This window comes from Triturus cristatus, chromosome 9 (genome assembly GCF_964204655.1).
Source record: "Triturus cristatus chromosome 9, aTriCri1.1, whole genome shotgun sequence".
In the NCBI taxonomy this organism is placed as follows: domain Eukaryota; kingdom Metazoa; phylum Chordata; class Amphibia; order Caudata; family Salamandridae; genus Triturus; species Triturus cristatus.
Window position 1 is genome coordinate 912,767,692 of NC_140592.1, and position 72,089 is coordinate 912,839,780.

The window sequence follows — 72,089 nt, forward strand, 5'->3', positions numbered from 1 at the left end:
AAGACTTATTGCTAATATTACTACCGTGAAGCCAGGGACCTTACAACTATGCCGGTTACGTATTATCCATGTACAGGCATTGAACATCGACAAAGCCTTTTTTTACGTTACTATTTGTAACTGTCCGAGATACACCAAGGGGATCACAGCTGATAATCTTGGATATGGTGTTCTCTAATGTAATCTCAACTGATGTGGTCACTATTACAATGATATTATTAGTAGGATCATTTTCATTGAACACAAGTAACTTCTTCCAGAAAAGGTTGAAGACCCCTGTTAGCACAATCAAACAGTCCGATTCAGATTATACTCCAAGCTTTTGGAAGAACAAATAAACCCAAAGCGGATTTCCCTTCAATAGGTTACATCCCCATTGTAGTTTCAGTGTGGTTCAACATAGCTAAATCCAGCAGCACAATTCACAGGGTACTGGGGTCGGACAGGCGGTTCTCGTTCACTGCTACAGGTGTGTACACTATCTTTTGGTAATTTCTTTTCCTAAAGCCAGGTAGCAGCCTCTTGAAGTTAGACTGTGCACTTGGCTTTAGCAAACGTTATGGTGGGAGGGAGGAACCTGAAAGGAGCAGCGCAGGTGGACAAGGGACATCCACCGAGGGGAGACAGTACACTTCGACTACCACTATTCCTATGAAGCACCCAAAAACCATCCAAGGCCCAAACATACGGGGGGGGGGGGGAAAGATACCGTCGCAGGTACCTCACTTCACATGTTCTCAGACACTCTCATGTATCTTACACGTATGATTGTAGAAAAGAAAGGGGTCTGGGTCTGACCTACTACACCAACATACTAGGGAGCGCTATTAGGCAATTTCCCCAACTGTAATTCGAGCAAATAACACCTGTACCACTCTCCCCCACAATACATAGCTGCCACCAACTGGCTGTTAAAAGTAGTGGGAGCCCAATAACTCACCAGAATCTAGCATTCGTCAAGCAGCACGCCCCAATTGTGCGCATCCCTTACCAGGAAACTGGTGATATCAGTCTCCTGTACAATAAATCAGATAGGGTCTGCCACGATGTTAAAATAAATAACAGATTGTGGTTGTGTAGAAGCGGGTTGTTACATGCGCCGTTGGCCATTCGTTTCGTTCTTCTGTAATCCAATTAGAAATGAAAAAGTTGAAGAGACAAACTTCGAAGAAAGGAAGTGTGTGTGGGGGGGGGGGGGGGGGGGGGTCGGGCAAAAATAGCAGCACAGGACACCATGGGAGAGGCTCGTTTCTCTGTGTCCTGGAACGGTCCTGAGAGGGTGGGTGACACGCTTTAGGCGTGATGCAGATCACCATATTTATCAGATTTTTCATGTGTTTTTCTCCCCCAATCTACATTTTCCTGGGGTGGTCTGTGGGCCAGCCAACTTCCAATGAGTTTCGAAGGATGGAAAACTGAATAAAAGAGTATCTAGTTTAATCATAATTAAAATAACTAACATCTCACAGGACTCTTTACTGCCAGAAGAGAGTTATACCTGCACATTTGCCAGCAGGTCCTTGCAGGGGACATGATTAACCAGTATGAATTTAAAGAATTGCCATTGTGGAAGGTCAAATTCCCCGTTCAAGTCTACAAGTGACTTGAGGCTACTGGACCCAGATACATCTCGAAAACTTAAATATTCCTACAGTATGCCATTTTCCAAACTAGTTTAGCATTTGAGTGGAGTTACAATGAGTTCCATACTAGCCTTTTAAAGGCTGGGGCGTTCTCAGGGGGGTGGGGTGGAGCTGTGATAATTTTATATGCTGTCCTTCCCACGAGTAAGATTGGGAGTTTTCTCCAGCAAGACGCATCCTCAAATACATTTTTTTTAAGACTTTAGATCACTTTAATTCCAGAAACATCTCTCCATCAAGAGTTACGCAAATCCCCAGATATTGAAAGCCTTCCATGTCCATTTTAAAGGGGGAGAGCCAATCCACCAGCTGACTCCACACTATAAGAGAAAGCATTATTGATTTGGGCCAGTTTATACAGAGGCCAGAGTAAACTGCTGTACGCACTTACTATGTCTAGGATGCTGCTGATTGATGCCACAGGATCTGCCAGTTACAGGAGTGCATCATCAGCATATGTATCGAACCAACATCCTCCCAGTTACGATTCCATCTCAACCATCTTACCAACGCATCTCGCCTGATCCTTCATACCAAAAGATCGCTGACTAGACCAGAGCGAAGAGGAGTTGGGACGAGGGACATACCCGTCTTGATAACCTCTGCCCAGCAGAAATGGCTCTGGCATCGCACCCTTCACCCTCACCCTGGTGAGAGTATAAAGCAATAATACCTATGATATAAATGCTGGTCCAAACACCATTTGTTCTACAATGATAAGCAGAACTGAATCAAATGTATTTTTGGAGTCGAACCATAGAAAAGCCAGCTCGGGTAAAGTTGTGGCACAGAACATGCATCCGCAGCATCACAGATTATTTCTTGTTGACCTATCCAGTATTAATGCAGACTAGTATGGATAGATCACAGAGTGTACTACCTGATATAGCCGATTAGCTAGATCTTTTGCAAGCATCTTAATCTCCATATTTAAAAAGGATAATCATATGTGCCTGTATGATGTACATTCTTCAGGCTTTTTTCCAGATTCGAATCTGATCACAACAGGGCCCTGGTTCAGTAAGATACCCTCCCTCCCTGCCCTCTACAACATTTTATGTATATTGTGCGTGCCCTTGTTAGAGAACGTTTTAACACATCAGCCGGGAACCCATTAGGTCCCAGGGTTTACCCTCAATTCATCAGTTTTAGTCTCTTTGTTACTTCTTCGATCATCAAATTTTCATGAAGCACATCACGCTCCACATCTAAAGGGTCCATAAAGAAAGATCCTCCACATGGCTAGTCTTATCTTGCATGTTCTGCACCCAGTTTCAGCCCTCCTCTCTGTTAACGAGCCATGCAATAATTGGTCTGCCTTATTGCTAACTTTGTACTGTCAATGAGGTTTATGTACTAAGCTCTGGCTCCTCTCTCCACTTGTGCCCTGTATTCTTCTTTTCTAGTCTGTATCAGACATACAAACGACTGTCTGTTCACTTAGATGTGTTTTTTCCAGGTCCCCTAGTTTTTTCCAGGTCCCCTAGTTATTCCTCTATTGATACAATCTCTCCTTTTCACTTTTTTCTTCCAGCGTTTTTTTTTTTATATGGTCACCCTTCCCACCCCCAACTCCCAGAACTTTCTTATATGACTCCCAACCAGACCTGGCCTACTGGACCTAATCCACATTTTCCTTAAAGTAATAACCAGTCTCAGAGGCTCAGTACTGTAGGCTTCACATTTCTAGTCTCCAATATTTTTGCATACTAAACATTCTAGATTAAAACGTTGATATTAACGGGTAATGGTCAAATATTCCCACTGCGAGGTAGGACACATCCTTGAACCTTCTGCTTTGTGTGGCTGATGAATTAGTCGTTAGAATACATCATTAGCCCAGCAATAGAATAATTTGGAGGGGTTTAGTTACCCATCTCTCCATATGTCTCAGAGTCCCACAGCCTCAGTGAATTCCCTAGGTTTTGTAGTGTAGTGTGACCTGTCTAATCAGGTGTGGAGAGCACACCCTACCCGCAAAAAATAAAATAAAAGTAGATTAGGTTAGTAGTTGGAGTTTTCAGTATCATTAGCAGGACTGGGGCACCAAAAAGTGGCCTTGGCAAAAATGCTAAAACCAGCCCCACTTCCATTATCTCCTTATGCAATCTCAGTCTTTCCATCCACCCATTCTCTCTTCTCTCGCTCTCTGATGCTTTCTCTAAACATTCTACCTCCCTTCCTTCCTTTCTCTCCTGAAGACTTCCATACCTGCTGCAATTAACCTCGGGAGCTAGTGGGTAAGTAGTGCACAGTGGATTAAAAAGCCTGTCCGGCTTGATCATCAGCACCACCACCAGGTCTAATCTTTGAGACTGCAATTTGAGGAGTAGGTAAAACAATATCATGTGCGATTCTCTCCCCACTCCAACCCCCAGTTACTGTCACACAGCACATTGCTCAATCCATGTTTTGGTGGTGTAGGGAATATGCTACTTACCAGTATGCATCTGTTCTTGGCATGTAGAGCTGCAGATCTACACACTTGTGCATAGATCGCCATCTGGTTTTGGGCCCGGATGTTTGCAGTTTGTTTTTCCTCTTGGAAAGTCTTTGGAAGTCACGAGGTCGGTGACTCCTCCTTTGGATCGTATTGCGCATGGGCCTCGGCTCCATCCTCAGATTGTTTTTCGCCAGCAGGGAAAGATGGAGCATTGTAATAATAGTGAAGAAACCCATGTGTGTTGTATCTAAATAAGATAGACTGGAACAGATACAGGTAGCCGTGGAGGCGGGTGGGCGTGTGTAGATCTGCAGCTCTACATGCCAAGAACAGATGCATACTGGTAAGTAGCATATTCCGTTCGAGGCATATGAGCTGCAGATTACACACTTGTGCATAGATTATATAGCAGTACCCAACCTTAGCGGCGACCACCCGTAACTGTTGCAGTGGTTTGAAATAATGTTTTTGGTACAGCCTGGCCCACATTAGCTTGTTGCTTAGTTTGCACATCTACACAATAGTGTTTAGTGAAAGTGTGCGGTGTTGACCATGTAGCTGCTTTGCAGATATCATCTAATGGGATGTTCCCTAAGAATGCCATGGAAGCCCCCATTTTTCGTGTAGAATGGGCTTTAGGGGGAACGGATAGCGTTAGTTTTGCTTTGTGGTAGCAAATTTGAATGCATTTGACAATCCACCTAGCTATCCCTGATTTGGAGATGGGGTTGCCTTTGTGTGGTGGAGAGAATGAGACAAACAGTTGTTTGGTCTTACGGAAAGGTTGTGTTCTCTCGATGTAGTAGAGTAAGGCTCGTTTGACATCTAGTGTGTGAAGAGCTCTTTCTGCAACGGTCTGTGGTTGCGAGAAGAATACTGGTAGTTCTACAGATTGGTTTAGGTGAAAGGGAGAAATGACTTTAGGGTGGAATTTTGGGTTGGTACGGAGAACAACCTTGTTATGGTGCATTTGGAGAAAAGGTTCTTGAATGGTAAGTGCTTGTAGCTCACTGACCCTTCTGAGGAAAGTGATGGCTACAAGAAAAGCGGTTTTCCAGGTTAGGAATTGAAGTTCACATCTGTGCATAGGTTCGAAGGGAGGCCCCATTAGTCTTGTGAGAACGATATTAAGGTTCCACACAGGTGAGGGTGGCACTCTGGGGGGAATTATTCTTTTAAGGCCTTCCATGAAGGCTTTAATGACAGGTACTCTAAAGAGTGAGAGATGTTGCCTGTTTTGTAGGTAAGCTGCTATGGCTGCGAGGTGCAGTCGAATGGACGTATAGGCTAGATTGCACCTATGTAGGAGGAGTAAGTAGCCTATGATGTGTTGAATGGACACGTTCAGGGGATTGATGGCGTTATGACAATAGACAACAAAGCGTTTCCACTTGGCGGCGTAGCACGCTCTAGTGGTAGGTCTTCTAGCTTCTCTGATGACGTCCACACAGTCAGGGAGAAGATTTAGGTACCCGAATTCTAGGATTTCAGGAGCCAGATCGCAAGGTTGAGCCGAGCTGGGTCTGGTTGTCTGATCTCTCCATGGTTCTGGGTTAAGAGGTGTGGAGAGAGGTGTAATTTTTGGTGCGGTACTACAGATAGTTCCAGCAGTGTGATGTACCACGGTTGTCTGGCCCAAGTTGGAGCTACTAGGACTAGTGTGAGGGAGTGTTGTAGTTTGCGCACCACTAGTGGAATCAGTGGGAGAGGCGGAAAAGCGTACGCAAATCTACCGGACCAGTTCATCCATATCGCATTGCCTTTGGACAATGGGTGTGGGTATCTGGTGGCGAAGCTTGGGCATTTGGTGTTTTTGTGGGTGGCGAAGAGGTCCATCTGTGGATGCCCCCACATTTGAAAGTACGGGTGAAGAACTTGCAGGTGAAGCTCCCACTCGTGGATTTGTTATGTTGGTCTGCTGAGCAGATCTGCCATAGTGTTTTGGACTCCTGGGACATGTTGGGCTAGGAGAAAGATTTTCTGGTGTATGGCCCATCTCCATATGCTCTGTGCTAGTTTAGAGAGCTGTGGAGAGTGTGTGCCGCCTTGTTTTTGAATAGAATACATGGCTGTCATGTTGTCTGTACGGATTAGGATTGACTTGCCAGAAATCTGTGTTTGAAAAGATTTTAGGGCTAAGAAGATTGCTAGTAACTCCAGATGGTTGATATGGAGTAACTTCTGTTGAGGTGTCCATTTGCCCTGCATGGTGAGATGTAATAGATGAGCTCCCCAGCCGGAGAGCGATGCGTCCGTTGTCAGTACTATCTGAGAAACCGGGTCTAGGAACGGTCGACCTTTGGAAAGGTTTGTGGTGGTCCACCACTGCAGAGAGCGATGGGTACGACGTCTACCAACACCAGATATGGTAATTGACCCTGGGCCTGGTTCCATTGGCGCGCTAAGCACTCTTGGAGAGGACGCATCTGGAGTCTTGCGTGAGGTACTATGAAGATGCAAGAGGCCATCATCCCTATTAGTTGCATGAACACTCGAGCTGGAAGGGAGTGTTGTGCCATGAATTTTGCGCGTAGAGCCTGAATACTTGTTATCCTGGGGGGATTGGGGTAGGCTAGCGCTTTTGAGGTGTCTATGGTGGCACCGAGATATTGTTTCAGGTGGGATGGTTGTAGAAGGGACTTTTTGTGGTTTACCGTGAAGCCTAGTTGGTGAAGTAGTTGGATAGTGGTATGAGTGTGTTGTACACACTGATTGTATGAGCTGGCTTTTATCAGCCAGTCGTCTAGGTATGGGAAAACATGAATATGTTGTCTTCGCAGATGTGCTGCCACCACTGCTAGGCACTTGGTGAATACTCGTGGTGCTGTTGTGACTCCGAACGGGAGCACTTTGAATTGGTAGTGTTGTCCGACCACTACAAATCTGAGGTACTTCCTGTGAGCGTTGTGCACTGGAATGTGGAAATACGCGTCTTTTAGGTCCAAAGTGGTGAGGAAGTAGTTTTGGGAGAGCAGCGGAAGTACCTGCTGAAGCGTTACCATGTGAAAATGGTCTGAGTGGATGTATCTGTTTAGGGGCCGGAGGTCTAAGATGGGCCGTAGAGTCTCGTCCCTTTTTGGTATGAGAAAATATAGGGATTAGACCCCCATATTTTGTTGGTTGGTAGGAACTTGTTCTATTGCCTTTTTTTGTAGGAGGGAGATTACCTCCTGCTTTAGTAACATTAGATGTTCTTGTGACATTGGGCGTTGTCTGGGTGGAATGTTTGGGGGGTGTAGATATTAGTTCTAGGCAGTATCCTGACCAAATTATCTGTGTTATCCATTCGTCTGAGGTGATGGTAGCCCAGACCGGAAGGAAATTTTGGAGCCTGCCCCCGACCGGAGTGGGATGGTCTGGGGGGAGTGGAGGGAAGTCATTGGGTAGGCGCGGTGGCAGAGCGGGCGGTGTTTGTTTTGCCTCTGCCTTTGTTATTGTTACCCCTGTAGCCGTCTCTTTGGTAACCCCTTGTAAAGGTGGACTGAGTAGGGCCCATGCGCAATACGATCCAAAGGAGGAGTCACCGACCTCGTGACTTCCAAAGACTTTCCAAGAGGAAAAACAAACTGCAAACATCCGGGCCCAACACCAGATGGCGATCTATGCACAAGTGTGTAATCTGCAGCTCATATGCCTCGAACATGGTAGTTATCTTTATGAGAATCGCCATCCCCATTGATCCGGTCATGAACCTTGCATGTACCAGGGCCTATTGGGTCCTCCTATGAATTTACATTTACTCTTGTTCAGGTGGGTTTCTCTTAACATTACTACATCCAGTTTAGTTCCAGGAATAAGATGAGGTGCCACTGCCAATATAATTTTGTGGCACAGTCCATTCACATTCCACATGAAATCTTAAGAATGCAGCATATTTATATTATTTTGTGTGTACCAGTTGACACCATTCTCTGTATAAACAAATATTTTGTAAATTATAAACACCCAAACCATCCTTCTTCCTACTACCTCCTGCGACAGTTTGAACTACCCGCCTCCCAAATGTGTGATGTGCATTTCTCTCAAACATTAATAAAATAACTTGAGCAAATGAGAGTTCCCCTTACCACATGGCACATATATCTGCAATTCACCAGGCTACCAGCCGGGGGAAGATACCTCACTTACCAGTCACTTTAACACTGCACAACTATTCCCCAGCAGAGTGCTGAGCCTGCCACATTCGAAAATTGCATTTCACCATCTTTTATCATGCCCCGTGGCAATATCGCACTAAGCCTCTCTTTGGCACCTGGCTGAATCTTCAAATTGCTTGGTTCCAGTATCTGCTGCTTCCCACGTGGTGGCGTAGTTTCTTCCTGTCATTTCCAGAATAGTGAGCTCCTGAGTTGCGTGGCAATCTGTCAACCCTTTACAACAGTGACTGATACTGGTCTGCGATTTTTGGCAGTTCAAGCTTGCCTGGAGACCATAGTCCTGAGGAGAAGCAATCTACCTCTGCCGAGTCTATTTCACCTGGCCTACATTCAATCACGTCCCGCCTCCCACTTACTGGAAAGTGCAGTAAACAGTAGCTGGTTGGTGGTTTCTGTATACCGACCAACTGTATGAGTCAGGAAATCCAGCCACCAGCCTTCCCTTCCCCAAACTTTTGAGGTCAAAATGTCAGGTATTGTGCTAGTTCTTCTACAATATGGAATTATTCTAACACCAAACTACTCCCTATGCACAGGAGAGAAAGAGGCACACGAGGACATCTCTATAAAAGGGAACTTGTAATACCTTTCAGTGCTTACATTCCACAGATCCTTTTTAAGCACAGTGGTTTTCACAAACCAGTTGATTACGCTAGCTTTAGCAGCCACAATTACTTGCAGCAAGGCCATTACAAAATGTGGTTTTCTAAAGATGCTTGCTGTCTTACTCAATAAGCTTAGAAAACAGAAGTTCACATTAAAATAAGAACAAACTAAATACGCTATAGATTCCACAGTAAAAACAAGAAATTATGTTGAAGTCTATAAATCAAATACTAATCAGAGTGAATTAAAGATGTATTTTATTATAGAATAAACCAATGTGTTTAGTCTCCATTTATACTTGGGGCTCTACAAACATCAATACATTTATTTGACAAATCACCGAATATAAACCATCATCTTATCTACATTCATCGTGTTAAATGAATCAAGTCTTCAATAAGTTACTCACTCCATTAAAAGTCACAAAACACACCCACATATTCTCACAAGGACTGCTATGGAGCGCTGTCAGAGGTGCATTATATCGTAATGCATCCTATTTTGAGCTGTAGTATTTAATGTGCAAAGAATTACTTTGAAATTAAAGCGAAGTTACACAATAACAGTGACAGATGGGTTCAACATGGCAAGTAAGATTTGACAGCAGTAGGCTGCTGCAAGATTGTTTTCCTATTACAAGCACAATTGAACACAGACATATGTCATTGATTTCATACTTAAATACCACCCTCCTTCTAGTAGACTATCCAGTGGTAGTACACTATGATGCGGAGTAGAGACTGCTATTGAAGTGCAACATTATGGTTAATGCAACTCAATAATTTGGATAATAAGTGGCAAATCTGTCTCTGATTAAAATCAGTCACACCAGACTACGAAAGGTATTACGATGCTGCACTAATGGAACACTGGGATCCAAAGAACAATAAAACGCTCCATTAGACATATTAAGAGTTAGCAACCAAACCACCAAGAAGCAGCTTTGTAAAACATCAAAAAACAAAACAAACACAAAGCAGCATTATCAACAGATGTGAACGGACATCATACTGACAAGCATTTGGATCATGAACCAGAGTACTACATTTATTTTCTGTGGGTTATTTTAACAAGCAGAGACAAACGAGTGCAGTGTGGCTAGTGCTATATGTTACCTTAATTTGTTTTGCCCTTACATCACACTGTTTTGGGGGTTGCTGCAAAAAAAGTGTGAACGTAGGAGCATACATGTTTCCAACCTGTATTTTTAAATAAACAAAGTAATATTGTGAATTTTAGAACAGCATAATGAGCTATGGGCAAAGAAAGCAAGATTGACAATAAAGTTAACATCCTGTAGGACACACTTCACTGAACTGTCTTTATTTTGACCACATCTGCGTGACAATTAAAGGCAGGTTAACAATTGTAGAAAAGCTAGAGCTGCTTTGGATTAGTGACGTGGGTTACTAGGTAGTATGCTGTTTAAAATCTTGCAGCTTTAATTCGAATTTCTGCTGATCATGAAAAAAACATGGGTGTTTTCCCAGTCACAGCGCTGTCATTACTAGTTTGTACATTAGTCAAGGACAACACAAAGCACAGTCTAACTGAATCTATTATTTCAGTATTTATTATTGTGCACCATTTCTTTTAAGGGAAAAAGACTATGTGAATGGTTATGGACACGTCCAGGTCACAGGGGATAGTCAATCTGCAGTGCTAATTCCACCTTTTCAGACAATCTATTGGACCACATATGCTCAAAACGTCCTTAGAGATACTAAAGTCCAGATCATTGCGAAATGACAGTTAACCAAAAAAAAAAAAAAAAAAAAAAAGCAAACAAAAACAAAATGGTATGCAGAGAAACAGAAATGCAAAGAAGAAAAATACATCAGTTTCAATATCTAAGGCTCTTCGTGACCCTACTAACCTATTCTGTGTTTTAGTGGAAGAGATTAACAGACCAGAAGTGTAGTAGTGACAAATAGTCTAGCATGTTCAGTATAATAGGCAAAAATGCTGTTCATTACAACAACAAATTAATACAAGCCTTTGGTTAATTAGTCAAACAATATATTGTCATGGTTTCACAAGACAGGTGTAGTCTACAAAGTAAAGCCAACAATGGAATTGTCCATTGATTACCCACTGCAAACTGCACATCTTAGTGTCTATTGAATACTTTCTTTTAAGTGGGTAAAACACGGGTAAGGCTTTGCTGGCAATAGGGTTCTTCAATAGGTTTTATCACAAACTAACTACAGTCCACGTTCTGAATCATCTGGTGTTCACTTTTCTTCTTGGCTCTGCTTTGCATCTTCAAGAGCAGAGCGTAGTCCTAATTTCTTTAGTTCTTCCACCAGATCTCCGTTCTGATGCATCTGGAGAAGTATGTCACAACCACCGACAAATTCACCATTCATATATACTTGAGGGATGGTGGGCCAATTAGAATAGTCCTTAATTCCTGCAGGAAAAAGGAATACCAGTTAGGTTATATACCCTTTAAATTCCAAAAGCAGCAACAATATTTTCCCTTCACTGTTTCAAACTTTCGAAGTCAAAGACATGGGTTAACTTATTTTTAAAAGTATAGATCTAAATTCCTGTACATAAAGGTATCTTGATTTCATTACAGGGGCTGGGCCCAACACTTTACATAAAGACTAAAAACAAAATTATGCTAGCATGGCCACGAAGTATTATGTCAACAAACTCACTTCAGCAATTAACATTTGGGAGAACCCCAAAAGAATTCTACACATCAACATGTATTTGTTAATAAAACTGAATTCCAAAACTTTTAGCTGACAAGTAGTGAAATTGTAAGCACCAGTTAAATTAAGCGCCTCATCAACTATCTAAAGACGTTGCTAAAGAAAGATCACTCGTTTTATGAATAAAACCTGCAGTTCTGAACAAGTTTCAGAGCCCTTATGAAAGGTTTCATTCTGGAATTTAGCACCAAAGCCGTAGTAGTCAAAAAGAGGGCAATGATGAGGACATACCATCTGTTGGCTCACTCCATTCCATATTTTACACACAGATTAACTTGCAATTCACTACCAAGCTTCAAATTCGTTTAAGGGAAAAAAGTGTTAGGATTAGAAAAAGTTACAATATTCTGCTTTAGCACTAGTTATAGAAAGAAAAAAAAAATAGTTGTTCTAAGGTGCACATTTCCTTATAGCTAGTTACTTCACTCATGGAAAAAGCAGAATTCAAATCAATATCTAGAGACTAGTCCGGTGTGTAGGTAACTCAGCTAGTCAATATTCAATAACAAATTCAGATCTCCACTGTGCTGCTAACCACCAAGACCACACTTATGGAGCCTTCACCTCGCTTACAAAACATGAAAGATCACCAGATTACTTTGCGGCTGTACCACAAAGGGGGCAGTGGTATTACATCTCACCATTCATTTGGTTACCAAAAGCCTCATCTGGTAGGATGTTCTCGTACATTATAAACTATTGCCTGGACAATGTTATCAATGTCTCCAAAGCAGTCTTCTTGGAGCAACAAAACTAGCTGAATGCCAACTATGCAATAAACATATGTTTAAGACCAGTTTAGTAACATCTTAATTGTTCAACAAGCATTCGAACTTTTTGTGGGTGAAATCTCACCTTAATGTGCTGCTTTTTTAAAGTTTCATACTTAAGCATATGAAGTGCTGAATTTGTGGATTTCAGGCTACTTAATTGTCAACTTACATTCAGTGCTGATGTAAGAGGACAGCTGCTACCAGAGTCCAGAAACAGCATACCTGCAATTACGCAAATCAATCCTATCTGGGGTTGTCGTCACATAAAAACGTGTCTTCCTTGACAAAGTGCAATAAAAGCCATGTTCACAGTAGTGAATTTAGTTATACAACTTCCCCTATGTCCCATTAAGAATAGATGTTTACATTGTTACTAACTTCAAAACTCGTCCTTTTAGTATGAGAAAGGAAACCCTCTTCATAATCTCCTTTTTAGGTCGAGGACTATCCGGTCTGCCGAAGGCAGAACCGGAAGTCGGAGATTTAATGTTTCCTAGAGTGGCTATTTAGCCCGCCTCTTTTTTGCTTCTCTTCCATTGGCTGGCTTCCTAAACGGAGGCCAGCCATTGGAGGAGAGAGCCGTCCCTCCAAATAGGCTCCGTCTTTTTCAGATTCGGGGGCGTGTTCCTTGCTGTTCTTTCCACTTTTTAGCCACGCCCCCAAATCTGAAACCGCCGCGTTTCTCCGAGGCATTTCTGCTTCGCCTCGGAGAAAGGCAGTGGTGTGCTTGTTGTTAAATGACTGTCAGGCTATGTGAGGAAATAACGATGCTAAAACCTGCGTGCGAGGTAGGGGGCGCGAGCAATATGTGGGTCGTTGCTAAGGCAAAGGTTGTGCCAGTCCTGGTGCCCCGTCCATCGCGACCATATGCAGCAGTCACAGTGAAGCCCGTTTCAAGGTAGGTGGGCGAAAGTCTCAAAGGGAGAAGTTGTATTGATGAGTCTTAGTTTTCGCACTTCCGGTAGCTTCAAGAGCACCAACAGTAACAGAAAGAATACCAATATGGCGACAGCAGTAGTTCCGGTACAGGGAGGCGATCTGTTGGCAGTGCTCTGTTTTACTGTGCTGCTGACAGGCAGATCTCGTGAAAGCCTCCAGTTCCCGTGTCAGAGGAGTCGAGATGCAGGGGCGGATGGGGGGGGCCGGCAAGAGCCTGAAGGTGAACAGTAGTAGGGAGGGGAAGTCACTAAGCCGTATGCCCAAATAAACTCTTGAAGTCTCCGTCCGATACACACGCGTTCCTCCTCTGCCACCCTTTTCTTTGTGCATTTTGCCTCTTTAACCTCCACACCTTAGTTCAAAACATCTTCCACCCCGCCTCTGACCTTTACAATCTCCTCACAGCGTTGCTCCCCTTACAACTGTTTCTGATAATCCCGTTCTGCACCTGCTTCTTCTTGCATTTATATCTTCTCTCCACCCAGCTGCCCCTTTCTGTATTGATTCCCCGCTACCCCTTACCACCGCTGTTCACTGTTTCTCTGTTTGCGCTCTCACCTTGGAACGTAGGTGCTCTGTAAGACTGTTGGGACACCCTTCGGACAGTCCCTAGCTTTTTGGGTAAAACCCGCTGTATTGTATGCAGGATTTTCGAGCACATGCACACAGTGTCGTTTTAAATTGTATTTTGTTTTTTTAAACATTTCATTTTTATTAAGACCTCTACTGAGATCAACAATTAGTATAATATAGTACTTAAAACATTGTTTTATAACCTCTATGCAGTCAGAAAAGTTTCAAAAACGAGTTAAAATGTACAAACATTATAGCAGGATGCACTCCGCAGCATGAGCGTTAAGCTCGGTTCTTGATTTGCCCTTCACAATTCCTTCCTGTATTGTGAGCAGCAGCAGCACACACGGCACTTTCTAGTGCATGAGCTGGAACCCACGCTCACCCTGTGCTCCGTCTCCGCTCTGGATTTTGGTGAAGTTGCAGTGTGCGCGCGCAGCGTGTTTTCTAGCTCGGTTTCCTGCTCCCTACCATTTGAGCCCAGCACAGGATGTTACGTTCAGCCTCCGTCTTGAGCTGCCTGACTCTGCCCCGCACTCCTCATCTCTATCTCACTACCTCACTCTCTCTCTCAAATACACTAAGTCACTTACACTCACTCTTTCACTACCTCACTACTTCACTACATCACTCTCTATTTCTATCTTAATACCTCACAACATCCCTCACTACCTCACTCTCTTTCACTACCTCAATCTTTCGCTATCTCACATCACTCACTGTTTCTATCTCACTGCGTCAGAAAATACCTCACTCACTCTTTCACTACCTCACTCTCTATCTACCTCACTCTCTCTCACTACCTCACTCTCTTTCCGCTAATGCAATAGGTATCACATATGCAAAAAAAAACTAATGCCAATAGAAATGACAATGCCATTTATTTATGAATACAAAAATGATAACAAAAATAATGAGCAATACCAATAGCTCTACCTATAATATTGCCGAGACCATTGCATTGTAAATGCTTGTTAACAGGAGGTCTCCGGATTAAAAGAAACCTTTTGCTTGCAGGTGAAGATGTAAAAATTCCAAAACCTCACTAATCGAAGAGGACACCTCAGTTACAAAAATGGTAAAGTAACGTTACTGTGACAGGTAAAGCTGAAAGAAAGGAATCAGACTGGACAGAGAACTAGTAAGACATATGTATGTTGCCATGGGGTGATCAACCCTGTGGTAGAACATGCAGTTATGTTAATCTAAATTTGCTTCACTTAATGCAGGTCCAGTGCTGTATTTAGGTTTTCAATGTAGTATTCAGTTAATTTCCCTAGGTAACTGCAGCTAAGAGGTTGTAACTCTGATCCTGGAGAGTAGGAGGAAGGCAAGAATGGGGGAAGTGGAAAAGAAATTACATCCACCAGGATGAACTGCTTTTCAGTTATTACCACGAGGCGTTTATGATTGATAAAGGACAAGACTAAGATCAGGAATTCCAAGTAGGGACTTAATAAGGCCCACTTGGCGGGGGAGGAGAAAGTTTGATGCAGCAGATCTCTTCATTAGTAAGTTATTTATCAACATTTTTGCATTAAGTTGTTTGTTACACTAGTTTAATACAGCAATGGCAAAACCAATAATTCTGGCTTTAATTTGCTACCACATGCAAATACAGGCAACCCAAAAAGCTATTTACATGAATTACATGCACTAAGTTGTTTACAGATTAAAGCAAGAATCTCTGGTGTTGCGAAAAGTGGAAACAAGTAGCGTTCTGCACAGAATGGTGGTGAAGTGTAATTTTCAGTTGTAAAATTGAAATTTGCACCTAGCAGCAAACATGTTAGAGATAAAAACTTATCTGAAGGGAGCTAAAGTACATTATATGTACAGTTTAAGGAACTGATGACAATATGTACGGATAGATGTCCTGTCAACTGAGACATAAAAAACTAAATTGCCACTAGGGAGAGGATCACCGAGGACGCCAGATGAAGTTGGCAGGAAAGGGCACCATAGATAAAATTACCTAAAATGATCACGTCATAGAAGATCTAAGTTACGTGTCTGACATCATGCCAAGCCCAACGGGAAAAAAAAATCTTGCTTTTCATTTCATAGTGTTTCTTGGGGTTAGAGTAAGCGTCGATATAGAAAAAAAAAATGGCAAACATTTGGAGCCACAAACGTTTAAAGCTGAAAATAAGAGTTTGAAGCTTAGAGAAGAACTCAAATTACGTCTGCAATTATGCTTACATTGAAAAACAGTCAGTACAGAACGCACAGCAGTTTACTATCTAAATCACCATTTTTGGCCCCCCTTGCAGTAGTTTTCTTCATGCACTTGAAATCGCGAGATCAGCTTTGAAGGAGCAACATCCGTGCAACACTTATCTCCTCTGCACAGACCAAGTCATTCTTGGAAAACTGTGTTGCCAGTCTCCTGAGGTAAACCTTCGGTTGTCAAAAAGCAAGGGTTAGTGTACTCGGCAACCCAGAAGTCATCAACTACAGGCTGTTCTTTACTTTTTACATATATTATTTATACAGGAAAAAATGTTGGGGAAAAGAAACGGATATCGACAAAGCAGCTCCATTTTGTCATGATCATTGCGACCAAGATACAATAGTTTCATACGGACAAAGTTGTATGTGTTTTTATTTAGTAAACAAAGTTTTAACTATCTTAAAACAACAGAGTGCCCAGAAAAACAGAACTGGGCGCTAGCTCCCACACAAATAAACTGTTTTGACTTATGATGAAAGATCCGAATGAAAACGCGTGCTAATAAAAAATAAATAAACAAGATAGCCTCCACAGATCATTTAAACCAATGAATTCACAACTCTGAAATGCTGCCTAAAACGTTAACTCGTGCACAGTGAACAAGCCTATGAGTATTTTTTCCAAAACACACACGTTTTAAATGTGAATAAAGTGTAGAGTCGAAAAACGACCACTTGCAGAACAGTTAACAGGAAATAACGTAACCAGTAGTCCTCTTCAATATAATTCAACTTTGGGATTGGGCCATTTTACTACCATCACATCATTTAAAGCATGTGTGAAAGCGATCTAAGAGGGAACTTCGAAGCAGGAAGAAACGATAAATCTTCCTTTAGGAGAAATATTAACTTTTTGTGAGGAGCGAGGGTGAGGGAAACTCACACACCCACTACATGGATATGGTTAGGTTTTAATTTTGAGACGACTACAGAATTGTATCGGTTAGACCGGGCAGCCTGAGGGTGGTCTTCCCCTGGCCTTTTTGACTCCACGTTTTGTTGAATCTTTTGGTTGGTCTTAGGACTCTGAGCACTTTACCACAACTAATCAGTGTGAAAGTGCATCTGCTTCTTCCCTCAACATGAATGCAATTGGTGTATACCTGATGGACATATTTAATTTACTTGTAAGGTGGTATACTAAATACCAAAGGGCCTGTGAGCTGAATGCTACTAGTGGTCCTGCAGCACTTCTTGTGCCACCCGCTGAAGTAGCCTTTCAAATCTATCCTAGGCCTGCTGTTGCCCTGCTTGTGTTCACAGTTTACTGTCACTTCAAATTGATTTAAAACTACTAGCCAAGCCTTAACCTCCTTTTCTTACATACAAGTCACTGCTAAGGTAGGCCCTAGGGGCAGGGAACTGTGTAAGTAAGAGGTAGGACATTTACTTTATGTTTTGCATGTCATGGTAGTGACAAACAGCCTATTTCGTTTTTCACTACAGTGAGGCTACTCCTCTCATAGGTTAGCATTGGTATTCCTTAATACACTATAAAGCTATTATTCCTGATCCGAGAATAACAACTTTTTCATGTTTCATATGTTTGTAATGGTATTGATAAATCCTACTTACTAGTGAAGTTGTATTTAACATTACTATTTTAGAAATGCCACTTTTAGAAAGTGAACGCAAGAAGATGGACGGAGTGCTTAAACCTTTCAGACACTCACCCCCAGTCACAGATCTGGGTTGAATCAATCATCATTCTTTAGCTTGCTTTACCATCCCAGTTCAGACCCAGCCATATGCAAATCAGTCTTGACCCTGTCCGTCATTGGACCAGTACAGTCCAGCCCGAACTGCCAAGCCAGGGCTTCCCTGGACCAGAAACAAGCATCCTGGGACCGGTTTCGGGGCAACACCCCTCATCAGCCAGGCTAGCTTGAATCCAGTGGAAAAGTGAGCAAGGGACCTACATCTGGGCATACCCTGCCAACTTAGGGCGAACAAAGCAAATGCAAAAAAACAATGGATTTAGGCCCAGATCTCTGTACTGGGGTGAATGTATGACATTGTTCTACATTCGGTCCATCAATTGTTCTTTTTGCATTTGTCACCTCGAGTGGGACGGGTATGCCCAGACGTGGATCCCGTGTTCTCAATGCCACGAGTCAAGCTGTCCTGGCTGAGGAGGGGTGAAACCCCAAAACCGGTCCTAGGATGCTTGTTTCCAGCCCAGGGAGGACTAGCCCTGGCAGTTGGGGCTGGACTGTTCCCATTGGGCCCAGGGTCAAGACTGATTTCCATATGACTGGGTTCAAACTGGATTGGCATGGGGAGCAAAAATTTAAAAAAAAGATGGATTTAGTTCCAGATCTCTGTACTGGTGTGAATGTATGACATTGTTCTACATTCTGTTCATCAATTGTTCTTTTTGAACTTTTGGAAAGGGGACATTTCTCTGCACCTACTGCTCTGTGTGCCTGACAGCCTGTCTCCTATACAAATCTGTTGTAGGTGGGTGACAGTTACACTTTGTGCATTCCCTCAAGACAGCCACAACACAGAAAGGATAGGCGTGTCTCAGTACCCATCTACATACAGCTCCATTTTGATGGCCTTGCCTGAGCAGGATAGAAGTGAGAGGCTAACTTTTCACTTGAATAGGTAGTGTTCTGCCCCACACAAAGAGCTGATTTATCCCCCATAGATAGCCTGGCAGACAGACAGGACTGGGCTGAAAGGGGAACCGGTGCACTTCAGAGACCTGCTATGAAGTCACCCCCATATCAAAGGCACTTTTGGGTACAAGTACTGGGTCTTTGCCCCCCCTGAAACCAGACACTTCTGGATCTTGAACTGAACCCCTATCAGAAGGACTGCTGTGCTGCTTAATGGACTCATCTTTGGACTGCAGACTTGGAAGGGCTGCTTTTCTCTTGTGTTGTCCTGCTGCTCTCCAACTCTGCTGAAGGAGAGCTGGACTCTGCCTTCCCTCCAAGTGATCGCCAAAGTCTTGTTGGCTAGCCTCCGCTTGCTTAAGACTCGGGGAAAACACAGTCTCTACACCTGCTCCTGTGCCTGGCTCACTTGAAGTGGCCCAGATACTTGCAACACAGATTTCGATGAATCTCCTGTCTCTAACAGAACCAGCGCATCAACCCGGTAGCAGGAGTAAAATCGGTGCATCGCTTGATGCCTCACGACTCAGGTTCCCATCTTCGGAACTGATGCATCGCCTTCACTGCGTGGAAAAGATGGCCGCATCTCGCCTTTTGAGACCAGAAAAGGTTGTTTGTTCACTGGGCCCTGCGTGGGTCCTGTAGCTGGCCCGAGCTTCCACGAGGTCAGCCCAAACGTTGTCTTTGTACCAATCCTACGTGTTCTAAAGTAACCTTTTAGCACTACTTGCTTCCAAGCGGGTTACTCCATTTATTCTTTTCAAATTCAATGTCTCAACTGCTATACAGTGGATTTTTTTATTTTTGGTCCTATTTTGTTTATAATATACTAACTGTTTTTATAAACATGTGTCGAGTCTTTTTGTGGTGTAGTCATTTTGTTACTGGGTGTGTGGGTTGCACAAACACTTTACCTTTTTAGATAAGCCTGACTGCTCCATGCCAAGCTGCCAGAGGGTGAGCACAGATTATGTTTTAATGTGTATCTATCTTATCCGGACTAGGATTGTGGTTTCTGCTTGGACAGGGTGCACACCTTTGCCGATCAGAAACCCAATTTCTAACAGTATCCAATTAGGCTCCTGTGTAAACCGTGATGCAAGCCACCACCAAGGTCCTGCCACTTCACATGGGACTGCCGAATACAAATGGAGTTAGATATTCAGCATTTAGGTGGTGGGAATTCCAGAAAATGGGTAATCAGCCAGGAGTTGGACATTGAAAAAGTCTTCTGAATAGGGGTGAGGTAATGTTTCATTCTGCCTGCGGCATTGGCAGAATTTGGAAACTCTGCGTTTCTTTTGTAAGGTGGAGTTCCAGCCAAATTCCGCCAATCGCTGGATTTATTTCCCAGCGAGGCTTCAGAAAGGTGAGTGAGATTTGGTGTCCCCTAACACCATTTTGTACGCTCTCTATCAGCAGGCTGCTTCTCGAGTAGATCTTCTGCAGCTCATGTAGATTTTCTACATAAACACAAGCAAAATCAACTCGAATGGCTGTGTGCTCTTGCGCACCGGATGGTGCCGGCCGCACCACTGGCACTAAATTGGCGCACAATACACATAATTTCGGCCTGTTGGCAGAACTCCATTAAACGTCGCTGAGTTTTTATGTAACTGCGAATTTCAGTGGAGTGAAACTCCGCATGTTCCGCCCACCCCTACTTCTGCAAAAAGAACAATTGATGGACAGAATGTTGAACAATGTCAAACATTCACCCCAGTACAGAGATTTGGGCCTAAATTCATTGTTTTTTTGCTCCCCGTGCCATTCCAGTTTAAACCCAGCCATATGTAAAATCAGCCTGGACCCGGTTCCCCATTGGAACAGTCCAGTCTGAACTTACGGGCCAGGTTCTCCTTGAACTGGAAAACAAGCATCCTAGGACCGGTTTCGGGTTTCACCCTTTATCAGCCAGGCTAGTTTGACTCCAGTGGCCCACTGTGCCACTGGATTCAAACTAGCCTGGCTGAATGGCTGGGTTCAAACTGGGGTTGCATGGTGAGCAAAAGAACAATGGATTTAACCCAGATCTCTTGATTGGGAGTGAATGTTTTGATATATTCTGCAATCCGTACATCAATTGTGCGTCTTTTGCTTTCTCGCCTTAAGGGACGTGGGTCCCAGGCTCACTGTGCCACTGGATTCAAGCTAGCCTGGCAGATGAAGGGTAAAACCCCAAAACCGGTCCCAGGATGCTGGTTTCCAGTCTAGGGAGGACCTGGCTAGGCAGTTCGGGCTGGAAAGTTCCCTTGAGGCACAGGGTCAAGACTGATTTGCATATGGCTGGGTCCAAACTGGGGTGGCATGGAGAGCAAACGAACTATGGATTTAACCCAGATCTCTTGACTGGGGGTGAATGTTTTGATTTGTTTGGCATTCCGTCCATCAATTGTGAGTCTTTTGCACTCCCACTTCTGAACAGACATAGCCCGTTAGCACACCATACTTTTTTCCAGGTTTTAGGAAATGTCAGGGTTTCCTACTGACCCAGTTTTCCACCGAGTGGCAGGCAGTCAGGATAAATAATTCAGTTCACGCAGACATAGATACAGTCTGCCACATACCCTGCAGCATGTCAGTACTGTACCGAGGACTTGCAGTAACCACCTCCCCTTGTCCCCTCCCAGAGAATGTAATATTAATAATAACCACAGGTTCGATGGTGTCGAAGGTAGACCTCTTCCTGCAGAGTTCCATCTCTCCTCTCCCCCCGCTCCCTCCCCCCAAACACCCAAGAACCAAGTGCTCTGGTCCAACTTCAAAGTTATATGATGACCATTCCATCTTGAAAAGTCGATCCTCCTTAAATCCAAATAAACACTTTAATAACCCACTCCTTCAGCTGCGTGAACGCGACCTCCCAATTTATCATTCCCATTTGGCCTACAATAATCAACGCTTCCCTACTACTAGAGTCCATACCGGACTCTCTGAAAGCCGGTCAAGTCGTCCCTATCTTTAGAAAAACCCACCTTGAATCCTGCTACTCCAGACAATTTCAGACCAATATCCAATATCCCAGTTCTAGCGAAAGCTCTGGAGAAACATGTGCAACTTCAACTGAGCCAACATATCACCAACTTTAATCTGCTAGACTAATTCCAGTCCAGGTTCAGGCACAGCACGGAAACTACTATTCTCCATATTGTGGATGATGCTCTCCAAGCCCTTAACCAAGGCAAAACAGGTCTCCTAATTCTACTGGATTTATGCTCGGCATTCGACATAGTCAACCACGAGAAACTACTTGAACACCTCGAATTCAGGATGGGAGTAAGGGGAACTGTTCTCGAATGGTTTCGATCCTTCCTATGGAACCGCACCCAGTGATTCTTAGTTAACAGTAATCTATCTGTTCCTTCCCCGATAACCATCGGAATCCCCCAAGGATCAACTCTATCCCCAACCCTCTTCAATCATCTCCTTTCACATGTAGGCCAAGGATACCCAGATCTACATCAAAATCTCATCTTTAGAGGAGATCTACTCTTTGAATGAGGCCCTAAAGCGGACTGTTCACTGGCTCGCCTGCAACCAGCTCAAACTAAATGCACAAAAGACGGAGTTCCTTCTAATCTCTCCCCCTAAAAGTAACAGTGACATTCAGGAATGGACCAAGTCGATCACAGCACTAAACTGTACACCAACCATAGTGAAATCTGCCAAATCTCTTGGCATAACCCTGGACAGCAACCTGAATATGCGAGACCACATCAACTCGATGGCTAACTGCCAGATTTCAACCGAGCTACCTGAGGAAACTAAAATCTTTCCTTGATGCCTTGAACCAAAAAAAGGTCAGTCCAGGCACTAGTTAGCTCCAGAATCGAAAACGGATGTTCAGGCCTGCCCAAGATCTCCACGGCCCCCCTAAAAGCTTGCCTCAACTCCACCGCCAGACTCTTAACACGCTAAAAAAAATTATTCAACCACATATCATCGCATCTGATTGCGCTGAACTGGCTTCCTCTTGAATCCAGAATCCAACTCAAACTGGCACACTACACACGAAATCCCCAGCATATCTCGCCCAGAAAATCATGGTTTCTAGAGGAGCCAGAAACTCCAGGTCCGCCAGAGACTTTGTGCTCCAGCCACCCCGCTTCCAAAAGGAAAAATCTTACAATCGTGCCTTCTCTGGGGCCGCACCAAGAATCTGGAACTCGTTGCCATCTGTCATCAGAAAAATTCCCTCTCTGTCAATATTTAAAAAGGAAGACAAAACCTTCCTAATGGGCAAGTTTCTTCATAAATCATGCATTGCACACACCGCTCAGTGGCTTTACTTATGTTTGTTGCCGCTAGAGTTTGGACTGACTGGCTGCTATCCATCTTGTACTGACCTTATACTTCCACAAATGTATTTGCTGGATTTCTCTGCATTATGATCTGAACATTGTATACACCCTGTTATTCCTAAATGTTTCACCTCCTTCTACTCCTACTTATGTTTTTTTACTTGTATACAACATGTTATCTCTGTAAAGCACTCCGATACCATAACAGTTCACGTTCGCTCTCTATATACACCAGAAAGAAAGGTGACAAGAGCATACCAGTGTATGCAAAACCTTTGCCCCCGTTCCTCAACCATTCTAAGAGAAGGACCAATTACAGTTTCCTAAACACACCTTAATTTGGGAGTTACACGAGTGGGATATACACCTCAACTTGTCCAGCTTACCTCACGGTTTTTCAGAAATGTAATACTTATAGAAAATAGGAAACACAGTTCTTGCTGGTCGCACATCATATTTTCAGAGCATCCCTCTCACCGTCCAGATATCATAGACACTGTTTAGTGATATAAATATAAAACAAAATCTTCTGAATTCTAGACAAACTGATGAGAGGCATGGCAAGCTCCTCAATAAGAGGTACCTCCTGCAAAACTGAGCTTGAGTTATTATGGGCATGTGAATTTTGGCACAAGTGCTCAAACACAAAGTGCCTCTGAAGCAGCATAGCCAAAACCTTGGATGATTAAGTGGCTAATCCCAAGAAAGATTCCAAGATTTATGAACCTGGAAATGTAACCATTCACAATTACTCATGTCCAACAATTTACTGGTATGGAGTTAGGCCAGTTCTCCGGGGCCTATGGAACTGAACTGCAACTGGACAGTGCAGGCAGCAAGTATTGTCTATTGTTTGTTGAACCACAAGAATCAGATGCTAATGCGAGCTCAGTCAGTTGCCAAGTTACTCATTTTTAGGCTTTGACTTTCAAATGTAGCTAGGTCAAACTGCCGAGCATTACTCTTTAAGGTTGTTGTTGACTAGGACACTCGTACTCTATAGAGGGAGCATAGAGATAAACACAATACAATTGTATTGTCCAGTGAATATTATTTATTTTAGCAGGGAGTTAAGACTTATCCTTCTTAAGTTCAATTGTTCATTAATAATGCTACATAATCTTACATTTATCGGGCCAAGTTTAAAAGTAGAACAAGGCGCATGAAACACCCTCAAGACTCTACATATTAATCTAGAGGCAGCAACTTTAGTTATGTGTCGCAGCTTAAGTGTGAGGTCTGTCTGGCTTGCATTGCAGGGCAGACCATTCAGTTCAATGTTTGGTCGGCGAGTTGTTTTTCAAGAAGACGGCAGTGGTTGCAACAGTGCTTCTTACAGGCAGAATATCCTTCAGCAAGCACAGACACACAAGTAGATTGGTGCCACAATAAAAGGTTAACCCATCAGGCACATATCATCATGGATTAATAGCGGCAGACACCACAAGGGAGAGAAAGCATGTAAAGACCTGTGCTCCTTGAGCGCATAACAAGAGATAAAGCCAGTCACAGAGGAGAAGAGAAGTACCTTAGGATGCACACGTTTTCAACAGAGGACCACCCCAAAGGTTATTGGGTTCTTACTCGGACACCTGGCAGCTGGGTTACACAATTCCTATCCTCCCTGGAGGAGAATGTGATGTTTGGGAAAGCTCTGCTCAACCACGATCTAGAGGGGTCAGTCTCCATCTTGGTTAGCTTCTAAAAAGGCAGATATTTTGACAGAAGCAAGCAGAGCACCAGGGTCGGCAGTTCTGGCATTAAATAAGTGAGTTTGTCAGCAAAAGAACACCAAGCCTTTCTCCTTCAGGTTTCTGTAAGAGCCGGTCTTTACCTCTGGAGAAAGACCAGTAAGAACCATGCCTTCCATTTGTTCTGGTACACAGAGCTTCTTACATAAACAGCTGAACTTGGCACACCTGGATCGTAAGATAGGTTTTGTGCAGAAACATCTCCAGTTGGGGTTCACGCCAACTGACCACTAAAATTCAAAGTTACACTCACACATTTGTGGTGGAGGGATTCAACCAGTACCAAGTGCATGTCACTGTAAGTATTCCTTAAATTCAGGGAGCAAAATGTGCAGTCACTGGTTCCCCTGGTGGTGCCACACATTTTAGTATCCATTGGATATTTGATCCTTTCCTGAAAGCATCCAGCTAATTAGAAGCTTTTAACCAAAAACACTAATGTTTTCGGCTTCAATTGATTCACTGCGATATGGGCATTTATTTTCAAATTAGACAAAATTGTACACACAACACTTTTTCGCTGGAGCAAACAGTCTGACGCCAGACACAGCATTCTTTTTGTTGTTGATATCAAGTGAAAGATAAGCTCTCCAAATGTAGCTGAAAAACACCGGCAGTGAAAAGAAGAGGGCTTACAGCAAACGAGAGGCGTTCCTTCTTCCCTCCAAGCTGTAGTTCATAAAGCAAGCATAACCTGAAAAGCAAGCAAGCACATGCACAGAAGCAGCAATGTCATAGGAACAAAGCCAAAAGTAAGACACTAAAAAGCATTGGCAAAGCCAACCAGTCCCGCTTTTAGGACAGATTGGCTTTGCCAATGTTTTTAACAATGTGTTACTGTATATACACTGCATATTTTACGCAAGAAAAGACGTTAAACTGGAATTCAATTTACTAAGTATTAGCAAATCCAAGAGCTCTTGGCTGAGCTATTTGGTATTCCAATGCTTGCATGGTACATTTGAGCTGCCTTGCATTTAGGTGTCTAGCTGAGAATGTTGTTAATGGGGCATACTTGAGAGTGAGAGCTAGGGAGCCGAGGCTGACGGCAGTGTGTGTCATGCGGCCAGAATAGTGTTCAGATTACACGCTCATCCAAATCGCTGTCCTCTCTGCAGTGTACAAATTGTGATGGTCAGATATGTACCATTTATAATTACTAATACAAATTACTTGCAACAAAGTCATTGTAGTTGCTCATTTGCATCAATTTGTTAGCAACTCTCACAGGCCCTCCCCACCCCCCTACTCAGTGAGGAGGCAGAGAAGGTTCTCCACTCATGGGCTGACCAATTCTATGACAAGGCAGCTAATGAGAGGAGGTAGCGGGATCTTGCGGCAGTCCCCTTCTCCCCAGAGCCTCCAGGAACCACTAAGGCCTTTCAGCATCTCTCACCCAGCACCCGATGTGTGGGGGACGGGTCCAGCCGGATCAGTTACTGAGCCAGATTGGGAACCCATCTGGCCCCAGTGGAATATGCTGAAATTACCCTGGAGTAATATGCAGACAACAGGACACAATTCAGTCGCACCCACATATTATCAGCTTTCTGTTCCGAACCACAAAGTGGCTTCCTTATTATAGATTCCAGGTGAGCCCTAAAACAACGGGCCAGCGGACCTCCTTTTGTTCAAGTATGATCCTGGCTGGGAGGTATCTGGAGCTCCACAGACCGATGCCAATGTAATGGAGGGACACAAAGGTACACAGTTTATTATCTCTTCACAAGTACTTAATAGATGCTACAATTTGAAGGCAAGATTTTGACTGTGTTCAACTCCTATATATAGCATATATACACGCACTGAATGAAAGTCAAGCATATCTGTTGGACGAGTATTTGCACAAATGATTTAAATAGCACTAATGATTTTTTTAAATGTAATTCTTTCATTACCCAATGTTGGATTTCAGACGTCACACTCAAACATTATACAGTGAAAATAAATCATGCATGGTGTAAATCAATGTACATGATTTAACATAATACAGTGAGGTTTCCTAGGGAGTCACACACAGTCTTTACTGGTAGGGATTATATGTAAAGAGCGCATAGCCGGGGCAAAACAAAGTCTGAAATTTAAACATAACGCAGTGCTTGGGTTTAACTGTACTAAAAATACTTTATTACTACACAAACAAAAGAAAACTTTTTTGCAGTTTTATAATAACAAACTGAGAGAAAACAAAGTTCTAAACGGATGCCTTGCAGTTTGCATGCAGGTCCTTCATGCTGGTTCAGAACTCACTCACTGTGGTATATTAGAAGGATTGCAATTTAGGAACTACAAGTAATAAAAGGATCTCTGTGGCAAAAGCAGTAACCCACTTACCTATCAACCTTAAATAAAAATCTGTCATCTGCATGCTACACTGTGTTCTTTGCAAAGGACACAATCCTCTATGCTACTTTAGGAGTCAAAATGTGACTAGACAAAACAAAGATCTCTCCAGCAACTGCATTAACCACCAGAATTATCCTACCATTATTATTATCCACTGAGATTTACTGGGCACACAAAGCTCTCTGCAGCAGGCGCCTTAAGATATTTTAAAATTAAGCCTTTAGAACAGATTAAGCCTGAACATATTTACTGTTGTATTTCTCTTTGTTGTCAGTGACCGTCAGACATGTTTTCATGGCTCTGCCCCACGTAACTATATCCCCCCCCCCCCCCCCCCCCCAATCTGGGTTCCCAGAGTAACGTTTTTCCAATTCCAGTACTGTGTGCGCTCTTAAAGGGGGAGGGGGGGCGTGCGCACATGCTTGTGAATGGATGGGAATGAGTGACCCTCCCTTTAAAAGTGCTACTGCAGTATGCATTTCTGGCGAGTCATGCAGGTCATCTGCTCCATGATGAAGCACATCCAAATATGCTCCGCGTCTCTGGGTCACGCCAAAGGGAGGAACACCAACATGAGACGGCAACATGGAAAGAAGAGGGTTTGAGAAAGTAGTAATAAAAAAAGTCAGAATTACAGAAGGTAGGGGTGGAAGAAGCAACAGCAGGGCGGGTCATGCAACAGAGGGGGCACCGATGGGAGAGAGGTAACATGAAGGTGTTGGAGGTAAACCGGAGCGCACTAGAAGCAGCTGGAAAATACATGCACTCTTATGGAGTGCTTAAACAAAAATAAAAAGTAGCACCTGAAAATGAACAGAGGACGTACACAAGTAATGCATCCATGCTCCAGGGGAGGGACAAACTCAAGAAGAGGAAGAAAAACCAACACAAGCTAACAAATAAGAAGTAAGCATACTGGAGTGCCAAAGCGGCCAACCAATTGTAAGCAATGGGTGGACTATATGCCCACTGTAAGCAACCAATTAGTCTCTAAACAGACAGAGCATGAGCTGTATAGTAGGCGAGACCTACAATGCAGGGTGTTGTCACAAAATAAAGGCGGTGGATTCCAGGATTAAATTCAATATGGCCTGCATTACCTATGTAAGGGAACAAAGGCAATGCATACCTACATAAGGTGATCCACCCCTCTCTCCTATTACATATGCACAAACAGTCTTCAATCAGCATTTTTGCATCTGGATATCTTAGTAACTGTTCAATTAACAGCCACTCCTTGGCAGTGTTGAGTTCTAATAACTATTCTGACATCATTCAGCTGGACCAACAGCTTTTGCACCTCTTTTCAGTCTTGCGCTTTCTTTTTTAGCTTTCTTTATAACTATCAGTGCTTTACAAAATACTTCAATGAATTAACTACCTCCTCTCACATGCTATACTGCCACATGCAATTTCTGAGTTCAGAGCAAGGTTTTACATCGATTACACTGAATGTGATCAGGGACCTCTTAGATAATCTTCCACCTCTGCTGAATCGCATCATTTTTTCCTCACTCCCTTTGGGGTAGAAACCTTATGACAAATATGTACTCTTATCTACAAATCTATTCAAGATACTTAAGACGGTTCCTAATTATATTCACATCTTTTATGTCCTTTTCTTTCCAACATAATCCACTGACCTGCATTCTTTGTTGACCATCACTAGCCCGGCTTTTAAGCAAAGGCTGTTAATTTGATTTACAAGTCTTCTGCATGGAACAGTCCTGGAAGTTTTACACAGAAGTAATTATATCAAGTCAAACCTGCTGCCTTTATCGGTTTCCTGGGTCACCTTATCAATAAGATCAAACTGTGTTTTTCCAGCAAGAATTTCCTCCTTGAGAAATTATGCAGACTATTTCCATGTCACCGATGTCAAACAGGCCTGTTATGGCCATCTTGGCTTCGACCCACATTATGTCAGGATGGAGAGTCACATTCCTTCTATTAGTCATTAAGAACCCGTAATCCAGTTTGACATTGACTGAACATGAATAATGGAACGTCTATCTAATCTACAAATGTTCTTTAACATCATAGTAAATATGTAATACCACTTCTTTCTCACGTTCTTTTGCACGTAACTCGGGCACCATCCATTCATTCTTTTGAATCTCACCTGTGATGGTCAGAATGAGGTTTAGTTGTTAATACACAACTAAAGAATTAGTTCCTCTAACCAACCAAGCCTCGGAATTCCAACCCACATAGGTCCTCCTTTAAGTTTATAAATCTAGCCTCCACGATGAGTTTTTTTCATGCTATTGAATTTCACGTCTGCTTATTTATTATTACTTCAAATTAGTATTATTTAACAAAAGTATAATTTCAACAACTGCCTTTCTTGGATCACCTGCATCATTTCTGCAACTTACTTGAGCCTCAGAAGCTTTCCCTTTATCATCCTTTTCAAACACATACTTAAAGTTTTTGCTCTATCCATTTATCTCAGAGTCCTGTGTTTTCCTGTTAGACTTATTCTAGCCTCCTATCACACACGGACATTTTGCCATGAGTGACACACCACCTGTATTGCTCTTTCTTTGATTTCAAAGAATTTATAAAAATAAATAGTGAACAAGTACTAAGCAGTTAATGGGTACGGCAATTCAGCAGAAATGTTAAGGTGTAGACTTCGAAAGCTGACAGCAGAGTAATGTAATTGAAACATTTCCGCAGTTCCCCCGAAATACAAGGGGGGGAAAGCAAGGAGAGGGGGGACACTTCCGGAAATTAGACAATAAAAAAAAAGCACAGTAAAGTGGCCGAAAATAAAATATATCTTGTAATAGAGAAAGGTGTAAGTGACTATAAAACATGGTGGATTATCACTGTGGGAGAAAAACCTGCACATAGATGGCATAGCGCATATACTTGATGGAGCGGGTAAAATATTTTCTTTTTATATACACAATCCATTTATATATGTTTATATTAAAACGATTAATGAATAATTTTAATAACTAAGAATTGATGTGCAAGTACTAAACCAACCTTATTAACAGAAGGAATACACGTGGGAATGCAAATGCATGGCTAAAATAATAGGTGAACTAAGTTTGTATGCATATTAATAAAGATAAATGTTGCTTGAGTAATGTTATTGTAATTTGTGCTTAAATAAACCAGCATTAACAGCTTTGAATGTTGCATATGGCTAGATAAATGCATACACATAAGGGTATTAGCAAGGGATTAACACTGTTTTAATCATTTCTATGTATTAATTACGATTTTGTGTTTCTTTGCTTAAAGTTGACTATTCTGGCCTACCAAAAGATGGCCGCCGACTGAAACCTAACTAGAGTACATTACTTCATCATTTGAACAATGGAGAAAGGCGTCTGCACTGACTTCATTCGTGTCCCTTGTGTGACCTGTCAGACCATGCCCATGAAGACTAACCTGGGCGAGGTGCCAATGCCCCTGAACGTGAAGTAAATGTTGGAAGTGAAGAATATGAACTATCGAACCCAACCTGTTTCAACTAACTGATACATTTAGGACCACGGATATTCTTTCCCATACATTTGCTTTGAGACTTTTCCCACATGGGAAAATTTGAAAATGTTTCCTAATGTATGGAGATGTATTTGAATTCAGCCAATCGTTGGCCTGGGAAATGAGAAAATGTAACTTTAATATGTAAATGTTAGTATAAATATTAGTAGACTAGAGAGGGAATAGGCTAACGCTCCCCACTTCATCGCCATTGTATGCAGAAGCTACTTACGGAGAATCGATGATCAGAGATCCCTATGCTGACGGAGAGGATGGTGACTCTATACGATAAAACTCTGACCAACTTATTGAGGACCAGTTCTGACTTGGAGAACGACATTTAGCCAGAATAGGTAAATATGACAAAAGATAATATTGCATTATTAAGATTTAACCTGCATTTAAATTAGATAAAAGAAAAACATTATTTGAATTACTGTGTCGGGTGATTATTTCATTGAAATGTTTATTGATTTGGTTTGAGAGTTAAAGTGTCATTAAACTAAATAACAACTAAATGATTTTATCGACCTACTGATGGAGGAAGTGTTAGGGTGATCCAGGAGAAGTGGTTTTCCTCTATCAGAGAGAATAGTTGTAGTTCGGATCTGATGTCCCTTTGTAGGCACGGATAGTTTGAAAAGAATGAATGTTGGTGTTATGGGCCCCACCAGCGTATGATGTGTGTATGTGGTTGTGACTGAGAAATCATTCTGTCTGTGGAATCAGGGGGTAATTGAGTAACCCGAACTGCACCAGTATTTCTAGTAGCTAGAGATGGTTTTTATCGTTTTGGTTTAATGATTTTGGCATGTATATAGCTTATCGATTATTGATTGGTACTGATATATGTACTAACACTATATGTTGAAGTCGTATTGAGTTTTATGTTGTCTGTACGGCTTCTGGGATGTAGGAAGTCGGGAATTGATAATATTTTCGTAGTAGAGCAGAGGTCTAAAAGATTATAAAACATGGTGGATTATCACTGTGGGAGAAAAACCTGCACATAGATGGCATAGCGCATATACTCTGTAGTTAAATGTCCTAGACTCTATTTGTTGCGCTCTTAAGATTACTCGTGAAATGTATAAAATATGTATATCTGCGCATTAGTCTACGCAAATGCCCAGTATTTACGGTTAATTAGAACCATCAATTACACAACGGCAACAATGTATTTGAGGAATGGGAGTCTGTGGGACAGGGTAAACATATTTTTTTACATATTTACTACTCACCAAGTGTGTTAAAACTACTTTTAAGTACAGTGCCACAGCTCACAATAACTGCCATAGGTATTTAGCAAGTGAAGGTATACCAGTGGTGTTCGACTCGGAAATCTAAATGGTAGTAAGCCGTCTTTTTGGAAACTTAATGAGTAAATGTGAGCATTCATTTTAGAACACCAATGAGTAAAAGTGAGCCAGCAATTTGGATTAGAATGTTTTGGTCAAACTACATTTCACTCTAATTTTTGAGAATTCAGTCGAAACCACTTAGGAAAGAGCAGTTGGAAACAGGCTACGGACAAAAACCTGTAGTGGTGAAAGAGGCTCAGGTGATTAAGCTATGAGCCAATGCTGCTTTTTACAGATCTGCTAGTCAGCGTGGTGTAGAGACTTTTGCCACAGACTATCTGGTGTTAAATAGTCTCACACTTCGTTTTAGTGTTAAGAGTGAAAGAAAGATTCGAGTCAGATACTCTTGACCGGTACTGGGGTGTGGACAGAGCTTGGAGCTGGTTGACAGCTCAGCTCCGTGGCAATCAGGCTCTCGACCCATAGTAAAAGTAAAAGAAAAGCAGCATGAAAGAACTGTCATTGCATCAATTGTGCTGCTCTCCAAGGCTGCGAGCAACTAGCACAGTAAAACAAAACTTCATTCACTGATGCTCGTAGAATGGCAATTGGAAATGATTAAGCAACTGCTCAAAGTAACAGTTAGACCTGGCATTCTTGGCATAGTTACCCCTGACTTTTTGCCTCTAATTACTGTATTTTTGACACTGTGCTGGATTTTGTTTTTGCTGGTTTAGATGCTTTGGGCACTTTGCCACTGCTGATCAGTGCCAAAGTGCAAGTGCTACCCGTGTAAATTGTTATTGTGATTGGTTATCCATGATTGGCATATTTGTTTAACTAGTAGGTCCCTAGTAAAGTGCACTAAGTGTGCCAGGGTTGGTAATTCAAATGCTACCAGTGGGCTTGCAGCACTGATTGTGCCACCCACATAAGTAGCCCTCAAAAGAGGTCTCAGGCCTGCCACTGCAGTGCCTGTGAGCAGTTAGTTAACTGCCATGTAGACCTGGCCAGTGTACCCACTTGCCAGGCTTTCCCCTTCCTTTTTCTTACACCTAGGACGCCCCTATGGTAGGCCAGAGGTAGCCCCCCCCCCCACCCCCGGGCAGGGTGCAGTGTATGTGAAAGGTAGGACATGTACTAGTGTGTGTAACATGCCCTGATAGTGAAATACTGCCAATTTCGTTTTTCACTATTGACAGGCTATCTTTTGCCCGTAGGACAGAATGGGGGATGCTGTGTAACATGTTTACCTGCATATCTTCCCATAGGGGTGAGATGGAAAATTGGAGTCTGGTATCCCTGAACTCATAATTTGATAACATCTTTTAGGAAGGATGGTTTTTAAATTCTGTGCTTGAAAATAGCACTTTTAGAAAGTGGCTATTTTCTTGTTCAACCTTTCTGTGTGCCTCTGCCTGTTTGTGGATTGACTGTGGTTTGAGAGTGACAGGGGCTGGGGTGGCTCCAGGAGTCTGGGTGAGTCAGCACTAGGTTGAATAAGCCAATCTGCATTTGGAGTGGTGGGAGGAGTAGCACCTGGGCCGTGCCTGCCTTCCACAATGCTCATGCCGTGCGTCTGATGACCCTGGCCCACACTGACAAAGGAATTAGTTGTGCACTGGCAGAATGCACCCAGAACTGGTTTGGACTGGGTCCAGGACCCCTCAGACAGAGAACAAAGACTTTCGGGGTATAAATATGAGAGCTGAAACCCCTGAAAGCCAGACTACTTCGTGATCAAGAGGAACCTGTTGCCAAAGAGGACAGCTGAAGAGAAGTATTGCCCTTGCTGTGTGTCTGGGGTTGGCCTGCAGTTTGTCGTTTCTACTAAGGAGAGGACCAAGGGACTTTGCTGTGTCCCCTGCTTGAATAAGGACTTTGCGGTGTGCTGTGTCCATCTGAAGAAAAGTCTCCAAGGACCTGAGAAGAGCTGGCCTCCTGTTTTGAAGTGAAGTCCCAGGCACAAAAGGACTTCACCCCCAGCTTCCCTGAACTTCCTTGCTGGGAGTTCTGACCTGCCAGAGGTTGCCTGTAACTGTGTGAGGCCTTTGCTGTTGGGAGCTGGAAGCGCAACGCGGGAGAAGCGTGTCGCCGCTGCCTCGCCGAGGACGCGTGTCGCCGCTGCATCACCGGAGAAGGGTGTCGCAGGGCCCATTGCATCGCTGATGAAGTGTGCCGCCACCGCTGATCGCCGTCACATCACCAGATAAGCGTGCTGTCGCCACCGAGGGTGCCCTCGCATCAGAGAAGCGTGTCGCAGGGCCTGTTGTGGCTCAGAAAACCACTTATTTCGCCGCACGGCTGTCCACGCATCACCTCCACGTTGTCGCATCACATCAAAGATGCCATTTTATCGCACCGGATCGTCGCAACGCATCGAAGTGCCAGCTTATCGCATCGTGACCGGAGCGCAGGAAGAATCGACGCATCGCCTTCTCTGCAACCCTTTTGTTTGTTCTTCGTTCAGCATCCAAGGTGTTACTGAGAGTGTTGGTACCAATACTTTACACATTTCCATTTGGGATAAGCCTGTCTGCTCGTGCCAAGAAACCAAGGGGGTAGGCAGGGGTTATCTAAAGTGTGTATCCCCCTTACCCTGACTAGAAGCAAGGGTCCCTATTTGGCCAAAGGTACCTACCTCTGCCAACTAGAGACCCCCAGTTCTAACTAACAATTTTGCTCTGTTATTAATTTGCATCTGTAGAGCACATTCTCTCAAATTAGGATGCCACTGAATCGTGTTTGTATATTCTAGGGCTTTCCAAAAGGTATCCACTGCAGACCTTAGTCTGATTTGCAATGGAGGTAGCCACCAGTAGATGGACTATGGCAGTTTAAACGAGCAGAGGATTTTTGGCTAGTGGGACCAGAGGGCTGTACCAAATTGCTTAAGAATTTGCTTTGTTGGAATTTGCCCAATGTTTGGTAAATATATGCGTAGCAAGTAGCCAACATTAAAATATGCTTTTAGATGCCCCCAGAGCCAATCAATTGCATAAATGAGCTGCGTCCCAGATATGTTTAGAGTTCTGCCTTAACATGTGCTGCTGTAAAATGGGAGTGTGCCATTTCCTGGTGGGCAATGAGGTTATAAACATGGCCATACATTACTAAATGGCATGACCTTGCTGTGTTGTATGTGAGTATAATGGCCTACCTAAAGCATCCAGTTGCTGTTATGCATGGGGTATGTGTGATCTGCAAAACATACTGCGAGAATGTTAAAAAATAAAAAAAATCTTCACCTGCTTAACAAGTTTTATACTGATATTTAGAAAGTAGTTTGCAGAACACAAGCCCTTGGGTCAGTGCCCACCTTGCTTCACAGGGAGCAAGCTAATAGCCAGAGTCTATGTGAGCCAAGAAACTGCATGGGAGAGTTAGTAGGGAGAGCAATCTTCTCGATTTCAAACCAAACACCTGTTTCCATATGCAACACTCTTCAGGATCTACTGTAACAAAAAAGGAGACCTTTATACAGGAGAGGTCAAGATAAGACATTTCCTTGACTGCAGGTTAATAACCAATCAGAAGATCAAGAGGGTCATCAAAGGATATGCACTATAGGAGCTCTTTAGCCTGGGAATCACTCAATCAGTGAAGTCAGTACGAATCCATCCAGAAAATGAACGAATACCTACTGAAACTTTTCCACTAATTTCACATGATGAATATCTTTTTTACTGACACTTGAATAGCCCCTACAGATACCTTGAAAGCCCATCACATGATAAAACCTACCATCAACGCGAGAACAATATCCACCATTGCTCCTGCTTGAGTGATGGACCCTCCGACATCATAAAACATTACCTGCTGCCTGCTCTAACAAAAATGTTCCATATGCACCACGACGGCCCAAAACATCATTCAAAGTTGGGTCCGTAATGAGGTAGTAAACTTTCTGGGGCAGATGTACAACCCTTACATTTTGCGACTCACAAAATGTGTCGCTTTGCGACTAGCAAATTGCAATGTACAACAGTGTCACAGACACTGTTAGCGATTCCCAATAGGGTCGCAAATTGCATGCCTCATCAATATTCACGAGGCAAGTGCAATTTTCTACCCAGTGGAAATCGCTAGCACTCCCAGGGATGGTGGTCTGTTGGGGTCAGCACACCACCATGTCTGGGACTGCTTTTTGAATAAAGTTTTTTTTTTGTTTTGTTTATTAAATGCAGCCTGTTTTCCTTAACCCCTTCAGTGCCCATGACGAGCTGGACTCGTCATGGGCTGCGGTGGCGCTGTGCCCATGACGAGTCCAGCTCGTCATGAACTCCACCCGCTAATAAAAAGCGCGGCACTGGGCGGGGAAAGGGGCGGGCATGCAAGGGGTTAAAGGAAAACAGGATGCATTTTAAAAAGAAAAATTTCAACATTTCAGTTTCATTTTTTAATGGCAGGCAGTAGTCCCTGGGACCACTGCCTGCTCTTAAAAAAAAAATTCTCACACACTCACAAAAGGGAAGGGGTCCCCTGAGGACCCCTTCTCGTTTGCGAGAGGCTTGCGGCCGCAAATGCGGTCGCTAAACATAGCACGTGGTAGTGAGTCTCGCTATTAGGAAGGGACGTCCCTTCCTAATAGCGAGAGTCGCAAACGCTATTTTGCGAGTCAGTGTCTCGCAAAATAGCTTTTGTACATGCCATTACCCTTTTTCGTGATCACAAACGGGACGATCTCCCGTTTGCGAGCGCAAGAAAGAGCTGTACATCTGGCCCTCTGTTCCTTGCTCTGTCACTAATGAACTTAAACACCCAAATATAATGATGTCCATCAAGAAATCTATTAAAAGTAAGCTTCTTTCCACACAGACTACGCATCAATAACTAATGAATGGTCAAATCCAAATAAAGTTACAGAAAACCAATGAGAGGCAGAACCACTCCTTTCCCTACAAAAAAATAAAAAAATGATATATCAACTCTTATCTTTTTAATGTCCGTCAATGGGGAAAAACAGACCCCTTGAACTCCATCGACCTACATCTCATCTATCATACACTTGGTGACATATTAGCCGAGTTGCTGATTCTAGAGTTTTGGGCAGTTTCACACAACCACAAAACAAAAGTAACTCTAGAGGGCTGGCCGTACATATATTTGTCTACAATAACATTTAAATTATTATTGGACTCATACCATAATTTATCAACACCTGCATCAAACTTATTTAGTCATCCACTTCCTTAAATGTTGCTACACATCGATTTTTTATTAATGAATGTTTGTATTGAATCAAATTACACAACCTTAAAGTCCAAGCCACTGTCCTCATATAAAGAACAGTACATCGACGGTCCAAAACATCATTCCTAGTTGGGTCGGTCAAAAGGAAGTCCACTTTCTGTTTCTTGTACGTGTTGCCCAATATTCACATACTGAACAGCTAATGTGAATAGGCCGCTAATCCTTGCATCAATCTGTCTTTCCTGTCCTTGATGTCGGCTCCTCTAGGGTAAATGAGATGCTCACCTGCAAACTGGAGGAACAAACCAGCAGAAGTAGCACCAAAGCGTGAAGGAGGAGGGCATGCCTACTCCATTAACAACAACACTAACAAAGTGGTTTTTCATGTAGGTATGTATGCCATCTCCGTTTAATGTGTACGCCACCAGCTAGTGCGGTGAAAACCATAAAATATTACCTAAATTTGTCACCAAATCGCTTACAGACAGACCTCTCACATACGTATATATAGTCCACTTACTGCATCGAATATCCTCATGGGCGGGTTACTATTAAGCAAAGCTTATGGCTCCGTTACAAAAGGCAAACAAAAAACTCAAGTTGCATGTAGCTCAAAGAGCCGGGTTAAAAAAAATAAAAATAAGCCTCCACGTGGTCAGGAATTACATATTATGGATGTCCAGTCGACCACCAGGAAGCCGGATTCTTACTTATGATCAAAGAGTATAAGCGTAGTGGAGACCGGACACATTACGGGTGTTCTTCGGCGACGGTGTAATGGGCCTTTGGCGACAAACCTCCCCGTATAGAGGAAAGGGAACACTCTAAGATAATGACCTATGAGATATTAGTCCAAAATAGCGGCGAGGCCACTTCACTCGGCGAGAGACAGTAAGTAATACTATACTTCCTATGCATGTAGATTTATGGAGGTGAGGCGGCGTCAGTAGCTCGGCAAGACACTTATGGTGAAGAGCGCCCGGCATGAGTCCAGTCGCCACTATGCTGATAATCTTTGATCGCAAGTAAGAATATGGCTTCCCACTGACCAACTGGCCATCCATCATGTGTAATTTGTGACCCCGTATAGGTATTTTCTTCGAACCAGGCTCTTTGAGCAACGTGTAACTTGAGTTTCATGTTTTCCTCTTTTAACAGAGCTGCAAGCTTTGCTTAATAGTATCCTGCCCAAGAGGATATTCAATCCAGTAAGCAGACTATAGATACACACACACACTTATGCAAGATGTCCGGCTATAAGCAATGCGGTGACGCAATTAAGTAATGATTTTATGGTTCTCATCAAACTAGCTGGCGGCGTGCACATTATACGAAGATGGGGTACACACCTACATGAACGGCCACCTTGACAGGGTTGTTTTTAGTGGATCATGCAAAATCTAGCCACATGGCCAGAAGTAGCATGGGACCTGCAATTCTCAATATGGTCGATGCTACCCTGCATTCTGCTTCTTCATGCTCATTGATATATCAGGAACATTTGCAAAGTAAAAATCACTCCCCTCTACTGAGAATCTTTTAGGGCATAATGGGATTAGACAAGGCAGTGCTAAACTGGTTTGGGCCATACGTTGATAGCAGTGTTAGTAAATAAAAGGGGCAAACTCCCTCACAGATCCTTCTATGCTCCAGCAAGGCATTGCTCAAGGATCAATGCTCTCTTCCACTCGTTTCATTCTTATTTGATAAAGTGGAACGTACAAGACTACAGATTATATGTAAAGCACTCCCGCTACCAACTGAGGCTTGTCCATGCTATATGAAACCACTAATGAAAAAACGACTCCAAAGACACACATATTCATAAACGTTTAGAGCATGCCCATGTGACGTGATAAAGAAGGACATGGCAGCATGTCCAAGAAATGGCAGGGAACATTTCAATTATAATCTAACATATCAACATCAGTTACTTATTGTGTATTTTTATATTGTGTGGGTCACAACAACTAGGTCAGCAGAGCGTGTATTGAAAGCACCAAATATCTAATGTAATATAGAAGGAAAATAAACCAACAATGCCTCTTAGTTAGATAGATAGATATGTTGAAAGTCGGAGTTCCAGTCCCGCACCACTGTCACCAAATACAAGACCTGGGACTCCTCACTCAATGTTAGGCCAAGAAAGGACACTGTTTGAGATAGCCCTGCTCACCCCCTTAGTAGCTTGGCACGAGCAGCCAGGCCTATATACAAGGCACAAGTATACAGCACGAGTGTACAGTATGTGCAACCACTCTCACAGCAACCCACTGGTGACACCACAAATGGACTCCACACAAGTTTGATAAAAACAAGCATAAACTTTATATATAAAAAGATATACGATCAGACCACACGATACAAAAGTCGACATATAATAAAGGGTAATATTCGTTCCAGCTGGTTGGTAGGTTCAAATCCCAACCACTGCTGTCCAAACGCTATGCTGGTCGTAATGCTAGAATCACACACGTTGCAATGGACAAACAATAATGCACTGCGTAACGACAGAATCCTGTGATGGGCACAGGAGAAATAATACAATGCATAGTGATACACCCCGGTACTTTGCAGTGGGAGAAATAATGCATTGCGTACCGCTACAATCATGTACAGCGCAATTAAGGAATAATGCAATGTGCCCCGCTGCATTCATGTACTTTGCAATTAAGGAATAATGCAATGCATAGCTACAATCATGTACTTTGCAGTGAAGAAATAATGCAATGCGGGCCGCTACAATCCTGTACTTTGCAATGGAGAAACAATGCAATGCGTAGAGCTACAATCGTGTCCTTCGTTATGCAGAAATAATGTCAGGTGTCCCAAGACAGTCCCGGCAGTTCGTTAGCAGCAATATTGGCAATGTGTATTATGACAATCAGCCTCTTCGATGACAGTTGCCCCTCACACGTATCAACGGTGACAGAAAGTACGGCTTCTCACTCTGGCAATAGTACTGCCACTCCTTCAGTCAGAACGGCCCCAATCTGAGCCAAAGCAAAGGCTCACATCGCTAGCAGGAGTGAGAGGCCGATAGAGTGTCCCTCCGAGCCCGCACCCCGCCCAGGTAGTCATCCGCATTACCTGGGGCCACGACCCCACTCTCCTCCGTCAGGGAACTAGGCCTTCAGTGAAGAACTGTCTCAATGGGCCTCAGCGGCTCGGCCTGGCAGCTCAGCTCTTCCGGTGCTGCCGGTCCGGGCTGCAACTGTTAGGAAGGTCTCAGACGGCTGCAGAGCACACGTACCCCACGCCCCTAAGATTGCGTTACTCCGGGTGCAAGTCCACCACAGCACTCTCCGGGTCTCCTCTGGCACGAAGCCACACACACACACAACGCTGATGGGACTTCACGTCAACTCAAAGTGCACGTTCACCAGGCACTCCTTCCTGCGGTTTCAGTTGGCACCAAGACACGCACACCGCACTGCAGAGACTCACTTTCTTCTGGTGCACATGATGATCAGTTGATCACCTCCATAATCCCAGGTTGCACCAAAGCACGCACACTGCTACACAGACTTACTCCAATTCCGGTGCCCCGATATCCAGGCGCTCTTAACTAACGCCTTCAGACGCACCCGACACGCTCACCGTGTCCGAGCCTCCCTTCTCCGGTGTACTCTATGACCAGGCGCTCTTCACCAGTGCCTCCGGTGCACCCCGACACGCACCCTGCGCGTCCGAGACTCACTCCACTTCCGATGCACACGCCGACCAGGTGCTCTTCACCAGCACCTGCAGTGCACCATGACACGCACCCTGCGTGTCCGAGGCTTGCTTCACCTTCGATGCACACGCCGACCAGCCGCTTTTCACCTACGCCTGCGGTGCACCACGACATGCACCTAGCACGTCCGAGACTTGCTTCACCTTTGATGCACACGTTGACCAGGCGCTCTTCACAAACGCCTCCTGTGCACCACGACACGCACCCAACACAGAGACTCGCTTCACCTCCGATGCACACGTTGACCAAGTGCTCTTCACCAAAGCCTCCTCTGCACCACAACACGCACCCAGCGCGTCCGAGTCTCACTCCTCCGTGTATCCATGATCACAGGGCACACCTTCCAAGGGTCTCAAGCTGCCACAACACGCGCCCACCGCGTTGCTTGAAAGTTCTCCGGAAACTTTTATGTTCCTGCGTTTCCAAACAGGGAGCCAGCTCACCTCAGGCCCTCTGGGTTACAAGACACAGCACCAAGCACAGTCTTCGTCAACCAGGAGGACCCAGCGCACACAGCACAGTCCCAACGACCTCGTCCTTGGTTAAAACCGCAAACTGCAGAATAGCCCCAGATGACGAAGCAAGGGTCAGTTCTTCCCCAGCAGTCTCTTCAGTTGTTCCTTCCTTAGCAGAGGTTCCTCTTGACCACGAAATGGGTCCAAGCCTTTTCAGTCTCAATCCATTTCTATTCCATTCTAACGTTCAGGAGTCTCAGCTCACATAGTTATACCCCTAAATGTCATTGAAGTTCGCATGTGCTCAGGGGTCCCTGACCCCTGCCTAAATCAGTTCTTGGTGTCTCCCTCCCAGTGTCACCTTTCTCCCTTTGATACTGGGGGTCTGGATCCTTAATCACTCAGCAGGAGACGGGTCAATTCTTTTATAGCAGCAGCCCCGCCTCTTCACCTCCCGGGGCTTCTCCAGCGCCTACTCTCCAGATGCCGGTCAGCCTGGTGCCATCTCAGCCCCTCCCTGGGTCAAGACCTCCCCCAGCTCCTCTCACCTCTCAGATCCAGACAGTCAACCCAAATTCAGCAGAGACACACAGAAATGCTTAAAGCAGAAAACTCAGCCACTTTCTAAAAGAGTGGTTTCCGAATGCACAGTGACAAAACCCCTTTCATAAAAAGATGTGTTATGACACTGTGAGTTCATACATACTAAACTTAACCTCTCTATTTTAAATCTATGGGAAGCTAGGCTAACAAACACAATACACAGCCTCCCCCATTCTGTCCTATGGGCAGGATGGCTTTTCACCAGTTAAATCTAAATGGAGTGCTTTTCACTGTCAGGACATAGCACGCACCTCAGTACATGTCCTGCCTTTTACTTACACTGCCCAGGGGTTACCTGGGACCTACCACAGGTATGCCCACTGTGTACGCAAAAGGAGAAAGTTAGGCCTGACAAGTGGTTGCACTTGTCAGGACAACATGCTAAACTTAAACTGCGTGCAGGCACTACACTGCAGGCCTGAGTTCCCTTCCCCGCGCACCTTTGCATTACTAGCCCTGGCACACACAGTGCACATCACTAGGGACTTTACTAGTAAGGCAAACTTTCCAATCATGGCCCACCAATTACCATTACACAGGGAACACTTGCACTTTGACACTTATCAGCAGTGGCAAAGTACCCAAAGCATCTAAATGCAAAGGAGGCAGAGGCAAAATGTCTGGGGTAATCATGCCAAGATATGCCAGGTCTAACAATATATATCATGTTTCTCTGCGAAAATGGCTTGTTTTCTCTCAATGGGGTTTACAGAGCAAAACTTGAGAAGGATTGAAGGGAGAAGTGGCAGACTACAGCAGCCTAATCTTGCGGGTCTTGCTTCAGTTTTGGCGAACGCACAAAAAGCACAACAGGAGAGGCGGGTGCTCTCCCCCTCCCAGGGCCTGTTGAAGGCTGAACTGTTATTGTACAGTCAGCCAGTAACACGGCAGGATGACTTAGCTTCCTCATTACCAGTCACATGCCATCTGGTTGGCAGCGATGAGATATGGGAGTGAAAGAAGCGGGGCAATGGCATGAGCGAAGGACGGCCAGAAAAAAAGACATACCGAAGGGGCAGGGACGGGACAACATACGTAGTGATGGACAGCCCAGGGTCTGTGGCAGTAACGATAAGGCGGAGTAGTGGCATGGATAATGTGCGCGCCATGGCAGAATGGACTGCGAATGGACGATAAGCTCACAAAGCAACAACTCTACCAGCACACTCTGCACTAACATTGTACCAACGTCCAACACTCACCCTGCCGCAGGTCCTGATTCTCCAGAACATTGTGAGCGCCATACTCCTGTACACCGTGCATGCGCAGAATCTGTACAACGGCATTACTGAATCCACACATGGGCTGGGCAGGTGTGCCCTTGATAAACACCACCACCTTGTGCTGCTTCACCAGCGACTCCAGTTCCTGCCGAGGCATGGTGGAGCCTGCGCTGCCCAGCCAGCGGCTGTAGAGTCCACCAAAGACCCACGGTCTTAGTGACACGCTGCGAGACAAGAGGGTACGGAATACGGGGGCAGTCATGGCAGCCACAGGCGTTGGGGGAATAGATAGCAGCAACAGTTCTCAAGGGTCACCACGCCGCCAATAACTCACACTGAACCCAAACTTCGTCTGAGGCTTAGCTTTTCCTTCACAACATATCTATTGGCTGTCTCCAGAGTACACCGTATTTCTATTGGAGAAGAAAAGCTGTCAATCAGCACTCGGAGCCACTTAAAACCTTTCAAACAGACACATTGCCTACGTCAATAAGAGACACGGCCAAGCAAGGCTCCAATGAGAAAGTGAATGATCCCGCAGACCTCTCTGAAGATTAAACCAATCAGAACTCTGTATACAACGGCACTCTCATTCTGACACTTCAATTGACAGCGTACACTAGTGTAATGATTGGAAGACACTCACGCCAATCTTTATAGATAGAAATGAAAAGCGATGGTCAGACAGCGAATCGTCTTGATGTAGTTTCTCGTAATCAGTTGTATTCGTATAACCCATGTGTGTCTGTCAAAGGTGCCCTGGCACGTTTTCATTGACAAGAACCATTTTATGTGGACATTTCATATTTTCAGTGTTTGTATGTGTGATATATCGCTGCCTTGTGTGTGACACTTAGCGTAATCCTTTATTACGTGTACAGCAAAGCATTTATGTCCACGTAATGAGATAAACTTCTTAATTTAACCCCAGCTGTTTTACAATAACGGTAATGCGTGTGAAATGCTTATTATCTTGTTATGAGACACGCATCCTACTTCTTTCCATCGCACGAAGTTGACTTCTACCTTTAAACTACCTCATGCCAAGGCAACTGATAAGCGGCTCCCACTGCCAAATAAAGCACCTATCTTCGTCATTAAAATGTGATACTTTCTGTAGAGTTGGGGACTTTGGGGCCTACGAGCCCTGGGCACTTTATTTCTCCTGTCACGTGGTCTCCTCAGGGGCGAGACCATCCTTTACATCTTTATTGACGGGGGTCTCCTTCTCCTAAAAACACTCCCCCTTCTACGGCGATAGGTGTGGGCTGACCCACGTCCCATCGCGACACTACATTCCTCCCCAACCCAATAACAACCAATACAACTGGTATAACACCATAACAAAACAGTCACTTCTAGTCCTCCAGTACCAACTGCTTTCGACAGTCACTTTTGGCTCAGCTCTTTTAGCGCCAGGCCCACCCGCAACAAAATGAAACAGTCTTACTTGTGCCGTGGCTCCTGGTCACTGGTTCCGGCTGCGACTGGACCTCCAGTCGCCGACTAACCACTGGTGACGTAGTCCTTGTACTTCTGGGACGGCTTGGGGCAGGGGCGGAGATGATACCTGCTCTGGCTGTCCCTCGATTCTTGGGCTGACGGCAGTGTACCCCGCAGGTGTGGTGACACGAGGCTGGGGCCTGGTGACTCTTGGCCTGTCGCACTGGTTCCTGGGTCTGCTGGCAATCTGTCGGGTGCTGCTCTCTGGACCGGCGGGTTGGAGGGTGTGGTCGATTCCGCGGGTAGGACCTTCTTGAACAGGGAGACATTCCTGGTGACGACTTCGGGACCTCTCCGGGCAGTGACCATGGTACCTTTGACCGCCGTGACCGTCCACGGATCCTTCTCAAAGGGTGTCCTGAACTTGCTGGCAGGGTGTCGGTCTTGCACCAGGACTCGGTCACCGACTGCGATATCAGGTTCTTTGGCGCCTCTCCGCTGGGACGCTGCTTCATTGGTCTGGGCTCGCCTCAGATCCGACAGGTTCACAGGGTTTTCTGCTCGTTCCCACAGGGAGTGGTGGGGAATGGTGTCCGTCACAGTCCGACCAAAACACAGGCGGCTCGGCGATATCCCTGTTGTGCAGTGAGGGGTGAGCCGGTACTCCCGCAGGAACTGGTAGACAGACTGCTCTATGTTAAGGGACTCCGACACTGCGATTTGGATCGTCTTTTTCAGTGTTCGCATTACACGTTCAACCTCGCCGTTGGCTTGAGGCCATCGAGGGGTGATCTTGTGGTGCTTTGTCCCATGGGACGCGAGGTAGTCGGCTATTTCTGAACTGGTGAATGGTGGCCCATTGTCCGTCCGCAGTTCTCCGAACAGCCCGTGGGTTGCTATCATCTTCTCGAGCTTCGGGATGACTTCTGCCGCCGTCGTGGAAGAAATGAACTCTACCTCCGGGTATCTGGAGTAGTCGTCGACTACCACCAGCATGTAGCGTCCACCTGGGAGGCTTCCAAAATCCGCACTTACTCTCTCCCACGGCCTCCTAGGTCCCTCTTCGGTAATCACAGGCGCTGGTCGGCTTGGGAGACTGGTGGCAAGGCACGCGGGACACTGTTGTACTAGCGTTTCAATCAAGTTGTCGAGGCCCGGGAACCACACCTTGCTTCGAAGGCGATTTTTTGACTTGACGATCCCCTGGTGGGTTCCGTGAGCTAGGATCGCCGCCCGTTTGGTGAGGTTGGCCGGTAGGACTAGGCGCGGGCCTCGTAGGAGACATCCTTCTTCTGACACCGACAGTTCATGTCTCACGTGGTATAGTGCCCTGAGCGTGGCCTGGGCAGTCGTCGTCCGCAGGGGTGATGGACTCTGGAGATGCTGCCAGTCTCCTGACTGGACGGCCTGTATCGCCAGTTGGAGGCAGTCATCGTCTTGTGTGGCTGCCACCACCTCCCGTAGCGACATCGGGAGCGGGCGGGACCGCTCGACCACCATCCGGACGTAATCTTCCGTGACTGGTCTGGCATGCCGTGAGAGGAAGTCTGCTGGGTTCTTCGAGCCGGGTCGGTACTCCACCTTCAGCTGGAATTCTTGCAACTGCAGGATCCATTTTTCGATCCTTGGAGGGGGCTGAGACGAGGACCCTTGGAAGAGTGGCACCAGCGGCTTGTGGTCCGTCACGACCGTAAATGGGTGACCGTATAGGTAGATGTGAAAGTGTCGGCACCCCCACAGAATGGCTATCGCCTCCCGCTCTATTTGTGAATACCTTTGCTCGGTGGGCGTGAGGGTCCTGCTGGCGTACGCTACCGGTGCCCATTCTCCGCAGCTCAGCCGTTGTGACAACACCGCTCCCAGGCCCGTGTGGCTAGCATCGACGACTAACTGAGATTCATGGCGCGGATCAAAGTACACCAGCGTGGTGTCCGCTGACAGCGCAGCTTTGGTTTGCTGGAACGACTGTTCTTGCGACAGGCCCCAGGTCCACTGAGCCGTCGACTTGGTGAGCTCTCTTAGTGGCCCCGTCAGGTCTGATAGGTTCTGGATAAAACGGCCACAGTAGGTGACCATCCCAAGAAAACTCCGTACTCCGGTCACTGACGTTGGGGCGGGTGCCTCCTGGATGTCCTTGACCTTGGCGGGATCCGGTCCAATCCCCTTGTCCGAGAACCGGTATCCGAAGAAGCTTATGTCTCTTCTCAGGAACTCGCACTTTTCTCGGTGGAGCGTTAGCCCACGGTCTTGCAGGCGGGTGAACACCGCGTTGAGACGGGTGATGTGTTCTTCCAGCGAGGGGGCGTGGACGAGAATATCGTCACTCACATTGAGCACCCCTTCCAGCCCTTGGAGTACTGTCTTGATGATGTTCTGGAACACCTCAGCCGCACTGGAGATTCCGAAATTTAGGCGCTTATACCGCCACAGGCCAGCGTGTGTGGAGAACGTGGTTATCGGGCGCGAGTCAGGGTGGAGCGGGATTTGATGATATCCGGAGCGGAGGTCCATCTTGGAGAACCACCTGGAGCCGGCCAGTTCGCCTATGATGTCGTCCACCGTGGGCGTCAGATGGCGCTCTTGCTTGATCGCTAGGTTCGGGATGCGCATATCGACGCATATACGAACGGCGTCAGGCTGCTTTGGCTTCTTTGCGACCACGATGGGGGATACCCACGGCGTGGGTCCTGTCACCCGCTCTATGATCCCTGCCGCTTCCAACATACGGAGTTCCGCTTCCACTTTCGGCCTGAGGTGGAATGCAATCCTTCTGTGCCTGAGGGCCACCGGGGTTATTGTCTTGTCAATGTGCAGTCGCACTGCTGGACCTTGGAGGCATCCGATGCCCTTGAACAGGGGTGCGAAGCTCGCTACCAGTTGGTCTAGGCCTTGTGACTGGAGGGCGCACGTGAACTGTATGAGGCGCAGTTCTACTGCTGTGCGACAGCCAAGTAGAAACCCGGACCCTTCTCTGGACACATACACTTTGGCTGTTAGGCAGGACTCGTCGTGAGAGAGCTACGTTTGAAACACTCCGCACATCCGGAGGGGGGTATGGGTCCCAAAAGCGTATACCTGGACATTGGTGTGGTGGAGGGCCGGCGGATCGGGCAGCTGTTTGTACGCGCTGAGCGCCATAAGATTTATCGTGGCTCCGGTGTCAATAAGTGTCGCCACCGGGTGTCCCTTCACTTTCACCGTACACATGGGCGCGGATTGCGGATTGTCCGACAGGGCATGCAACATGTGCACTACGTGTACCGTCGCAGCTTCATCGTCGTCCATGTCGCTGTCCGACGATTCTTCGGGACCTGCTTCTAGGGTGCGTACTGGTCTTGCTGGGCCATGCACCCGCCGGGCTGGTTTTGAGCGGCACACCTTAGAGAAGTGGTTGACCTTTCCGCAGGCACTGCACGTCTTCCCTTGCGCTGGGCTTGCTCCGTCATGTGGGAGTGGGCCTCCGCACCACCCACAGAGGCGAGGCTTGGGACTCTGTCCGGACTCTTGAGCTGTTGCTTTTCTGTGCTTTGGCCGCTGGCCACGGGCGTTGGACTGGATGGCGCACACCGGCTCTTCCTTGACAGTCACTGGAGCTTTCAGTTCCATGTGAGCGGCTCTCGCTTTTGAAAGCTCTTTTGAGCGTCCCAGGGTCAATATATCTCTCATTGGCATGTTGTGTTCTTCTAGCACGCGCTCACGTAGCTTGGACGAGGCGCACCCCTGGATGAATTGCGCGCGCACTTCATCATCCTTGTCGGGTAGGGTGCATGTGCTTGCTAGTTCCCTCAGCCTGGCGTAGAACACGTCAACAGATTCCTCCGGAAGTTGCTTTGCTTGCCGAAGGAGGAATCGCTCGTAATCCGGGTTCGCATAAGGTTCGAAGTGCGCCGTGATCGCATCCCGCAGCGTGGCGTAGGTCTTCGGGGGCCCAGCTTCATTGACAGTCTTCGCGATCTTGTGGATACCCTTCCCTCCTAAGTGGAGCAGCATGGACCGTTGGCGCCGTTCCTTAATTTCTGCGGCTTCGAAAAAGGTTTCCAGGCGCTCAACCCAGTCCTTCCACCGCGCCGCCTGAGATGGCGGCGGGCCCGAGACTTCGAACGGCACCACGGGCGGGACAGTGGTCATGGCAGATCCGGATCGCAGCTACCAGACAGCAGGCAGGCGGCAGGACAGAGGCGGCAGAGAGCTTGTGTGGCACAGGCACAACGCAGTAGGGGCAATGTGTCCACTCAGCAGGGACGTGTCCGGGTGAGTAGCGGGTGAGGTGGCGGCTGGGGCCACCGTGGCGCACTCAAACTGAAACGGCTGTTTGCAGTCCACTTATCGCTGTGTGCAGGAGCTGTCCTCCACAGGCGAGGCTGGGTCGATAGTTGCGGTGCAGGGGCACCGGGTTGAGCCGTGGGGCAGGAGCGCTGAAGCGCAGAAGCAGCACGTGGCTCTGTTGCCGGGGAGGCAGGCAGGAATGGGTGCGTTACCGCTGGCGGCCACCAGGGGGCAGCAGAGGGCACACGCGCACTCACCGGGTCTCCCGGGACACCGCAGGACTCCGAGTTCCAGGCCCAGGCCGGACAGCAGCACGCGAACCAGGTAGGCGAGGGGGGGGCAGCGAGGCCGCCACGCGACACTCCCGCTGCAGTCGCGGAGCGGGAGACACTGCAGGCGCTGCTCCGAGGCTGTCGCTGATGCTGCGAGGGAGGCAGCGCACGGACAGTAGGTGCACGGCGGGTGAGGGGAGTCACCACCGTCGTCGCCCGTGTAGAGTTGGGGACTTTGGTGCCTACGGGGCAGACAAATGCACAGGACACAGTATACAGTTCTGGGGTAGTCGTGGACTAAACTCCCGCCCAGAGCCCTGGGCACTTTATTTCTCCTGTCACGTGGTCTCCTCAGGGGCGAGACCATCCTTTACATCTTTATTGACGGGAGTCTCCTTCTCCTAAAAACACTCCCCCTTCTACGGCGATAGGTGTGGGCTGACCCACGTCCCATCGTGACACTACACTTTCAGCCAATACTTGTTTTAGGCAATATCACATTGAATTCTGCCATTTGTGGTTTTTCCCTTTCATTAAGGTTTTAGATACAAAGCCAGGACCGCTGAATTTATTAAGCGCTAATGATGGAGCAGGTAAAACAAAATTTTGTATATCTCCTCTATTTTGCATGAAATTTATTATATAACTATATTAAACATTAACTCGTACTAACTAGTGTGGAATGGAATGACTAACCAACCTTTGCACCTTGATAAACACCAGATTCACTTGGGACTAAAATGCTAATTGCATGGCAAACAATTAAATGATTAACTGTGATACGCAAACTAACTGTAGAACGTGGTAAAATAGAGAATTGCTTGATTTATGTTGCTTTGTGATGGTTTGTGCTTTCAGCAGTGAAGAACGGTGAGTATTATTGCTGTAAATGTTGCTATATGCTAGAAAATACTAATATACATTGGGATTAGTGTGGGTTCAAACATTAGAATCTTCATTTCTATATTTTAATTACTGTTATGTTTGTTTTTGCTTAAGTTGGCATTCGGGCCTACTAGGCCGCAGTACTTAAGATGGAGTTCTGAAGATGCCACCGTCATGTGAGCGCAACGCATACTGCACAGAATCGGATGGCTCTGGAGATCTCCAAGCGACCTCCAACACGAACCAGAGTGTCCCTTGTCAAGGATAGGAACATGGAGGACTGCCAAAACAAAGAATGGTGCGAACGAGTGAGGGGACATTGAAGGACCTCTACAAGAAGGCTTGCTTGTTGTTACTTCGGGACTTTTGGCCTGTCAATTACCAAAAAGAATTCAATTGAGAAATGTCATGCCCGGTCTCTTGGGAAAACAGGCAAACCTGGGAATATTTGGGAGACTTGCAAGTTGAAATTGGTTTAGCCAACAGAGCACTTTCTACCCCTAAATTGTTGCACATTGACCTAAAAGTAAGGAGAAAAAGGTGTAAAAGTCCATGATCTGGCAAAGGGGGGTTCGTTGGTTGGTTCGTTGGTTCGTTAGAATGACCGTCTTTGGCGTTGGGACTGCGTCGAACTGAAGGAGATTTCCTGGTTTACCTGGGTTTTTTTTAAATTCAAGAGAACGATTCCTTCAGACGGGATTTGGATTGATGTGGGTTGACGGGTTCTCCTGGAGATTGTCGCAGAGACTGGAATAATACTCTGTGTGGTCGGAAGGATGCCAGTGCTCAAAATTCGGTAAATATAAATGTTATGTAAGATTTTATGCTAAGGATCAAAGATTGGAGGTCTCTTAAATATATGAACTATTAAAATTATAACCTTGAACATGCTAATGCAGAGTGAACTAAATTAAATAAACTAACATTGGATTAATAAGAAATGTGTTTGTGATTCTTTAATTAAGTACTGAAATTTAACCAAATGTTTCCGAAGTTTTAATTGTGTTTTAGTTGGTTCTAAATCACCATCAACCAGTCCAACTAATTGGTCCATCAACCTAGTGGTGGAGTGCCTTGATGTTAAAGTCAGGATTCTAATGTATATAATGTATATAATGTAAAGGAATTATTGCCGATAGGTAACAAGCTTACCCCCCACATGTCCAGCGCTTCTTTTTCTCCTGTGCACAGATTCGAGTGAGACGTATGAGTGTTGGTGTTATGGGCCCCACCAATGAATGAATGTATGAATGAGTTAGTGTGGTGGCGAGTCTGTGACATAGGGGAAATATGTAAATTTGCCCTTTTCCGCTGGAGCACTAACAGTTTCATTGTACCATGGAGTCTATGTAAAAAACATGTTAATTCTATTGCTGGGTGGAAAGTCCAACAAAAGGTGTTTAAAGGTCAAAACAAGTGCTAGCTGTTATGATTTTTGGAGTTTTGGAGGGATACTAAATTAAAACAAATGTTTTTATTGTGGTGAAGGGGGCATTTGTTAGTTTAACATGTTTTGCTGGAACTGGAACGTGTGGCATGTTTTGAAATGTTTATAAACAAGTAAGGCTTGTAGTTTGCACTCAAAAACGTATCTTGCGATCCAAATTCTGCATAAGGCAACTGCAAACTTTCAGAAAGTTTGCGACTACACTACTGTGGCTTTGATCTGCAGGCCTGGAGAACCAGGACAGATTAACAATGGCATAACGAAAGTTGAGGGGGCCCCCCTGCTAGGTACATGGAGGGGCCCCCTCTCTGGATTTATTCCGGTACTCTCGTGGCCTGGGCACTGTACTGAAGGGACCCCCTGCAGCTCAGGGGCCCCCCCACACCGTGGGGTTGCGGGGGCCTGTGTTATGCTCCTGGACTGGACATCACTGTAGTGTGACAAAATAGAGCTGGCGTGGTCAGGAACAATGTACAGGAGCAGGTCCTTCACGGTCCCAGGTGATCTCTGATGTAATGTGTGTAGCTGCAGTAGGGACTAGAGTTAATAAACAGACTCCTAATTAGTACTTGCAGTGGACTGGGACTGATTTGCTCTGTTCAGCAGCCATTGTCAAGTCTCTCATGGGAGTTCCTCCAGATGACATCTTTGAGATGACAGGAGGATGCTCCATCCCTCTGCCAAGCGTGTTTCCATGCTTGGGCTTCGCCTTCATGCTGCTTTCTTGTGGTGTTATCAGCAGGTTAGGCAGGCAGGTCGCATTTGTTGCATATAGCCTCACATTTACCCAATCAGTGCAGCAGCAATATTGGAGGGGTGCCCGAATACACTACAGTCTGGCCAATCGCAGCATGAGGAGCTCCATTTTTGTGGTAATTGAGTTTTCCTAGTCTTGGAGTCAGATAGGCTAGATTCTATTAAAGACACAAAGGTGAGTATTATGCTATCTTTTCTTCCGATTTTATTAACAAAAGCCAATTAAGAAAAAAAAATACATTACCCAGGAGACCTGGTGAAAGAACTACACACAATGACATCATAATACCACCACCACAAATGAGCTGTTGAGCAACACAATAATTATCTTGTCTGAGAGCAACAAATCCTCTTTTCATGTAGCAAGTTAATCAAGGTGAGGCAAGGAAGGAAACAGCAACACTGAACAAAAGTAATCAGCCAGTCAATAGATCCATAAGGCAGTCCAAAAGGAGGTGAGAAACTATCTTCCAAATGGAAGGAGAAGGCCTGTGTAATGGCCAAGAGGGTTTCAACTCAGAGGAGAATCCATCGGGGTTAGGTTGAAGCAGCAGTATTGGAAGATGGTGCTAAAACTGCAGAAAAACAGACCAGGGAGGGTTGATGAAACAGTGGTAGAATAATACTTGTCTCAGTGTCTTTATTAAAATCTAGCCCTTCTGACACCAAGGCTATGAAAATCTCAATTTTATTACAAGACCGGAGGCTTATATTATGCTTGTTCAAAGCATTGCAATAGCAGAAGCAGATACATTGGTAATTGGTTTACAATAAAAAGTTCTGAATCTATTAACGTTTGACCAATCTGCAGATTTGAGAATGTTGTGCAAACTTGCACCCGCCCAAAAAGCTTTAAAGGCTATAGCCTCTCTGGCAGAATGGGCGTCAAAGGAATTGGTATTATTTACCAGCTAGAGACACAATCCAATTCACCCTGTGGGCTAAAGTGAGAGCTGAGAAAGGTTTAGGGGGTTTCTGGAAAGAAATAAGCAATTGGGAAGAAGAGGGTGATCTCAGATCTGCAGTTCATGAAACGTACACTTTTAAACAATTTCCCACACATAACTTTGGTTGAGAAGGGAAAAAGGGACAATGAATTGACATTACATTGGTTTTGATGTGCCTATGAAACTAAAAAGAAACACAGATAGGTGAATAATGAAAAGAAGACACATCCAGAGCTTTGACTTTGGAAACAAGTTTCAAAGAAATTAAACATAGAAGCATTGTTAACTTTGCTGAAAGCTGCTAGAGAGAAAGGTTTGAATCTTCCTGCCATGAAAGAAACATTTTCGACACCAAATTAACATCCCACATGGTATTATATTTGGGAACAGGAGGGTTAACATATCTTACTTCCTTTAATAGACGACAGACCAAGGGGTGTTCTCCAATGGGTCTTACATCCACTCTGAAAGGTTCAGCCGAGATAGCTGATCTGTAGATATTAATTGTACGCTAGGCTTTCCCTTGAGCAGCCAGAGAGGCTAAGAAGTTAACCATTAAAGCTACATCTGCTGAAATAAGATCTGAATTCCTGTCCTTACACCAGCTACACCAGACCAACCAGGCTGACTTGTAATGCTTCGATGTGGCAGGAGAGGCATTGAGGAGAGACTATGGCTAAGTTTGAAGAAACACATGTGTGGTCAGTGCCAGAAGGTCTGTTCTCCAACTGAAAAAGGAAGGGAGTTGGGCGTTGAGTCCGGAGGCAAAAAGGTTGATTGACATGTCGCTAAAGATGGAAGAAAGATGACTGAACACTGAAGGATAGAGATGTCAGGTGCTTGAGTCCTGTAGATGCTGGGAATACCAATCTGCTATGACATTCACATTTCTCTAAAGGTATTCCGCTCCGACTGAGAAATTCTGTTGAAGACAGAACTCCCAAAGACTTTTAGCGAGATCTGCAAGAGGTTTGGATCTTGTACCCCCAAGATGATTTATATATTGGACTACTGACAGATTGCCCACCTGTAAGAGAATAGTGCATTTTGCCCTGCCTTATGCAAAGGTCTGGATGGCGAAAGAACCTGCAAGCATCTCTAAACAATTGATGTGGAAGAAAGATCATGTACCTCCAGTTGAGAGTCAACCACATCTTGCTTCCAGACTGTCTGATTTGCATCGTACTCTAAGACAAGATCTGGGCAGCAGAGATAAGCGTTCTCCTGTTCCAAGCGTCTAAGTGAGTCAGCCACCAAAGGAGTTCTTCCGTGAACCCTGGATCTAGGGAAACCGGATCTGAATAGGTTAGGCCTTTGCACAGATGTCGTATTTTCAGTCTTTGAAAGGCAAGAGAATGGAGCGGGCCGGGAAATATTGCTTTAATTGAAGAAGCCAGAAGACCCACAAGGCAAGCTAGAGATCTTAGAAAGAAATGAGAAAGGGTTAAGGAATGCCAAATCTCCTTTTTTATTAGGGAAATTGTGTGTTGAGGGAGTTGGAGGACAAACCAAGAGGTATCTAAGAGAATCCCTAGAAACTATAGACGTTGAGAAGGAATTAGTGCAGATTTTTGGATATTGATAAGGAATCCTAGGTGTAACAGTGGGTCCTGGCAAAGATGCAAGTTAGAGAGAAGTAGATTTTTGTCCTGGGCTATGATCAGAAAGTTGTCGAGGTACATGATTAGTCTGATCCCCTGGGTTCTTAGGAGGGCTACCACAGGTAAAACACCAAGTAGCAGAGGAGAGGCCGAAAGCATGAGATTTGAAGTGGAAGAAAGAAGGACCCCATCAAAACTGAAGGCATTTTCTGTGCGAGGAGTGAACCGGAACCATCAGGTAAGCTTCCTGAAGATCCAGTCTTACCAGCCAATCGTCCTGAAGCAGGATGTCTCTGAGGTAGAGAAAAGTTTCCTTCTTGAAGTGATGATGCACTATAAAGCTGTTGAAAAGTTTTAAGTTGATTAAGGGGGAAACCTTTTGTTCTTTTTCTGCACTAGAAAGATGGTATTGAGGACGCCTGTGGGGTCGAACTCAGTTAATTTAATAACTTGTTTTGTAAGAAGTGACTGACTTTCGTCCTGACCAGAGAAAACTGATCCTGAGAAAAATGTAGAGGACAGGGAAATGTAATTGCACAAGGGGCTGGTAGAGCTCTATGTAATGCTCTTGCACTGGTTGTATTACCCAGGTATCTGTGGTGAGAGAAAGCCAAGCATTCAGACAAAGAGCTTATGTGCTTCCTAAGGGAGTACGGCCAGAAATTGAATCTCTAACCTGAGTACTGATCTCCTTTATTCCTGTATCCCCTGGACCGGAAACCTCTGGAGAAACGGTGATAGAACTGGGGTTTGTAGCCAGAGTAGACGTCCAGGTGGGATCCTTGAATGAAAGAGCCTCAGTTAAGGGATTGTCCCCTTATGAGATAACGGCTGGCAAAGTGACTCCTACCTTTGCCGGCGCTGGCAAACACCCAAGAAGAAAATATCTTCTTTAGTGAAAGCTGGGCCTTTATTTATCATGGCAAATGTGGAGGCATATTTTCTTAGTTGCTTAATGAAGACGTCTCCAAACAGGAGGCCATTAGCTTGTAGACCTTTTTCTTTGGTGGAAAGACTGTTAAGCTTGGGACTTATCTTCAATATCAAACTCTTTTGAACCTCTCTTGAGAAATGTGAGCGTTAGCGTTGCCCAAAATGCAGATAGCCTGTTGGGCCCAGTTAGAGAGGGTATCCGGATCAATTTGAGTGCCCTCAAGTTTTGCGTCTTCGGCTAGATCCAGCATTCTGGTAAGGGGACCAACCAAGTTTAAAATCCTGTCCAGGAAGCTGGCCCAAGCCCTGTCAACCCCTCTCTTTGTATCCTTTCCGAATTTTGTGAAAAACATCAGCATATTTGGATATATGACAGGGGTAGCAGTAACATTGTTGGCTAGGGAAGGCCGGGAACATTCTGATTTTAATTTGTTCCTAGAGGATTTATCTAGTGCTTGGCAAAGATGGAAGGAAACATACTCCACAACATGCTCATAAGGAACCACTCTGTGGAGTTGGGATTGTGGGTTAGAGAGGGGTCAAACATGGGTTCCCCTAAATGGTCAACTAAATCACTAGATACTGGGTAAGCATCACCACCAACATTAGAAGAAATGTTACTCCTTTTCTCCGGAGGCCCATAATAAAAAGAATCTGAAGATTCACCAAAATTGTGCACGTCACCTAGGACGTCATCCCCATCATCATTAGTGTCATTTAAATGGGTAGCCTGAAGGGAAGCCCTGAAAAAGAAATCTCTCGGGTGGAGGACCATTTTTTATTGAAATGCCTTTGATAAACCCACCAATAGTTGCTGCACATTTCTTTGCCTTTTTAGAGGGAACCTCAGGAAGGGAAGAGAGCATTTTCGTAATAGAAGCTTCTATATATTTTGACACGTCCAGCATATAGACAGACACTGCCTGCTGTAAGAAGGTGGAATCTGACTGCATGGTTACCCCCACTTTTTTCTGGTGTTTCGCTGGTTTTCGACTTAGTCTGACTGGGATCCTGTTAATCAGGACCCCAGTCTATCTGATTTCTCCCTAAATTGGTTGTTAATGTACTTTAGGTACACTCCAGTTTGGAGTCTGGGGTACCCTTGTCAGTCCCTAGTATATGGTATACTATGTACCCAGGGCATAGGTACCCCAGAGGCCTCTCAGGGGCTGCAGCATGTATTATGCCACCCCTGGGAGACCATTCAAAATGACACACCAGGTCTGCTACAGCAGCCTGTGTAAGATGTTGCATGCACCCCTTGCTTAGATATAGGTTCACTATATCTATCCTTATCACTGCACATATAAACCTATCAGTCACCCCTATGGCAGGCCTTATCAATCCTGAAGGCAGGGTGCTGGGTTTTATGTGAGAGGGTGCCCATGCATGAGCAGAGCCCCTCTGCAGCCTTCGGAACCTATATTCCGGGGTTGTTTGTGATGCAGCCAAACCATATATACTTAAGTGTATTATAACCTCGCGGTAAGTGCTGACTTTAAAACGGCTGCATGGAAACATGTCGTGTTTGGTGTCAAACACCTTGGAATCATACCTCCACACAATAAACTGGTGTGGGAGGTATGATTCCCCCCACTAGAGGGAGAGATATGACATCACCGGTACACCTGGTACCAGCTTCACAGAACCCTGGCATCACAACATGGATGCTGCCAGCCACAGACACGAGTCTGCCCTCCTGCTGCTGGATGAAACTCCATCAGGGGAAGGCTGGACAATAGGTTTCCTAACACAGGGAAACCTATTGTCCCCTCCCAGACAGGCTTTAGTGTATTGGGGCTGGGTGGGTGCACTCCGAGAGTGCTTTGATGTCTGCACTGGGGGCACATTCGGTGTCCAGCTCAAACCTGTTGCAGGAGCCATTTGCTGGTGCGAAACTGGACAAAGGACTGTCGCGATTACATGTCATAGACAGGAAGGGAGGGCAGATTGGGTAAACACGTGCCATACATCCCTTCCCTACATGCATGAAAGCCGGTTTGCCTGTTGCAAGAGCCACTGCACTACAAGTCCCATAAGGCCATGGGACGCAGTAGAGGAATAAAAAACCAGTTTGTCCAAGAACCGCCCTTCCCGATATAAGCACCGCCTCTACAGGAAATAGGTGCTTGACAATCTTCCTAGATCGTATAGTGGAAGGTGTTCCCCGCTGGAGGACCTTCACATGCAAAGTCGCAGAGGCGCTGCTTTCTTTCTGAGGATTTTCCCTAGTGGCCATCAGCGCACTTGCGTGCTCGTTTTCGGATCTTTTTGGACTGCGAGGCTGAACTCCCAGCCCGGAAGTTTTCAGGTATTTTGTAGGGAGAGAGCGACGCGCAGGAGCGCTCTCCTCTCCAATCTGCCATGTTTTTGTTGTTATGCCCGGATCACGCACGCTGGAACAATACCAGCCAACCAGTACTTCTTGTTTAGAACTCCCGTAATTCTTCTTCCCGTTTTGGATATTGGTGTTTTGTTTTCCTTTGGTGCCAAGACTCATCCTTACCAGGGTGCTCCAATCCCTGGTACACTTGCTGTGAAGTCCAACAGCGGTGTAGGGATCTCACTAACTTCCTTTGAAAGTGATATTTCTTGTCACCTGTGTACGACATTAGTGCACAACGGATCTTATCATTTGTCTATTGGTTTCTGGAGGTCATGTGCCTCAACTACGTTTTGGAAGAAGTGCTGCTGGGCTCTCTGTGAGTGTGTATGATAGCACGAAAATCATGATGTTACAGTATACTTGTATTCTCGGTGCTGCCTCTTATACCTTTTTTCTCTCTTTGTACTTATACAGCGCTACTAGAGAAAGATAGGCATTCTAGACCTTGACCAGACCTAGGAGGCAAGAGCGATCCCACAGCGATTCTTTATTATTTTATCCCCTTTCCTTTTCCCCGGGGTGCTCACTTCCATAGTGTGGTATAATTACATTGTGGGGGATAGTGCTCAGGGAAGGAGGGAGGCTACACTCCAGGTCATCATTCCTGCTGGCCACTACGAAGAGGTCAGTGGCGTATTTTCCTTTTCTTGTGCTACTGACAACCTGACAAGGACATGGGTGTAGCCACCCCTCTGTCCTGACCCTCCCATAGGTGGGTCCCCAGAGTTTGTCCCACCCCTTCCTTAGGTATAAAGTAGGAACCCCTGGCTACAGGACTTTGGATTTACCTGGACGAAACTCTGCTACAGAAACCAAGTACTTCGACTATCTTCACTACGTTGGATAACTGAAGAATCTCCCTTGAAGTAAAGGAGTTACTCCCCTGCAAGGCGGGCACCGTAAACGCATCTGACCGGTTTGCATCTCCGCAGCTCCTGAGGACTCGAAGATTTCTGCAACACAGGAGGTGGGTTCTCAAGTGTCCCCGAGGTTGACCCGTGCTCTCAGCAAACCTGAGACCTGCAGCCCTCGTGTGGACCGTGCAACCCGTATCCATGTGCACCATGTCCATTCGCAGCAGCATATGCTTTTTGGCAATCCCTGAGGCTGTGCTTTGGGCCGCATGTAGATCAGACTCCAAGCAATATTTCCACTGAAGATTTCCGGCCTACACTCCACGAGTGTTCCGTGTGCTTGTACTTTGTGATTCAGCTCCTTCGCGATCCCTGGTCCGTCGACCTGTGGGTCCCTGAGAAGGGAACTCTAACTTTAAGTGGGCTTTCCTGGTTGCTCCAGACGTGCCCTGACTCACCATCGCTTGGGGAGTCCGCAGGACCTTGCTGGTCCTCACCGAAGCATCTTTTCTCTCACCGCGTTGGTTGCAGTTGCCAAGGCTTGTTGGTGTTCAATCCGGACACTGACCCCCCAGCACTCGACATCCTTTGTGGGACAGCTCATCTGCGGACTTTGGTTGTCGTTGACACCTTCTGGTCCCCGTGGCTGCAGAGTGAAGCTTCACCTCTTCCCACCTGAAACACCCGACATCGGTGGGCATTCGTCTATCGTGCCCCTGGTCACTGTGAAGTGACCCAGACTCTGTCCCCTCTGCTTTCAGGTTCTTCTCAGCTCTAATCCAGGCTTGGTTCACACCGGGCACTTTTCATTTTCCCAGCAGCAGCACTTCTTCGCATCAAGCCATTGAAATCAATGAGCGTTTCCGACACCACTTGACCCCTATGCACCCGGCTCTCCTGGGATAGGTAACACGGGTACCTCGGTACTCTTAAGGGTGCTGGCCGTAGAACCTTCTATGTTCCAAATGGTTTGCTTGAAGTCCGCTCCTAAGTGTCCTTAATCTTTAAAATTCCAACTGCGACTTTCCTATAGAGTTGTACGGAACTCGCGCCTGTGTTCTCACACTGCGCACGTCCTCCGTGGGTCCCCTGTGTCACTACCTTGGGTGGTTCCTTGGGGTCCCAGCGATTCTACGTACTCTAGGCACTGTGTCTAGTCAAGTCGTGGTTGTTATACCACTTTCTTAGTATATGGTTGGTCTCCCCCTGGAGCCCGCTGTGTATTGTACTATTTACTGTCGTTCTAGTGCTTTAATATTGTGTATCTTGTGCTCTAATCTCATAAAGAGGTTAGTAGAGAGTGTTTAGTAATACATACATATTTTGTATATATATCTTGTGTGGTTCTCCTTTCATTTGTTCATTCAGGAGGTTATAATCTGGTAAACCAAGCTGCTTTACATTCCTTCGAGACTTAGCCTGAATGCTGCTCTCCATAGCTATCACTAGGATAGCTTTCAATAAAGGCTGTCTTTAACCTAATCATCAATAAGGGTCGTTTGGACTGGTACAAGGTGCCCACTTTAATTAGTGGACAGCCTATACCAGGCCAACTTCTCACACCTGCTGCACTGAGTCCTCGATAAAAGACTTCAAGTTACCTTTAAATGCTTGGGCTTTTTCCTCCTAGGCCATTTTAAATAATGAAAGAGGCAGAAAATACCAAGTGCCAACTACCAATAATAAAAAAGACTAGAAACCTATTTAAAACAGTGTGCAAAAGGGAATTCCTGAAAACGCTGTGTTGAAAGGGTTAATTCAGTAAGCATTAAAGCAGCAGGAACCTTGAAGGGGAAGAGGCTATGGGGAACAGGGCGTGTAACAGGGGAAGGCTTGCTCGCCTGCTGAACGGCCAGTTGCCGTGAGGACGTGAAGAGAAATAGAGGCAATACCTCAAATGTGGTCAACAAACACTGCGGGAGGGGAAAAAACACTCTGGGAGGAAGCACTGAGGGAAGCGGCCTAACAAGAGACAGAGCGAGGCCGTAATGCGTCTGAGAGGAAAAAAGCTTGAGGCAGAGTGGAGCCTCGCAGAGAGCATGCATGCAGAATTCAGGCTGTCGTATAAGGGGTGACACAGTAATAGGACAAGAGAATACACTAATGTAATTAATCAGGAAAAAAAGAGCATAGTACTTATCTTGACTGCGAGACGCAACAAAAGAGGATCATGTGCTCTAAGTCAAGATAATTATTGTGTTGCTTGACATTTTATTGGTTTTGGAATTATGACATCATTGTTTGCAGCTCCTTCACCAGGTTTCCGGGGTAATGTAGTTTTTTCTCTTGCTTAGCTGCTGTTATTAAAATTGCAAGAAAAGATAGCATAACATGAGCCTCCATCAAGTAATAAAATCATGAAGTCGACCTCCAGTAGGCTGGAGGCTGATGAGAACCATCTTTAACTCTATAGAGAACAGGTGTGGGCAACAAGCCAACCCACACACCTCAAGACATTGTGAAATACAATTTGCTGCTCTCTCTAATTGCATGATAATCGCTGGTTCCTGCAATAATGTGGGAAAACACACCAAAATGCTTTACCATAGCACAAGATGCGTAGCGCTTGGCATGGCTATTTGGGCTGTGACCACAAGGTGACAACTGTCACCAATGTTAGGGTTGCCACCCGGATGGTTTTCTACAGGTACCACCCACATCCAGGCCGGAGGAGAGGCCAACCCCACCCCAAGCGTACGGAAGGGGAAGGAAGGAGGCCGGTCCGTGCAGTATGAGAGGGGGAACTAAATGGATAAACAAGATCCCCTCCATGAAGTGTGGGGGGGCGAGCTCCAGCCACGGCGACCACCGCCCGCCAGGAAGCGGTCTCAACCACCCGAAACACCACACCACCCAGAGCCAGGAGACAGATTCACGCTCTCAGCTATCACGACCCACCTCCGTCAACATGCACTACAGCTTATGCGGGGGAACTCCGGGGGCTGGTCACCACAGCCACCCCTCCTCCTCCTCCATCTCGCTCTTGAATAATTCAGCCAGATGTGCCCATTCCAGGGATATAGGACGCTTGAGCAGCCCCCGACTTTCCTCATGATACAATGCCTCTCGCTCTGCCACCGCCCATCTTAACACCTCTTCTCCCCAAGCCTCTACACGTGGCGGTGTGCGGGACTTCCAACGCTGTGTTATCAGGCGTTTTGCTAGCATTAATGTCAGGTTGGAGAAACGGTGCAGCAGTTTCGCTTTCAGGGGGAGCGGTGGCCGTTTAATAACATAGCACAAACAAAACCAGAGTACAAAACTCTGACTAACAAAAACAGAGTTCTAAACTTTTTTTTTGTTTGTGCGGTGTAACACTGCCAAAAACAAAATGTCGAAGCCTGTCACATGCACTGGTCTCTCCATCCAAGAATTAAAGAAAAAGCATTAACCTTCGATATAAGAGATCATTCTTGAGGCGGAGCGGTGGAGCTTGCCTGACAGGCAGCAACATTTTATTTTTGGCAGTTTTACAAAACACTGATTTGTGTTTTTTCACGCAGGAATAGGGAGGTGGTAGAGTAGCCTTGAAATTGGTAGTTTCCTGCCTTAATTTGGAGGAGTGGCATGTATGATCACCGGTATTTTAATGTCCCTGCTCAAAAGTAAACAAAATCACCTAAATTCTGTATTTTTAGTCCTTATCTGGACATACTTCAAACAGCAAATATAAAGAGAAAATACTTTTAAATGGGTTCTAGAGTTGTATTATCAATCCCTGACTATTAATTAAAAAGTAAATAATTGGTGGGGTTTGGGGGGAGCACAAGCCCTTGTCTAAGTGGACACTCCCTCATGTCTCTGGTGTCTAGTGGGTGGATCTCTGCTTGGGGATTGCTCTCCTGTGGCGATTCCCAAGCAGGGATCCACTGGGAAGAGATTCCATTGGAAATGGGAAATGGCAGAGATTCTCCTCTTTCTGATGATACCTTCCCCACTTTAATCAGTGCTCGGAGGCTGATATAACCCCCGAGCACTGATGCAGTGAAAGTAAAATGAGCCTATTTAACTTTCAGTTTACAAGTAGATACGTCAGCGCACCCAGCATGCTGACCGTCATTACAAAAAAAAGGCCCTGCCTGCTTCGGAAGCTCTTCCCAAGCAAGCTGCACCAGAGGGTCCTTTATACCCTCCCCAGTGTCAGCCAATGGCCGACAGACACACTTGGGAGGAGTACGGGTGTAGGCCATTTGCAGACGCAAGCACTTCAAGGGTTAAAGACATAGTAGGAAGCTGGCTCTCTATATAGTGTCCTAAAACGAAGTGCACTGTGCAAAGAGTCCAGTGGGTCCTCATTTGGTTACAGAGGCAAAAGTAAATAATACTAACGCTCTCTTTTGTGGTAGTGTGGGCAAGCAGTTGGGCCAATCCCCAATGCTAAGCATTTGTTGTACTCTCAGAGGCAATAAATGAGACACACACTCAAAGAATAAATCTGAGATCAATTTAGAAGAATAACCCTACTTTTCACATATATTTTAAACTTAAGCACTTCGTTCAAACGTAAGTAAAGTTTTTAATAGAAATATACACAGGTAAGTAAAACGTCCAACCTGTACGCTTTTACGCACACTGCAATCCCTCAATGGCTGCTTGGTCCTGGTGCAGTGAGAATCCGGACTGGACTCTCGCTGTTGGTGTTTGATGCAGGGCATCTGGCACCCAGGAGATTGGTGCTGCACAGCTCTGTTTGGTCCTGGTGTCCTCACACTCAGTGGGGAGACAGATCTGACCTTCCAGAGCACAAGTACCTTCTCCTGGTTGTCTGCAGCGTCGGTCAGGCTGGGGACTGCAAGGCGGTGAGCTGCACTCTGCATGTCGGTGCCTGCGCACTGCAAGGGAGTAGCTCCTCTACTCCAAGAGAGACTGTCAGTGTTTTTTGAAGTGCTACTCCAAGAGAGACTGTCAGTGTTTTTTGAAGTGCTGGCAGGCTACCCAAGCCTTCGGTAGTTCTCCAGCTTGCAGGATGAGTCACTCTGTCACGATTATGGAGAGAGGGCTGAGGACGGCAGGGTTTCACATCAAAGTTCAAAGTTCTGCTGCAGTTCTCGCCAGGCAGTGCCTCTTCTTCGTCCTGCTTCTGTTGATCCATCAAATCCGAGTTCTTGGGTGCCACTTAAAGGCTCAATTTAGGGGCATTTACAGGGACTGACAGGTAGTAGCCAATGGGCCAGCTACCTTTAGGGTGTCTACACCCTCTATATGACCACTTCCTGCGGGAGGTGGGCATAACCCTGACCCTAGAATGCTAATTCCATCCAAAGCAACATGGAGAAATCTGAATAGTGGGGTCCACATCAGCTGGTCCGCCCTAGGGGGTGCTGCTGGCTGAATGTGGGCACTCCTCTTAATCTTAGTAATTTTCCCACCTGTCTCGCAACCAAAATGTGGGGTCAGGACAGGGGGGTAGGCACCTCCAATACCTGGAGAGGCCCAGGGTTGCATAACAAAGGTGACAGGACCTTTGAAACCTCCTGCTCCGGAATGCCTATCCTGCGTTGAGGAGGTGTGAACACCTCTGCCCAAAGCAGGCTTTGTTTGTGACCTCCGAGAGCAAAGGCTCTCACCTTAGGACGTCAGACACCTGTCTATGGTGGCTGGCTGGTCGAGACCAGTCAGTCAACACACTAGTAGTCTGTAGGTTTTCAGGGGGCACCTCTAAGGTGCCCTCTGGGTGCATTTATTAATACATTCAGCACTGGCATCAGTGTGGGTACCTAACAGCTTGGGGTACTGTGAAGCCATTATGTAGTTGGGGAGTTTGTAATGATGAGTGTCCAACCCATGTACTTGTTATGGCTTCCCTGTGCCCTAGAAAAATCTAAGGGTGAACTTACATATGCCCACACATGGGTACAGTACACTCTGCCATAGGGGTGACTTACCTATGCCACATGTAGTGCTGGCAGGCATGGCACACAGGAATGTGTGCCATGTCACTTATCAGCTGTCTCTGCACCAAGACACGCAGGCTGCAATGGCAGTTTGCATGAGCTTGGTGAGGGGTCCCTTAGGGTTGTAGAAAATAGGCCTTAGCTAGGCCTACCAGTGCAAGGGGTTCACCCTTCTCTGCACAGAGTCTTCAGACTATTGGAAAGAAGTTGGCACAGAAACTGAAATAGAAAATACAGAGTTTAATAAACCTCATGAGGTGGAACTACATTCAAACAGCACCCTTCGGTATTGAGTGAAGTAGCACACTGGACAGAAGGGCCATGGTCCTTTCATACCCACACAGGGGCTAAAAGAAGACGGTACAAGTATACTTGAGAGGAGTTATGCACATATATGGTCATACAGAAACTGCACAGTCGACAAGTGGGAGGAGTTAACAGTTTGCTAACACTGGTAAACATATCCTGACAGTTACATGCTACTAGCAGCTGCAAACTCAACTGGGCATGTGCGGAAGTAGAAGATACTAAATATAGTTTGTTTCTAGGCAGATTACAAGAGAAGTCAACACTAAGGGAGGACAAAGCACATGGTGAGCACATGGCAAACAAAATGGCTGCCAGAAATACAAAATGGATTCTACAACATGGACAAGATAGCCTCTAAATACCAGATGGATTCCGCTAATGCTAATCCAATCACAGCCAATTTACAACAGGGTGGCACAATTTGTGCTGCAGCCCTTGGGGACCTTCTTTAGTTCCAAGGCCCTGTGTACCGGGGGTACCACTTACTAGGGACTTACAGGGATCCTAATGGGGCACCAGATGTGGAACAATCGTACTTTAGGGAGAGAACACTGGTACTGAGGACCTGGTTAGCAGGAACCCAGCACACTCTCATTCAAAACCAACAGCAAGCGCCGCAGAAGGACACTTACCAATCACTTGGTGTCCAGATTCATCCTGCCAAGTTCTAAAATCAACCAAATGGTCACTGCACAGCGAATCAACAGAAGAGATCTCAGTCGAGGACCGGCGCCACCTGGATGGTCAGATCAGAAAGAAAGGAAAAGCCGCCGCGGATGCGAAGACTCTGGTCTTATCGGGCAGCGATCACGTCCAGAGCGAGATTCCAATCCTTCGTCGCCACCAATCCTTCGGGCATCCGAGTTCTCGATGAGCCCCGAGTTGGGCGCCAATTTGTAGAAAATAGGCCTCAGCTAGGCCTACCAGTGCAAGGGGTTCGCCCTTCTCTGCACAGAGTCCTCAGACTATTGGAAAGAAGTTGGCACAGAAACTGAAATAGAAAATACAGAGTTTAATAAACCTCATGAGGTGGAACTACATTCAAACAGCACCCTTCGGTATTGAGTGAAGTAGCACACTGAACAGAAGGGCCATGGTCCTTTCATACCCACACAGGGGCTAAAAGAAGACGGTACAAGTATACTTGAGAGGAGTTATGCACATATATGGTCATACAGAAACTGCACAGTCGACAAGTGGGAGGAGTTAACAGTTTGCTAACACTGGTAAACATATCCTGACAGTTACATGCTACTAGCAGCTGCAAACTCAACTGGACATGTGCAGAAGAAGAAGATACTAAATATAGTTTGTTTCTAGGCAGATTACAAGAGCAGTCAACACTAAGGGAGGACAAAGCACATGGTGAGAACATGGCAAACAAAATGGCTGCCAGAAATACAAAATGGATTCTACAACATGGACAAGATAGCCTCTAAATACCAGATGGATTCCGCTAATGCTAATCCAATCGCAGCCAATTTACAACAGACGACCCTTTTAGCATTAGCTGAAGACATCTGTTCCTCTAGGGTAATCTAAATATGCATCTCGTACATCTATCAACATTATTTCGGCCACCTCTTTATTCAACATTTGTTGGGCCTTGGTCTCTACAATATTCCTTTTAATAGGTATACAAGCAGAAATGCAAATGGAGCAGAGTATTGGACCACATTGAATACATACGCAGCATGTAAATAAAACAGTAATAATTATACATAAGATAGTTAGTAGCTTCCAGCCCCAAGCAGAAACAAGAGTCCAGAACCATCCAGCTAGAGTCCAAGTGCCAGTCTCTGGGTGAATTTCTGCAGCAATCTTATGCAGTTTTGATATTGCGTCATACACTGAAGGTGAGTGATCCGGTATAAATACACAACAACTGCTACCGATGATGCGACATGCACCACCTCGATCAGCCAGAACAACATCTAGAACCATTCGATTCTGGAGAGCTACAATCCTTGCAATTTGCAGCTCCTCTGTAATATTCCCAAGCGCCAAGGCTGTCTGATTGGTAACAGCTTCCACAACTCTAGTTAATCGTCTAATTTTCCTACTGTTTAATGCAGCTCCCACAAAGAAGAACAAACCTATATTAAAATCAACATACTGTTGTAGAGTGGTATCTGTTTGGTCTACTTCGTCAACACTTATTGTCCTTTTGTATCTGTTTTTAGAGCTATCAGTAAATAACTTAAGGTCTCGGTGGTAGGATGCAGGTGCCAGAAACACAGGGGGCAATAGAAAAGATACATAGCATACGCCTGACCATCCAACAGGTAGGTGATAATATCCGTGGCCACCACAGATAAAGTAGGTATTGGGTGAGGCTATGAAAGTGCTATTATTTGTACCCTCAATAGGCAGAATCACAGTACATTCACTTTTCGCCACTGGAATTCTTCCAATTCTGCTTACACATAAATCTGCTTTAGCTCTAGTAACAGAAATCACAAATTGTTTATTACTAGGAAAAGTTCTCATATTTGTGAAAATATATGGCGTTGAAATATTGTCAGGTTGATACTCTTCCCATTCCCATTTAGTCCCGTTGGCTTGAGGATAGCCATCTTTGTCTTGGTAGCATACTTTATTGAGGCGAAAAAGAAGCCCGCCTACTGTACGTTTCCCGGATGCAAACAAAAGCGCATACCAAGCTTGACAAGAACCATTATGAGAAAAGGGAAGAGGAATAAAAGGTGTTCCTCCTTTCTTCTGATGTGCAGGTATCATCCCACACACCCAACAGTTGGTAGTATTCGTGGCATTGTGAGTGTGATGCAACATCTGAATGAAGGTATTATTTAAGTAGGATTGTCGATGCTTCCGCTCATGATAGGGAAGCGTGAAGTAGTGGTGTTCAACTGGTACCGGAGTAGTGGCGATCAAAAGTTCTCGAGCAGGAGCCACCTTCTCAACGAACCAGGTTATTACTGCTACTGCCACCATAGCAACAACAAACCCTATAGTACAAATGATCTTCCTCTTAGAAACAGTGGATCTCATTGTGGACATGATCAGCTTATTTGTCAAAGGAACCGTTGGAGCTCTTATCCCTGGGCAGCCGTTGATTTCTTCACCGAGGGTCAAGACGGCTGTCGCTACACTACACAGAACTGATCCCCACCCCCCCCCCCACATCGGCATTCCGTTTCACTAACCCAAGGAGGTTGCTAAACCAGTCTCTTTCAACGATGCAGGTTCTTTCCGTGGTCTCACTTGGTATCGAGATACTCCAGGTATCGTGTGGTCCGGGAAGACTTCCTCAGGTTCGTCAGGTGATATGGCCTGGCCTTTCTCTGTATCCAAGATGTCCCAATGGTCGATCAAAGCAACAGGATCCACCAAGGTAGACGGCACTTTCTTGCAGTGGGTGGAGTGCACCCAATTCCTCCTATTCGTTACTCGAACTGCAGTTCTCGTCGATAGGAGCACCTGCTCCGGGCCGCGCCACCTCGGTTCCAAGCTGCTCGACCTCTGGAACGATCGGATCATCACCTGATCTCCAGACCGAAGTCCATGGCCTTCACCTGCAGACCTGTCCGGAAGAGCTTCTCAAACCTGTTGATGAATAGAGATCAAACTGTCAGTCAATTGTGCTAAATAGTCACTCATCAATACACACGGTACGTAGTGTAAGGGACGTGGCTTAGGAATTCCCCAAATGTTCATAAGCCTGCCAAACACCACCTCATAGGGTGTAAGGCCAGACCGCGAATGTGGCACCGATCTAATGGACAACAGTGCCAAAGGTAACGCGTCTGGCCATTTCAGGGATGTGGAGGCTAGTATTTTCACCAATTTTAATTTAAGTGTGGCGTTATACCTCTCCACTAACCCTGCTGATTGCGGATGAAAGGCGGCGTGAAACTTCTGTTTTATTCCTAACCCCTTCAGGACATATTCGACAACTTGCCCAATGAAATGGGGACCGTTATCACTCCATAAAAATTTACAAACACCAAATCTAGGGAAAAATTCCTTCAAAGTGGTGAGAGCTGTATTGTCCTTCGTAGGGTATGCCTCGATCCACTTACTGAAGGCGCATACCACTACTAGGACATACTTTAAGTTATTACAGCGCTCAAGCTGGATGTAATCCATTTGCAAAACTTCAAAAGGTGCAGTTAGCGTAGCAAACCCTCCTGTCGGAGTTTGTGTCCCTTTTCCAGGGTTATGCTGAAGACAAATCAGACAGGACTGTACCATCTTTTTAGCTGTGCCGGCAATTTCTGGATGCTCCCAAACTTGCGTAAGCAATTTCGTTATCGAGGAGGCTCCAACATGTGCCGGCCCATGTGCCATATGGATCATAGGTTGTAAATAAGCTGTCGGCAATCTCCACTTACTCATCTCTTTATTCCTCCAACAGCCCTCATCATCCAATGTTCCTTCCTTGGACCATTGCTCAATTTCTTCTGCAGAAGCAGATCTCTGCATATCTAGTACTTCCTGCCTGGTATCATGCCAGCGTTCAGCCTGTGACTTCACTACATACATGGACGTGATGCTTCGCTGCATGGCGGTTTCACGGGCTGTTTGGTCTGCAAAGGCATTGCCTCGTCCTATCTTATCAACTATTTTCTTATGTGCGCTACATTTAACAATCGCTATTCTCTTTGGGTATGTTAAAGCAGTCAAGAGATTATGCACTAATTCTCCATGCATTATTTGCACCCCATGGGATGTAAGAAAACCCCTCTCCTTCCAAAGTAGCCCAAAATCATCAGCCACTCCGAAGGCATAGCGACTGTCTGTATAAATGTTCACAGATAAGTCAGTACTGAGTTCACACGCTCGTGTCAGTGCTATTAGCTCAGCTGCCTGAGCTGACTTCTGTGGAATACGAGCTGTCTCAACTACCGTCTGAAGTGTTGTAATTGCATATGCAGCTGACGTTGTACCATCTGGTAACTTCAAACAGGACCCATCAACCCATAGCTCCCCATCAACACTTAAAAGGGGCGTGTCTTGCAAATCAACGCGACCCTTTGTCTGTTCCTCAGTAAGGAATATACAATCATGAGATTCCTGTGACTTAGACTGAGTCACCGGGTATGGCAACAAAGTAGCTGGGTTTAATGTCGCACATCTCTTTAGTGTAATGTGAGGGGCCAACAATGTCAATTCATATCCTGTCAGATGAGCGCTAGTTAAATGTTGCGTCTTTGTCTGATTTAAAAGGGCATCAACCGCATGGGGTACTAACACCAACAGCTTATGTGACAAAACTATCCCTTCACTCTGACGTATTGACACAGCTGTTGCTGCAACTGAACGGAAGCACCCAGGTAACGCACGAGCAACAGGATCAAGAACTGCTGAAAAATATGCACAGGGACGCTGTTTGTCGCCGTGTGTCTGCACTAAAACTGACAATGCGCATCCATCTTTCTCGTGTACATATAATGAAAAAGACTTCGTATAATCTGGAGTTCCTAACACTGGTGCTGAACAAAGAGCTTGTTGTAACTGTCGGAAAGCAGTCTCACACTCATCTGTCCATGGAAGGGGCATTGGGGTGTCTTTGGTTAAAAGTGCCAGCAAGGGTTTAACAATATGTGAAAATCCTAATATCCATTGCCTACAAAAAGAAGTAAGGCCAATGAATGCACGGACATCTTTCTGAGTACGGGGTACTGGTGTGTCTAAAATAGCTTGAATGCGATCTGGTGTAATTGCACGATCCTCCTTAGACAGAAGGTGACCTAAGTAGGTTACCTTCGGTCTACAATATTGCAATTTCTTCCGTGATACTTTGTGATGATGGGAAGCAAGAAAGGACAGCAAAGACAAAGTACATTTTTCACACTGTTGAGGGGTGTCAGCTGCCAGCAAAATGTCATCAACATATTGAATTAAAGCCACTCCTTCAGACAAAACAAAACAATCAAGTTGTCTTTTCAATGCTTGACTGTAAATACTAGGACTCTCAGTATAGCCTTGAGGAACTCTACAGAATCTATACGATCGATTATTCAGGGTAAAACCGAACAAATATCGGCTGTCAGGATGAATAGGGATCGAAAAGAAAGCATTATTCAAATCTATCACAGAAAATGTAGTCGCAGTCGGGGGAACCAGAGTAAGAAGTGTGTTTATATCAGAAACCACGGGGTATTGTGGTACTACAATCTTGTTAACTTCTCGCAAATCAATAATGAATCTGTAGACCTTAGTGTCAGTATCTTTTTTCAGAATAGGAAGAATCGGACTGTTACAAATATTGTAGGGAACTTCCTCAACAACCCCCACTGCAATAAGATCACGGACAATACATGTGAGTGCTTCTTCACCTTCCTGTGAAATTTTGTATTGAGGCAAACGTGGCAATACAGCGCCCTCCTTGACACTAATATGTACTGGTGGAATAACCATTTGCCCTACATCAGTATCTGAAGTAGCCCACAAAGTACTAGGAAGTGAAGCTAATGCAATATCCTCTTTAGCAAGACAAGCTCTCTCCGCCACAGGATGGTTGTCATTCAAGATAACACGGACACCTTCTGGAGAACAGCGTATCGTAGCCCTGAAATACTTAAGCATATCAAGACCCACAATATTGTCTGGTGTATTCGGGGAAAGCAAAAATGGACATGGAGCAGTAAATTTATCAACATGGAATGCAAGTGGTTGCGACAATGGGCTAAGGGAAGGGGTTCCATCGAAACCTATCGATGTAATGGTTAAGCCAGACAGGGGAGCCCTTGGGACCAATTGTTTAGACAAGGCACTACGAGTAGCTCCCGTATCAACCAGAAACTGATCAGTGGAGCCCAAGACATTTGCTGTAACATAGGGACCCCTCTGATCTACTGGAACTGCAACTGATTCCTTACTCCATCTTAGGCAATCCTATGCATGAGCAGAATCTTGAGAATCAAATGGCACATAATCAGACATTTGATATTGGTTCCTTCTATCAAAAGTGTTAAACCCATCCTGCCCACGTATATTAGTATCA

The 72,089-nt window shown here is 45.4% G+C and overlaps 1 protein-coding gene across 1 annotated transcript; it reads right to left on the reverse strand.

The window, feature by feature from the left end:
- Window positions 1–9,088: 9,088 nt before the first annotated feature.
- On the reverse strand, window positions 9,089–43,508 carry GLRX5 (glutaredoxin 5). The gene is made up of 2 exons (XM_085626452.1): window positions 43,106–43,508; window positions 9,089–11,262 (listed from the first exon to the last, which is right to left on the reverse strand). Exons 1-2 carry the CDS (start codon window positions 43,386–43,388, stop codon window positions 11,084–11,086), a joined length of 462 nt encoding a protein of 153 aa, XP_085482578.1. The 5' UTR covers window positions 43,389–43,508; the 3' UTR covers window positions 9,089–11,083.
- Between the last annotated feature and the right edge of the window lie 28,581 nt (window positions 43,509–72,089).

Bases quoted from the DNA above. Each gene is read 5' to 3' on its own strand.
- GLRX5 (XM_085626452.1), bottom strand. From the start codon at position 43,388: ATGACTGCCCCCGTATTCCGTACCCTCTTGTCTCGCAGCGTGTCACTA. The intron at 11,263-43,105 runs GTGAGTGTTGGA...TTTTTCCTGCAG, and splicing joins GAATCAGGACCTGCGGCAGG to GAATTAAGGACTATTCTAAT.